Source organism: Solanum pennellii, chromosome 1 (genome assembly GCF_001406875.1).
Source record: "Solanum pennellii chromosome 1, SPENNV200".
NCBI lineage: Eukaryota > Viridiplantae > Streptophyta > Magnoliopsida > Solanales > Solanaceae > Solanum > Solanum pennellii.
In genome coordinates this window covers 57,523,174-57,595,262 of record NC_028637.1, presented here as the reverse complement: position 1 = coordinate 57,595,262, position 72,089 = coordinate 57,523,174, and the positions used below count along the sequence as shown (strand labels likewise).

At 33.4% G+C, this 72,089-nt stretch overlaps 2 protein-coding genes across 2 annotated transcripts; one reads left to right on the top strand and one right to left on the bottom strand.

The window, feature by feature from the left end:
• Positions 1-20,135: 20,135 nt before the first annotated feature.
• Positions 20,136-21,483, top strand: LOC107031296 (F-box protein CPR1-like). Its single transcript, XM_015232616.2, has one exon. The coding sequence runs from the start codon at positions 20,205-20,207 to the stop codon at positions 21,372-21,374; it is 1,170 nt and encodes a 389-aa protein (XP_015088102.1). The 5' UTR covers positions 20,136-20,204; the 3' UTR covers positions 21,375-21,483.
• Positions 21,484-51,079: 29,596 nt separating this feature from the next.
• LOC107021505 lies at positions 51,080-51,385 on the bottom strand. Its single transcript, XM_015222185.1, has one exon. It carries the CDS (start codon positions 51,383-51,385, stop codon positions 51,080-51,082), a length of 306 nt encoding a protein of 101 aa, XP_015077671.1.
• Between the last annotated feature and the right edge of the window lie 20,704 nt (positions 51,386-72,089).

Sequence of the window (72,089 nt, the reverse complement as noted above, 5' to 3'; positions counted from 1 at the left end):
TTATGAACAGGATGTGAAAGACTTATTCACTTAATAAGGATACTAAGGAATCCATGAGCTACCCTAAAACCATGATGTTTGAGTACTATTGTAAGACCCCTACATGAGTTAGGATTTCTAGATCCTAACATATTTTTCATAAGTGTATAAGGTCCTAAATTAGTTTATAATGTGTTATTGAGGCAGTGGCTAAAGATTTAGGTGAATTTGAAGTCAAACATCAAGGGACGACTAAGACGTTCGACGACAAGTCACCTATGTTTATCATGTCACTATATGTGCTTATATGTGTATTTCATGATCTTATGAGGTACTTATATGAATTGTAATGATTTTTATTGTCAGTATGTTAAGTTTCATGAAGTTTTGAGGTTGAACGTCCACGACGTTTGAAATTTAGACCATGAGACATTCATGTGTGTCTTGAGTCTGCATCAAATTTTTAAAAATGTTGCGAGTTGTTGTTTTGGGTAAAATTGATGTGGAAGGTCCTTGACATGTTAAGGTGTGTATTTACGTTTGCAACGTCCGGGTATGACTCTCCAAGGTCCCCACAAGAAGCCCTCAAGGAGACCCAAAGGTTGTCGAGACACTGCCTCAATCGACGGAGTCAAAGGACGGCTAGTTGTCTCACCTATTCCTCATCGATGGTGAGGAATCATCCAATACTTAGAATGGTGAAGGCTTAAGTTAATGGAAAATCGTCTGTCCCAAACAACGGCATGTTGTACAGTCCGTCAATGGACCTACTAGGCATCGTTTGAGATCGTCGATGCAGGCTCTGTAAAATTGTTATGCACGATGTCTCATTATGGGGTGAATGGAAAATTCACCCCGCGTGATAAACTTACCCTAGATGGTGTATTTAGTTATTATTGGGTGCATTTAAGTGATCAAAAACGTGAATACCCCATTCCCAATCTTTAATTTAAAAGTAGACTTCCCTCTCCCAAAATATTCTCTCTAGAAACCTCCACTGGAGGTGGAGCTGAAGAACAGCTTGGAACTTGGATTGCCATGGATTCTTCATGAATATTTCGTTTTTTCTTCATCTAATAAAGGTATAGTTATCCTTAATCTTTAATTAATATTACATCTAGAGAGTTCCTTTCAATGTTTACAATGCAGGTTCATGTTCAAACTTCTTCTTCTTCAATCTAGCCATGAGTTCTTTGTCAAATTGATTTGAAAAGCATAATGTTAATGAATTAATGATTACCTATGTATTTTAATGTGATTTTCAATCCAATTCCATGTTGAAACCATGTTCTCTCAAATTCTCGATTCAGTCTATATTTTAGGCTTTGTAATCATAATCTTATGTTAATCGAATTGTGATTCTACAGTATTAAATTTCTTACATCTAAAGTCTATATTTATAGTATTTATGAGTTGTCGGTGTCATTCATTCATGGCCAAAGTAAATAGTCTTGGTAAGGATTTATCTACGTTCTTCTAGCCTATGATTTTGTTTAGGATGATATATCCTTAGCGACTGCCCTACATTTATATTATTGATGAAATATGATTGTTGATCAATGCAAGGGAAATTTGTTAATGATCTATGTCTCTCTACTTTCTAGTGTATTGGTCATGTAGTGCACTTGTTAGTACCATGATCTTGTAGTGGCTTATTCATGGTTTAATTTTTGTTCAAGTACAATTTATCTACTTCCATATATTGTAATATGGATGAGAGAGGTGTATTGATCAATGATGATCAAAGGTTAATGAATTGGTAGGAATGGATATTCCCCTATACTTTTCTATAGAATCGGTAGTTGATGAAGACTTGTATGGCATTGTGTGGTATGGTTCACTTATGGTGTCAGTTTTTACTTTATTTCCAATATATGAGTGATGTGATCATGGACTTGAAGGCAATTATAGTATGTATGTGTGTTGGCGATAATCACCCAATATGAAGTTTATGCGTAGTTTCCCTTCTAGTTGTGGTCTAGGTTGTATTGCTCATATTAAAAGCATATGAATGACTATGTTGGGGTTTGATTAGGTTTGCCTTAGATGAGTATAAATGGTTAATGATATCTAACCCATGTAACCTATGTCAATGTTTGAATAGCTAAGGTTAGGAGTCTTAAGTGTAATATGAAGTTACCTTGTCTCCTATGCTAAGTTGTGTCGTGTGGTATGTGCTTTAAGGTGCATTGTGTTCCTAAGAGGTTGGCTGCCTCGATGTGTTGTTTATATGCATTAAGTAATCATGTTGACCAATGTACACACACTCACGCATTTTGCATGCTTACAATGTAGTATAGGATCATGGTGTTTAAAAAAGGATATTCTTATATTCACTAATGTTTTCTACTGTGCAAGTAAGGTATATGTCTATGAAGCATTTTATGTGATATCGCATTAACTATGATGAATTCATAGGTGTACTAGTATGGGAAAGGGTATGTGATATTGTCTATAGATTGCACATGTATACCTTGATAGGATAGTTTCTAGGTTTAGTTTCGTGTGTACATGAGTATAAATGCATGAGTATGTTATGAACATGTCTTATATTCTATGATGAGAACTATATGGTCTGATGAATTATGATTATACCTAGTACCTAAATGTGTTTATATGAAAGGATTGCTCATATAGTTTCACTTATACACTTACGCAAGAATAAAATGATGTATGAATATGTGTGGTCTAAAGGTGTTACGTGAAAGGGTTGCTCACATGTATATACACACACATTAATGATTATCTAGTCAATAGAGGGGCACTTGAAGGGTGTTCTCAAGAGTACCCTAAACTAGATAGGTACTTGAATATATATGTCAATGTAAAAGGGTTTCTCACATGATACATGTACATGAACTCTCATCTATGACCTATGAGATAAGTATATGAGGAGTCTCCTAAGCCTAATTTTATAAAGTAATGTTAATAAAGGCTTCTCAATAAAAGAGAACTTATCTTAGCACCATTTGAACTTAACGATGAGGGGTGTCCCTTCCCATTGTAGGAAGGTAGGTCACCATAGTCCTCACGAGGTTTATAACTACAATGCCTCAGAAGGCATAACGAGGGTTTTCTATAAGTGAATAACTATAATGCCCCATTTGGCATAAAGAAGGTTTTCACATGTACGTACAAGTTCTATAAATTATGTTTGCCCCATAGGATATAGAAAGTAATATCACTTAGTATGATAGCCTATGTTATTATTCTACCTTGGCTAGGTAAGAGAACCTTTGTTTGGTGTATGGATCTACAACAACAGATTTCATGTTTAGATTCCAGGGTCTTAGTGTCTATTAAGGCTATAGTTTACCTAAAGTAAAATGGACAATGGAAATAAATGACTAGGACTCGAACTAGGATGACCTAAGGGAAGTTGCTTAGGATAGGTGAGAGTAATGAACTTACCTATGCATTGCACAAGTAGCTCTTTAGGAAGTTCTAGGAAGGTTTTCCAAGGTGTATGATTAAGTTTATGTCTTTATACATGACATGGAAGTATTTGTCTACTTGTTGTAATGAAATGCATTGTATGAGTATATATGATGTGTTCTTGTTCTTACATGCATAATTTTGGTCTTAATAACTATGTGATGAAGGTCTTGCTTGGCATGAATTATGTTTCCTATATTTATTATGCTAGTGTATGAAGGCATGTTAAGGTTTGTGGTCTAGTGATATGTTTACTATGTATTTGTGAGGTTATGGGGATTCATATGTACATTACACTACTAGACTTAGATTTAGATTGTGAGTGAGGTCTTATAATGTTTTATGTGAAGTAAAGTTGGTATATGTGCATAATGATTAAAGTTCATTGTAATGCATTTATGGTCTTGACTTGAATGTGTCTAGTAATGTATTATACCTCTATGATTGTATGTGATTGCTTATGTAGGAAGTATGTATGAGTAATTTGTGGACTCAAGGTTGTACATTGCACCAAGTATCGTTAGAGATTTACATTGTGAGGTTAAGAAGTTAAAAAAAAGTTAAGCTCACTGTAAAATGAACTCAATGTAAATAGAAAAAGGGGGCTACTCTAAAGTAGAGGTGTTCATTGTAAAGTGGATCCAAATTTGTCTAAATGTATTGTATGATTTTATATGATAGGTGATCATTGAATATGCCTATATGAAGTATGTGAATTGTATAAATACTACTTTATCAAATTTTTATGAGCATTTAACAAAAAGGCATGATGCATGATTTCAAGTAAAATGTCTCTTTTAAATGCATGGTTGTCATACTTAGTGCATTCTTGTACTAACTCTATTCTTCTCTACCTTTTTACACAGAGTGTAGGTTCTGGATGCATAAAGGATATATTTAAATGATGAAGAGATTAATATGTGATTCTCAAGATCAAGGAAAGGAATCCTTAAGTTCAAGGGTTTCCTAAGTTGTGTCTTTATAGTAAAGTCTTTTAATATTGTAGTTATCATTTATGTTGTAAGGGTTGTGTCCCTAATGTAATCTAATGATTTTGAGTCTAGGATGGTAAAAAGAGACTAATGCCTTTAACTATGTATTATGATATTTTATATATAAATAAAGTGATGTTTCTAGCATATGGTGTGCTATGAAAGTTTAAAATTTTCTGCTAAATTTACCTGTGACAATGTGATGAATGATGACTATGGTCTTGTATAAGACTTCCGAGATGTCAAGTACGACATTATGCTTCTACGGGGTGCTCCCCCGATGTGACAACTATGGATTCTTCCATGAACAAGATTATAAAGTAAAGACTTAACATGATTATAAATAAGGGAATTAGGCTTAGCACCAAGAAGATACGACCAAGAGCTTGAAACCTTTTACGTCAATCAATCTGGGTTTCTAGAAGAAATCTCCTTATCCCATAACTATGTGCCCATATACGTCTCTTAGCTAGTGGATCCACCTATAAGCTAACCATGTTAGTTCTACCTTTGGTAAGTAGAACTCCTTTTTTCACTGTGGGGTAGTACACCGGTTTCATGTAGCTCACACAATCTACGTAAATTAAAGCTAAACTTCCCTACATGACATGACATGAACAAGAGCATGCACCAACAACATAAACTTAAGGCATGTTTTATAATTACTTGAGGGTTCTTACTTAGCGTGAGTGGGGGTATGAGACTTTATTCATGCATTGCACAATTGAGTTTGGAGAGTAATTGTTGTATTTGCTTTACAACATCATATTTTATTTAGTTAATGTATAACATGCATGAACATGAACCATAAATATAAATGTGAACATGAACATGAGTTATATCTATGACATCTTAATAAGCTTTGCTTGGTAGGAGTGTGGGCATGGGACTTCACTTGTTCATTGCACAAGTATACCTATCAAGGTGTTGTAGTGTTGTTTAACTATGAAAAGAATGTATATAAATCCATGTGTGCATGTAATGAGTCGGTATTTGGAATGACTTGCTTACTATGGACTATACACATGATGTTTCCTTGACCATGATTATTTGCTCGGTGAAGGCAAGGTGGGTTATGCATGGATATAGTAGTCTAAAGTGGTATATGGTATGGTTTGACTTGGTTATTACTTTAAATGTACACAATGGCTTTTGAAATTGATAAAGGCAATATTTAAACTAAATGTACATTTTTTAAAGACTTAAGGTTTTTATGCATGCTTCAATACTTAATACAATTAATTGTGCTAACCCCTTTCAATATCTTTTTACTATGAGTGTAGGTTCCGTTCGTTGAGACTACTACTCAAGTGAAGCCTGGGTCGACTATTCCCTAGGATTGGTGAATCCTCAAGTTCGAGGACAAGATGTCATTGATTCTAGTTTAAAGTTTACATTCTATGTTCTTGACGATATTGTATTTCCTAAATTTGGAGATTTCATTAATGGAAGGGATTTGACCCTAATTTTACTCTTATGTTCTAGATGGGGATTGAGAAAAGTCTAGTTTCCTATTTTCCTTAAATGAAAGAAGTTTAGTTCCATTGTAAAAGTTTTAAATTTTTCCCAATTATTCTTTGTCGATATGATATGATGATGTTAAGCACTTGTATTATACCCCTTCGGAGTTAAGTACGCCATGTTATTATTAGGGGGTTCTATTGGTCCGTGAAATACATGATCATATGAGTCGTTTAAACTTATTTAATTGGATAGAAAATATGATGTATTACTAATTAATTGTTTTTTGTTAAATTCTACTAGTTTTGTCAACATATAAGTGTCATATTCTAGTAGGTGCAGTATCGAAGATCATTAACATAGATATAAACCCCAATATACCTTACTAATGTAAAAGTGTAAATCTCATTAGTCATATATACACCACAGACATAGAGATTCATCGACTGTATAAGGGGTCTATATATTTTAACAACCAGTACATATTTAAATATATAAATTATAAATGTAATAAAAGTTCAAATTCTACTTTTCAACATTAACATTTGATTATATTTTTGTATAAAAGGAAGGCAGTCCCTCAGAAACAAAAAATATCCTCATAAACAACTCAAACACCTCTATTTTTACAATGTATTAAGCATGTCAAACGTCCAATGCAAAAAAAAAGTCTTACAATTGTCAATGTGGTAATCCAGCTACTTTCAGGATATCACACATCGATATAAATCCAAATCGACAATTCTATACTTATGCAGTTGTCATATGCTATCTTTTTAGGTGGCTTCAAAATGAATCATCAGTAAGTAACCCATCGAATTTTTAAGGCGTTGCCAAATTTGAAATATTAAATAAGTTACAAGAATCCAAAGAAAATAGGAATATGTTAATTTCTCTCTTTAAAGAAGCCGAAAAGAAGAGGAAACACTTGAAAATTTTTCTAATAGATGTTGAAATAGATAGAGATCAACTAAAAGTAAGATGAATTTTGGTAGAAGAAAAAGAAAAATGTCTAAAAACTATATTATGTGGTTTATTTTTTGTGTTTGCTTTTTGAAAATGTGTAATAAGAATGTGGTGCTAAATAAATAAAGTACTTTTATCGATTTATTGTACTCTTATTTTTTAAATTTTTGACCGATAATGTTATATATCAAACAGTTATAGCAATCTATAGTATTAGACAAACAACTTTAATGTCGATAAACTACTAAATAATTTTACTCTAGAATGGTAAAAAATTGAAGTTAAGCCAAAATCACATACTATTTTCAAAGAAGAATCTAAAAAACGTTCACAATAAGACATGTTAAACTATCATATGTGCATTTTTCTTGAATAAAACAACAAAACAACAAACCACTAAAACCAATTGTACTGACCCGAAAGTACCTCCTAGAAGAAGGTAGTACCCATAGGTCGGAACAATTGTGTACTTGACCTTTGGGAGGTCTTGTAGAAGCCTTAACTATCATTCATTACATAATACATGAGAAGTAGTGCGAAATTTAAAACTTTTAACGAATAAATTAGTAAAGAAAACATCTTTCATGAAAACTAAGGATTGATCTAGTATATACAAGACAACTTAAAGGCACCGCATAAATATCTTAGTGACACGACCCTTTACATTAAATCAAAATATAAAATAAGTCTTCAAAATAGAAACTAAGAAATATGACTATGCCTCGAATATATGAAGACATACTTAGTCTTGAGAGAACCTTTCCCAAGCTTGTCTTCTAGCCTTCAAACTTGCCTCCAGCCTATACTTATTAAGTATAGAAAGTATGGGGTTAGTATAAAACAATTTACTAATTATGACATATGCAAAAACATGCAACAAGGGACATTTTAGTAAAATAAGATTTCATGTCTAATAAGTAAAACTTTCATGATTATAGAGTTAAAATAGTATAAGAATCACATTTTGCATATAATTAAAGAGTTCCATAATTTTAGCACAAGGAGTCACTTTATAGTGAACTCCAAAAACATTACAATGAAACACACTGAAATAGTGAATATATTAAAGTGAGCATTCTCTCCCAAGCATTGTGAAATCATTTCCCGTGAGTTTTCCCTAACCAAGTTATCCTAAGACTCCCTAATATAAGACAAGAAAGGACCGCCCATACACCCCCTTCAAGACACAACAAAGCGATCCTTAAGACTACCAACCACAAGCTTACCTCGGCAGGGAAAACAATTCCACACTCAAAGACATTCATACAAGAAGGATATCATGTAAGTAATCTTCTCCAATAGGACTTATAATTTACACTAAGTGCAATGTGCCAGTAGCATCTCATACTACTACTCCCACTTAGTGCTCCGTGATGATTCCCTTGGATTACACACACTACATTAATCACTATTAACTTCATCACATAAAGCATAGCTTTAACATACTTCCTTAACATTAGACTTAAGTTATCTAACTTCTTCTACAACACATGATAGAACACACCAAGACTCCCCTTTCAGAAGGTCTACTTAGTGCAATAGATAGATAGCGTCCCATACCACAACCTACCCTAAGTAGTACATTCTTTTAGGTGACTTAGTTCATACATTTCATATAAAACACACCAATATTCCCCTTTCAGAAGGTCTACCTAGTGCAATGGATAGATAGCCTTCCATACCACCACTTACCCTAAGTTATACGTTCTTTTAGGATACTTATTTCATTCGTTCTTTTGTGGGAGATTATCTTTAAACGACATAGACCATGAGAGCTAGACATGGAATCCCGATACTACCCTTATCGAATGAGGATTCCACACTTGCCTAGGGTGAGGTCTTTCTCTTATGTTTTACATGGATTCCAATAGCTACACCTATGCGGGCACATAGTTAGAGATTAGGATATTGCTACTAAGTAATTTACTCTCTACTAACCAGGAGTACTCATCTCAAGGGGTATATTGGGTACAAAATCTCTACTCACAATGTGCACCCACCCCTTCTTCAAATCCTCTCAGTGCTAAGAATAAGTCCTACACGGAGTCTTAAACATTCATTACTAAAGGTAAAGGATAACTTTTGGACACTTTATCTCAACTCACAATGGGTATCCACCTTCATTAGAAAGCTCTTAGGAGGTAGTGAGGTTGCTATTAAACACTTCATCTCAACTCACAATGAGTGCTTACCCCAAAAACTCCCTTTTTTGTTCACATTTTTTAACTTCATTCATTTATTCACTCAAAGTGTGAGTGTCTGCACATGTGAGTGCACCTTCAACATAAATCATTACTTTCGTAACGGTGAATTCTAGACATGTTTACACCTTAATTATTCATCATTTCTTACACACTAGCATGCTCAACATATATACTTACTTCATTTAGGTATAATCTAAGCAAGACATACAATTCAAGCTTCATAATACATATCAACAAGGACCATCTTCATTATCACTTAATTTCACACATAGGCCTTCAAATACATACTCACAATACATACCAAATATATCCAAATACATTGATTAAACACTGCCACCAAGAAGGTGGACCATACCACTCAAGAACATTTCATAATAAGAGTAATACAATTAAAACAACTCACCATTTAACCATGATTTCACCACCTATAATCAATTATTCAATATTTCATCATTGTATGACCCTAAGGGCAGTAACTAAACCATAATAACAATATAAGGAAACAGAAGCTCAAACACTACACAATCATGTTCATTTAACCCATTTCATAAGCTAAAATTTGGAAATATGCATAAATATGAGTTCATTAGGGTTTTTATATTGAAACCATCAATTAATATTAGAAGAAACCTATTTGAATAATTAAAACACTTTTACATGAAGACCCATGCTTAGAATCCAAACTAGGAGAATATAGAGTTTCAAAACCCTTTTTGAAATCTTTTAGAAATGACTCCTTGAATATAAGAGTGTTCAAGAATGACTACCATACCTCAATTAGAAGGAAACCCACTAATTTTAATGAAGAAACACGTCCTACCAGCCCTCCTATTTATTCCTTGAGTCTTAGTTTCAATGGTGACTTGAGAGAGTTTGTCTTTAGAGAGAGAGTTTGAATATTTTAAGTGAGGGGTCTTGGCTAGGTCTATGACTTAAAACTAATATTATATAACTTAAAAAACCCCAAAAATCATCCTAGTGTCATAAAAGACTTGGGTTGAATTTACAAAACACCCCAAGCCAAGGCAGCCGCGTCCAGCAGTTTTTTCAGGACCACCATCGACGCCCATCAACAACGGGCAGTCGATGCATCGACGTCCTGTTGATGAGGGATCGTGGTTTGGTACTGCAGCTCCCAAAATGTGCAGGCTTACTTTCCAATCGACACACCATGTCGAAGAGACATAGATTGGGCGACTGTTTGTCGACTAGTTTGTTGGTTTACACAATTTTGACAGTTTTTGGTCCAAGTCATGGGTCCTTCTCTAGGGCCTCTCATGGGTCCTAGGTGGAGTCATACACGGAAGTTAATCCCTTATACATAGTATTATAGGTCTTAGGAACATTGCACATCAATTTTGATTAAAACGAACGCATAAAACTCACTAAAACACATCAAGACACACAAGTAATTTCTATGTCAAACCTTCTAAACGTCATGTACTTTTTTGGACGTTTGACCTCCAAATGTCACGTAACTTCACACACTGCCTAAGAACATCAATGTAGGTCATTTTAACTAAAAATAACTCATAAAACATTCACGAAGATCTAGTTAATCTTAGTTTGTTTTAGTATTTCAAAAAATTGTCTTAAAACACAAAAACAAAATGTGTTACTCATTACCACCAACCTCACTATTAAGCTCCAGCACGATACCCATCACATCTACTGCTTTTACAAATCTGCCACATCAGTGGCCAAGCCTTCTTCTTTCAAATTTTCTCCTTCTTCATTCCCAATTATCTTCTCCTATTGTTGTTCTCTCTCTTCTTCTCCACTAGCTGTGTTTTTCTCTTAATTTTCTTCTTTTTTTCTTCACTTTCAGCTTTTCCTCTTCACTTTCATCTTCTTTCTTTTCTTCTAGCTTCTCCTGTTATTATTCTTCATCTTTCACTTCCAGCTTCTTCTCATCTTTTTCTGTCATCTTCTCCACATCTTGTTCTCTCTCTTCTTCTTTCATCTCCTCTACCTTCATATCTTTTGCAACTTCATTAACTTTTTCAGTAAAGTATTCATCAATTGCAACAAGATCATCTTCAACTATATATGATGTCGTTGTTAATTGTTGGTGTTGAAAAATTGTCATCATCTACTGCAAGATCAATGACAAAGCAATCATACAAATAAATTATTTTTAAGATATAATATATATATTTTTCTACCTTCCTTTGTACAAAAGAGTTTGAGACTTGATATGTCACGTGTTATATTCTCTTTATGTATTTCATAGTGTCGGGCTTATGTCAAGTGACTTAGAGTTTCTGGAAATCGTATATGCGGTGTCGCATGTAGGATATACATTGAGTCGTGATAGTTAAATTAGAATGTATTTTATTTTATTTTGGAATTTGATATAATACTGTAGTGTTATTTTTTAAAATTTTGAATTTATGCTATATTTTTATTTTTTGTTCAAATTTATTTGCTTTTACAGTGTTAACTTATTATGTCACGTTGCATATTCATTAATTCAACTAGAATGGATCGATTATATCTTTGTCAAATGTAAAAATAATTTTATGAAAATTTTTTAATCTTGAGAAAATATATGAACTACACCACAAATTAGATCTTTTAATAAGAGACACTTAAACATTATAATATCAAAATAATACCGACATCCCCTCTTCTGCCAAAACAACTTTTAAGAAAATGTGAAAATCATGCATTAATTGTCACTTGCCACACGTCAAAACAATTTTAGCATTTTATTTTTGTTATCCCTTTCTGTTTTCCCTCAACCTCTTCGCCACCCCTTAATCATCACTGTAACAACCTCTTCGCCACCCCTTAATCATCACTGTAACAACCACTTCTGCCACACCCTTCCTTCATTTAAACTGTCGGTATATAGCAATTTAATTTTCAACTTAAGAAGCTTGTGATTTTAAGGTGATATAGTGGATCCTAGATTTTGATTAAAGTGGTTAAGAAAAAAAGAGAATAGTGGTTTGAACTCTTAAAACACTAAGTCAACCTCTAATCCTATATTCACCATCCTTTGTTAACTTTAAATGGAGGAGTTCCCTCACATTTTTAAAATACGATTTTTGATGTTTTATGTTCTTTCTCCTCGTAAATATTCTACATACAATGACAATTGTAAAGTTCAATAGATTTGAGCACTCCCTATCATAAATGTTAAATTAATATAACAGACCCTAACTAAAAACATTCAATTTAATATATCTTTAATATTTTGTATCAATATTATTTATATATATTGTATCAAAAGCAAGAATTCTAGAAATATAATAATAATTAAGCAATGCACTATTGGTGAGGAAGGATAAAGTAAATTTAAGAGGTTTAAATAACAGATTTTAACAGTTTTTTTTTTTTACATGTAACAGTCAATTTTTAAATTAAAAAGATTATTAAAAAAAGAAAAATATCAGTTCAATTGGAGAAAATAGGAAAGTGTCAAATTAGATTATCTATATAGAGCATTATATAATAAATAATAACATGTTTTTCGAATGTTGATTTGACAACTTTCAGTAGTAATTAAAGAAAGTTTACTTTCACTAATCATAGAAATTGTACTTTATCATTTTAATTATTAATTGTTTATCTAATTTTTCAATTTAGAAATATTAATATATTTTTTTAAAAATAAATTTAGTACATAATTGATATTCGCACTATACGCACGTTCATCAAAACTCTAGTTAAAATATAAATGGTCGAATTATTACCAAACCTAAATGACTACTTTCTCTAATTTCCTACCTCCAAATCGAGTATCTGGTAACTTCGCCACTTTCGGTCTCCTTTTATTGGAGGGAAAACGCTACTGAACCATTTATTTAAGCAGAATAATCACGAACACACACACAAACACACATGCAGACGCGCGCACACACTTATATATATATATATATATATATGCGCACACACTTATATATATATATATATATATGTGTGTGTGTAAGTATTTGTATATTCTTGTGAATTTTACATGTACAAACATGACTAATTATACAAATTCGAAGTCAGTCCACATAATTAATGTAGAATGTTAGTCGTGAGTGGTAATTATAACAAACTATAGCTATAATGAATAATTAAATAGTATAAGTTTGCTTTATTGCGTAATTTTCTGTTAAAAAAATAATGTATGCGCTATGAATCTCGAGCTACAAATTTATATACGGTTAGGCAATGCTGAAAGGGAAGATGAAGAAAATGACTTTAAAACATAAAAAGTAGAAAGAAATAATTTTAAATAGTATTTTCATCATTAAATTGTAAAAAGCAAATAATATATTTACGTTTAGTTCATCTCAAACTTTTTGAGAGTACTATACAATTTTTGAGTGACAAATGAGCAGGTTGAGTTCGATATTAGTCTATTAAAAATGATTTGAATAAAAATAGTTAAATATTCAATTTGACTCATATTTTATCACGGTAAAAATGAGTTATCCAATAAATAATAGGAGAAAAATTGGATATTGATATTATCATTGTTGTAAACCTAGCAATAGAAATAGGGAGACAAGAGATGAGAACTTTTCTTATTCATCAAAGTATTCATCAAATCTTCAAGTGTATACAATATGAACCAATATGCCTCTATTTATAGTGTTTAATAGAGGCACACAAAAGGTTAGTCATAAACATGACATTAACATGAATATAATGGGGACGTTATGAAAGTGAAAGGTTACAAGAATAATGGTTATAAAGGTGGAGATTATGATCATCTTCTTAATGAGGAAAATAGTTGAGATAATGGGTGAGTAACTTCTTGGTGAAGTGGACATCCATATTATATTGTTATAAAACACTCCTCCTTGGATGTCCATAGATTATATGCCTCGTTAAAATCTTACTCGAAAAAAAATCCCGTAGAAAAAAATTCTAGTGAAGAAAAAAGAGTACACATATCCTTTAATACGCTTTGCATATTGCCTCGTTAAAAACCTTACTAGGAAAAGACAATTGGGACAAAACCATGGTTAAGCAAAAGAGTACAACGCGTACTTTTCTCCCCCGATAAAAACTTACTTGTTATCTCGAATTCAATGCATTCCAATCTTGTATCACAACTTCCCAAATATAGATGTTTGCAATCTTTACTGAATAAGTTTACAAGATTGTCACTTGAATAATCTTTTGAATGTCTACCTCGCCATTTTGTAGAAAATCATGTGTCAAAGACTTTTGGTAAACTATACTTTGTTCGATCTCTTTTGATTGTATCCTCCCTTCAATTGAGCTATATTTTTGTGGTACATTGTGGCTAGAAAATAACATATTTTCTGAATATGATATATCATGATTCGAACCAAAAACACCCCAACTTACTTCATAGATTAATATTATTTCTGCATGATTTGAAGAATTGGTTACCAATGTTTGTTAAATGCCAAAATATTGTTGTACCTCCATATGTAAGCAAAAAGCTCTATTGCGATCGACCTTTGTGTTATTTAAATAAATATTCTGCATCTACATAATCAAATCATTTTTGACTCATGAGATATTGATCAATTTTATTGAAACTCATCTTTTCTTCTCAAAGAAAATCACACGTCTTCTCGCAATTGCATAACCAACAATTTATAAGTGCACCAATTGCACCAATACATAATATTTTAAATCATTTTCATGAGGTCAAAAAGATTCTTTCTTTGTGTTAAGCAATCTCAAAATCATAGGGCACTCAATGAAATTTCTTTAAGACCTTTTAAATCCTTCAAGGATTTTCGTATAATCTTCATCATCTAGTTAGACATAATAATAAATCATTATGCATATTCAAGTATTTCATCTATTGTCAGATTGAAACAAGTCTTATTGCATCAACCACTAGAGAATATATTTCTTTTTAATAATATTAGGATTTTGGCTAAAACTCTTTATGCCCCGAGGCACAAATCATACATTATATTTTACGGTTATACTTTCGCACAATGATTCATTTGTACCCCACTGACATATATCTTGATCTATGAACTATAAGTTCAAAAATATAACTTTTCTAAGTGAAACAAAATATACTTGAATAGTGCATTTTATTTGGCTTATCATTTATATGTCCACACTATATGACAGATTCAAACTTAAAATCCTTGTAACCATTTATAGAATTGAGTGCTACGTCATATCAGATATACTGTAGAAGATTATTTTGATATACATTTTAATACGACATAACTTATTGAGATATCTTCATTTTTCACCATTTTCAGGTAGCTGAACCTTTGACAAGATTTATAAAGTGATGTCATAGTGCTCTTTCAAAGCACGTACCTCATTATCAATGACCATGTTGATAATTTGCTCCTCTTCTTCTTTAATAAGTTTTACATTTGGAATCAGTTGGTCTATCACGCTTCTGGCGTAACATAGACTCTTTCCTTCAAGGACTTTTTGTTGGAGCATTTGCAGCTTAATTAAAATATTTGGTCGGCAAATTCATTTGACAAATTACTTGCAACATTTTGAAAATGAATTATCTCTTGAACTTCAAGTTCACTTTTTCTTAATGAGGATGTAGATAATTCACGCCACACATAATTTTCAGCTGCTACACATATCTCCCCCTAATGTTAGGAAATCTAACATTCACCCTCAATCTCAATTGGGGATCCATTTTTGTGTGTGGTAGAGCAATAAAATCATATGTGTGCACATCAAATTTTTATATGAAAATTATTTGGTTCCTGACCATGAACCAATTGTGTTGGGAGAACCTTGTTTGCTTGATGCATACATGTTAAATAAACTCATCCCTAACCAAATTTTATTTGAGAGATTTGTTCTCATAATCAATGGTCTAGCTATAATTGGAGGCAACAATTTCCGCTAAACCAACCAGCATTATCAACATGACTTTATAGTTTGGAACTGTACTGTTAATTTAGTAATCGAGCAAATAACCTTACAAAAATAAAATTTGTAAGTTGATACAAATTTACATGTGACTATACCATAGACGCATCTATTAAATCATAAAAGAAAACGGTCCACATGGCAGGTGAACGGGCACATAGTCACCTCTTTATACATTTCAAATAATTTTAGGGGATACAATCTCAACCTTAACTGGTATAATGATCATTTTATTACGAGAACAAGCTACAAAAGAGAATTCTTGAAGAAAAATTTATTTCTTCAATATATAACCACGTGAATTCTCGATTTGTTTTTGCATCACATTTGAATCGGAATGACCAACCGATTATGCCAACTGATATTTATTTAAGTAAACTTTAAGTTTACTTTTGCATGTGATTCCATCACAATGCCCGTATTTGTATACATAAAACAAAAGATTTTTTTGGATAAGTTTATACGTGAATATTTATTACCCACTTTGATTGTAGTAATTTGAAGATATTAATTCTTCCTGTAATTTATAGTTAAAATATAATATTTGATTTTCATTCTTCTAAAACATAAAAAGTTTCTTTTGAGACTTACTACAATCCCAATATTATGAAGAATTTCATTCCTTCAGATAGTAACAATGAACCCTTTGTGAACTATCAATTAATTTTGTGTATTACCAGAATTTTCACAATGTCATTCTTACGGTAATCATCTCCTTCAACGAGAAAATTTTATTATTGTCATGATTAAAATTATTACATTCAAGACTTATTTCTTGATAACCAATGACAAATTTATCTTTCCACACAACAAAATTTATTTTGATCATGGCCACAACCTTCATAGAAAAGATTTATTCTTTATTTTGTCCTCCAATAGTTCATTTTAGCACAATGTTTGTGTAGTACTGAAAGTATATATATATCTGGCTAAAATGATTATTTATGTCAAAATATTTTCTTTCAATCTCTCAAACCACCCGTAGAGGTGAGATGTACATTCATCCAACATTACATGAACATGTTCTTATCCATTGGAACACAAGTCAGATTTTCTTCAAGAAATGGACAATAACCATTTGTACATGTTCCATAAGTTTTTAGTGGAAACTCATTGTCATGTTTTGACATTATGTAGCTCACCTCAACTTCACTTTAAGAGGTCAAATATACGAAATATATTACCACTTTGTTTTCATTTATTTTGATGGAGGATTTACAAAACATTTTAAATTGGGTTGGACCAACAACAATGTTCCCAACTTCTCCTACCACTTTGATGGATAAAAATTATCTTTAACAATTACCTTCACATTTGAAGACTATCTTAAGTACAATGTGTCCAATAATCTTTTCTACAATTTTAACGGAGAAAATTGCCGTCACATTTGAAGGAACATCTTAATAACCCATAATGTTCTTCCTTTTAATTACCGGCAAAAGTATTCATTACCCCCCTGAACTTGAAACTTTTTATTCAGTGTACACCTAAACTTTATTTTGTTTCAATTACCCCCCTGAACTTGCTTATTCATCGAACACGTACACCTTTTCTGTCCACTTGGCATAGAAACTGAAATTAAACTCCACAAGGCGCGTGAGACAGCAATTTTTTGCCACATCATAAAGTTACAACGGTAATATAAGTAAAAGATTTATTTTTTCTTTAATATTTGGCTTATTTTAAGAATTTTTCTCTCTCTATTCTCTAGCTATTTATTCTTCTTTATCTCTTCTCCCTTTTCAAATTTCAGATTTTTCTCAAGGGCTTCGGAAATCCTCTTCTTGAAAAACAATCCATCAAGTTCCAAATCAAAATTTTTCCTCTTATAGAAAAACTCTTTTGCATCTTCAACTCTATGAGCTGCAGCATATCTATTAATCAAATACCATAAATTTTTTCATTAACCAAATTTCCTCTCTTAGACATTTCGTCAAGCAGTTGGTTGAGTTCATCAAATGTCTCATACGACCAAGAATATCGAGAATTTCATTGAAAGATTCAGTATTTAGTGAATACGTACATGGATTTTCACCTCCTAATATCCATTTGAAGAAGATAAAAGCTAGTTTCCAAATAGAATGGTGCCGTTTAAGCACGTTTAGAATAAAATCTTCAGATAATGTGAAATTGCAATTACTTAGAGATTGAAAAATGTCATTCACTGATTTATTTGCTTTAGTCTTAAAAGGGGTCTGCATTTCCAACGCCCAGTTTTCTTCGTCGGATATTGTATGCATTAGATGATGAAAGTGACTCGTCATTTTGGGTTGAAAAATGTAGAAACGCTGAATTCTCCCGTAGAGTTCTTTAGTTGACATTCCGAGACCTTTCCGGTGGAACGCCGGAAAAGTAGATTTTATTGGAATGAAAGCAAGAGCAAACAAGAGCAAGTCATATAAGAGAGAGTTTGATTTGTGAATTGTGAAGGTTGGTATTATCTAGGTGACAGTATTTATCTAGGTGGCAAAATATTTAACTAGGTGGCAAAAATATTTATCTAGGTGTTGTGCTCGTGTGGACACGATCGTAGTGAGTGGACTGAAAAGGTGTACGTGTTTGATAAATAAGCAAGTTCAGGGGGGTAATTGAAACAAAATAAAGTTTAGGTGTACGCTGAATAAAAAGCTTCAAGTACAGGGGGGTAATGAATACTTTTGCCTTTAATTACCACAATGTTGACCATTAACATTTTAACACACCCATATTTATACATTTAACCACTTGTCATTTTCACATATTATGTCCTGCTACCACATTCACATAAAAGAATGGAGCAAATCAATTGGACAAATTTCATGACTTTTATCAAGAGCATATCAATTCGCTCAATCATTGTAACATCGTCTTTATATACTGTTGGGACTTGAACCCAACGTCTTATCCATAAGAAGGTATTTAACGTCATTATTTGTTGGGACCCAACCCAACATTTTATTATCATGATGCACCAGGACTCTTATCCCATGTATTACCCTCTTGGTGCGATAGGACTTGAATACTTCGTCTTACCCTCAATCAATGACATGATAAGCCAAATATAATAGGATTCGCCACTGAACCTTAAGAAAATATATTGTCACTTATGGTTAACATGCACAAAAAAATATAGAACAAAAGAAACTTTGGGGGGAGCCGAGGAAGAAAAAATAATAAGAACACAATAAAAATATTCTCAACAAAGTATGTATCAATATCTTAAACTTGTTAAAATAGATAGTTACATATAGCATTATATTATGATATGTTTGGTGCATAATTATTAAGGTAGTGAAGTACCATTATAAATCAAAGAATCAATTTCACACTAAGAAAATAATAATTTTAAATTACACTAAATTAAAACAAGTCACTACCACCATTATGTTTTAAATTTCCATGTGAATTCAAGATATTTAACACGCAAAACAAAATAAATTAAAAGCTTATGTTATCACTAAAATAGTGAGTATAATCATAAATAAAATATGAAACAAGTTTCACGTACAAAAGAAAGAATATAGAGTCATAGGTGAAAAAAATGCACATTAACAATAACATGGATTATTCACCTTGTTCACAAGTAAAATATAAAATAGATTCCATAATAACATACCTTGTTCCAGATAGAAAATAATTATTTTACCTTTTTTGTTTACTTTGTTTCAATATTTCTGTGGTAGAACATTCATGCGGATAACGTTTTGTAAAACTAAAGCAAAATAAGACAAAGAAATATAGAACATGAAAGCAATAGAAATAGGGAGACAAAGGATGAGAGTTTTTCTTATTCATGAAAGTATTCATGACAAGAGAGAAGAGATTTTCCTATTCATCAAAGTATTCATCAAATCTTCAAATGTGTACAATATGAACTCTTATGCCTCTATGTATAGTATAGAATAAAGGCATACAAAAGGTTATTCATAAACATCGCATTAACATGAATATAATGGGGAGATTATGAAAGCGAAAAGTTACAAGAATAATGGTTATAAAGGTGGAGGTTATGAAGGTTATGATCATTTTCATAATGAAAAATACATTGGACATAATGGGTGAGTAACTTCTTGGTGTAGTGAACGTTCATATTATATTATTTTAAAACAATCATAACGTTCATGTTAAAATCTTTAACATAATCTCTCACCTATATATTATTATTATAAGTTATATACCTCAAAAAACTAATTAATATAAACCACCTGAAGATATTGCTATAAAACAGGAACAATGTTACCACCTGAAAAGATTGCTATAAAAGAGGAAAAACGTTTGTAAAATTTAGCTAATATGTAGATGATGGTAATACCATGCAAAGAGACAAACTTATTTTTAGAGGATGGAAAAGGTGGAGGAGAAAAGGATGAAAATTCTCAATGAAGTGATGATAGACATATTGAAGCGATTGCCAGCAAAATCGTTGATACGATTAAAATGTGTATCCAAAAGTTTGTACTCATTGATAAATAACCCGGATTTCATCTTTATCCATTACAATTATGATTCTTTCTCTAATCAATTCATATTTCTCAAGCGCTACATCGAAATTGAGGAAAGCATCAGTGAGTACTCCATTTATTATAATGGTAAAAATATGTTGTCATTGCATTCAAATGATGAATCATTTAAATGTATAGCAGAAAATATCGAATATGAGGATAATTATATAGGTGTGAACGTTGCAGGTGTGTGTAATGGCATATTATGCATTTGTAGTTACAGGGGTATTGTTTTGTATAATCCAATGTTAAGAGAGTTTTGGAAACTCCCTCCTAGCAATCTCCCTCTTCTCGCTGACTTATCTCCTGGTAAAAAGATCAACTGCTGTATGGACCTAGCCACCGGAATTGGGTTTGACACTAACACTAATGATTATAAGGTTGTTAGAATCCTTGATCCCAGTAATGAATTTGAGGATTTTGATATTAACAGCAAGTTTATTAGTAAGGTAGAAATCTACAATCTAAGCACAAATTGTTGGAGAAGACTTGAGGATCTGGAATGCATAATAGATTCCTTACATTTTTCTCGTGTATTATTTAACAAAGCCTATTACTGGCATGGATATCTAAATATAGGTCATAATTGTATTATTTCATTTGATTTTAGCACAGAGTCATTCCAAAAACATGCATATCCTGAGGATTTAGATGGTAATAGAAGTGAGAGTCTATCTGTCTTGAATCAAAATCTAGCTTTGATTTATTATACCGAGTTCTATTCTCCAGACATGTTAGTTGAGCAATCTTTTGATATATGGATAATGAAGAGAGAGTCCTGGGTAAAGGAATTTACAGTTGGACCAATGCTCATAAAGAAACCTTTGTTGGTTTGGAAAAATGGCACAGAACTAATGATAGAAAGCAAAGAAGGAAAACTTGTGTCTTATAACTTCTTTTTCCAATCAACCAAGGAACTTCATACGTCTGGTGTACAAAACACACTCGAAGCTTTTATTTGCAAACAGAGCTTGATTTCCATTAAGAAAGAAAGAGCCAAGTGGTCTTGATCAAAGATAATTTTCATCCATATCATGATATTGATTATTTTTGTTAGTTTGAAGGGATATGATGTCTTAATAACTGCTAAATTTATAATTCTTGATTTAATTTTCATTAGCCTTTTGCCTAATGTTTGTAATAATAAACAAAATAGAGTATACATTGTCCAAACCGATAGAGTTCTAATTGCAAAACAACAACAAGATGAGAAACTTAATACTTGCGGTGGAAATGTTGGTTTTTATTTTGCTATAAAAACAAATTACTCCAAATCTCTCTTCAATATACAAGAAAACAAAGAACATTCTTGTTAAGAAATTAAATGTTTTTGAGTGTGTCAATAGAAAATTGGCAAAAAGGACAACGTTTAGTTTTTCTCTATGCTTTTCTTTTCATTCGCACTTTTTCACGTTCTTTGTAACTCACGTTCTGAAAACAAGCGGCCACCTTTAATAAGAGGAGGTTGAACAGTTGCAGCTTCCTCACTATTCCCTCGTTTTTTCAAAAACTAATATTATTAATACATTTAATTCTTATCTTAAGAAATAAAAAAAAATGGACCGGATCGGAATGGTCCACATGGGCGACTCATGATCCAGCAAAAACTTACATCTCCCACTTCACACATGGTGGACAAGACGAAATCAACTAGACACATAATTCATACAACAAATAATTTGTGCGATCTTTAAGCATCAAGCCTTATTTTCATGTTCTTACAATCCCTACGTACGCATCTAATCACATCATGGAGAATTCACTTGAATTTAAGGTTACTATAAATTTAGTACACTATTCCTCAAAATATCCAAGACAACATTTTCTACTTCAATAGTTAATTATTCGATCCTTCATCCTCTTAAAGAGATAAACTCGAATTCATGTTTAACTGTATGCACACAAGTACACTCAATATCAATATGGTTACTGCAATAGTCGTCTTTTGTATACAAGTTTAATATTCAATAATCATCTTATATTTCTACTGGAATCTATCTCCAATTAAACTACTTTCCTAGACATGCACTTCATTGCCAAATAATTCATGACTATTTGTAATATGCTAAAGTAGCAAAATTGATATAAACTTAAAAAACAACAACGGTTCAAAGGTATTTCATTAAAAACTTATTTTAACTTTTTGGGGTCTCACAAAATGAAGAAGCAGAGAACCATCATTTCATTGACCATTGATTGCTTGAAACACATGGAATGAAGCCCCTCCTACGATTTTTTCACCTTATGCTAGGATTATCCAACATCGTATAAACCTTGGTCTAAACACCTCTAAATGTTTAGCCCTATTTTCCCTCTTTAGTGATCCTAAAACACATTTTTAAGACAAAACCCACGTCTTGCTCATAAAACAAGTTATAATATGGTGATAATCATCTCTTGAGTTCCTAGTTGTACGAGGCATTTGTTTGTATAAGAGAGTCAATCACTCAACTTGTTTGACATACTTTTTTTCTTACAAAATATCAAATGTATAATATATATGAACATAAATTCAACGGTATATAGAAGAGAATATTTTAACAACCAATTTATTTGCAATACTTTAATATTATAAAATCCTACACAAACCTAGATCCTAAACATGTTTATAAAATAAGCCTCTACAGATGACCTTTTTTACAGGATCAACTATCATTTAATGTGTAAATATGTATTGCAAATACTATGTATCCCACAAAATTATACTAAATGTCAATGTGTTTGGTCTTGTTGTGATATTTGGGATTCGTCGCGTATGTGGTAGCCGCTTGGCTATCACAATTAAGAATCATGGAACCCTCAGAATTACTTGCATTATTCAAATGCGCAAAGAATCTTGTAAACCAAACAACTTATTGTACTCTAGATGTGCACAACCACAAATTCAGATTTCATGGTTGAAAGAGTTGTCCAATTTTTTTTCTTACTTTTCAATGAAATAGCAACACCATTTAATAAGAAAACATAATCGTACGTTGACATTGTACAGTTTCAATCACCATCCCGATCATTATATGTATAACCGCTTACGAATATATCATATCCATTTTAACATAGTGTTTGATCCACAGTTCCCTTGAGGTATGTTAATACAGTTTTTACTTCTTTCCAATAATATCTTCCAATATTGAATATATACATTATTACCAAAATTGTACATAACAAATGATTCCATAACACATGCATATCTTCAAAATTTATTATTCATATTTCAAGAATTTATCATAGTGTCATGGTTGAAAACATAATGTTGGCATGCATAAATACAAGTTAAACTAAATGACATATATTAATATCATATCATGTAATAATTGACTTAATCAATCATAATTGAATGAAACTGACATTTATTAAATTGAGACCCTAATTTGATCAGTTGAAAATTGAAATTCTTGGGGACCCCATGGAGGAAGGACTACATGGATGAATCCAAACACACCTTAATGCTACAAGTGGAAGCCCCCCAAAATCATATAGGTTTATAGAGACTAACATGTTTGTATTAAGTTTATAAGGTCCTAAAATGACTCATAATATGGTTTAAAGGTAGTGTGTAAAGTTTGAGGTGATTTGGAAGTCAAACGTCAAGGGACGACTAAGACGTTTGATGAGTAGTCACCTATGTTTCTCATGTGTCTATGCATGCTTATATTTGTACTTCATAAGCTTACGAAGTATTAAAATGATTCATAAGGATTTTTAATGGTAGTATATGAATTTTCCTTATGTTTGGAGGTCAAACATCTAAGAACATCTAAGACGTTCGAAAGTTAGCCCTTGAGACGTTCACGTGTGTCTTGATAAAGGCTTGCATTTTTTGACGAGCTGCGAGTATTTTTTTTTTGGGTGAAACTTATGTGGAAGGTCTTAAAAATTGTTAAGGGTTGTATTTAATTTGGAAAAGTCTAGGTATGACTTCTAAAGGACCCCGCAAAAGGGTCCACAAGAAGGACCCAAGGTTGGTCGAGACACTGCCTTGGGAGTGTCAATCGACTAAACCAAACGACGCCTAGTTAGTTGACCAACGGACAATTGTTGAGGTCTCGTCGAAGCAAACATATCCGAGGCAAATATAAACCCAATAAACAGGCCAAGGTCCAATCGACGGAATCCATAGACGGCCAGTCGATTGACCAACGTCCAGTCGATGGTGATCAGTAGATGGTGGCCTGCATTCACTGCCAATCAACTGTTTTATTTAAGGGGTGAACGGGATACTCACCCACGTCCTAACCTGACTCGAATTGATTAATTTACCTATTTTTGGGTGTAATTAAGGTATCAATCACGTGAACAACCCATTCCCAATCCCTTCTCACGAAATTGAACCTTCCCTCCAAAGACAATTTCTTCTAGAAACATCCATTGTTGTTGACGCTCAAGAACATCTTGTAAATTGGATTATAATGTGTTATTCAAATTTTTTAGAGGTTTTTAACTAGGCAAAGGTATGGTAATCCTTCATCTCCAAGTAACCTTTCATTTGGAGAGTTAATCTCAAGTTTTCAAAGAAGATTTCATGAACAAAGTTCTTCTTCTTCAATCTAGCAAAGGATTCTTTCTAAAAAGGTTTTAAATGGTTAAATCATGATGAATTTACATTAATTTATTGGTTTTAACGTGATTTTAATACAAATGCATTATGAACCCATGTTCCTTCCCTAAGTCGATTTAGTCCTTGCATGGGTTTTTTGATCACGACTTGTTAATGGTTGAATTGTGATTTTCTTATGTTAAGTTGTCTAAATCTACTGTTATTTACGTGAAGATTATGAACTGATTATTAAGGATACATTAGGATCAATATATGATGATTTGAGTATGAATAGCCTATGTTTCTATGTGTTACACAGATTTCGATTATAGCAATTGCGTATGATTTCAATTATGCAAAGCATCATTGTAGCTACTATGTTAAGTTGACATTATGGATGAATTGTGGGTATAAATCCTTTATGATGTAATTAAATAAGACTTACATGAATTGATCTAAGTTCTTCTAATCTATGGATTGATGATGTTATGTACATGATGAAATCTAAGTTCTAGATTTAATGAAGCATGATTTAGACGTGATGTATATGACTTTATCGACTTCCCTAGTTTGGTATTATTGGTATATTATGATTGTTAGTCATGAAAATCAAATTAAAGCATATAGTAAGTGATCTAAGACTCTCTACTTTCTAGTACATATGATATGCCTTGTATTATGTTATAGTGTGATCTTGTAGCAACTTGTACATGGTTTCCTTTATGTTTAAAGTACATATAGGTATTGGACTATATAAGAATTGTTGATAAACAAGGTGTAATGATCAATAGGATCAAATGGTGAGAAATTGGTAAGAATACTTATCTCCTCTACTTTCTATATTATTATAGTTGATGAAGCCTTGTATGACATTGTGTGTATGGTCCACTTATGGTGGCGGTGTTTACAAAATTGTAATTATAAATGTGTTGACCATGGCCTTCAAGGCAAATTGATGATTATATGAGTGAGTGGTTATGAATGATCACCTTATGTGTAACTTGAGCCTAGTCTTCTACTTTAGTTGTGAATCTAGGTTATGTTACTATTGATATGAGCATATAAATGGTTATGTAAGATCATAAGTAGGTTCTGCCATTAATGAAGTGTTATGAATTGATAACCTCTATCCACGTACCCCTATGTAGATGTGTGAATAGCTAATGTTAGGAGTCTCAAGTATAATATGAATTTGACTTGTCTCTTATGCTATTATGTATTGTGTGGTCTATGCTTGAAAGTATAATGTGGTCTAAGAGGGTGGGATGACTCAATGTGATTTTGATAGCCATTATGTGATCATGTTGACCAATGTACACACACCCTAAATTTACATGCATGCTTACAAGTAGTATAAGTCATGGTGTCTAAATTAGGTAGTTCTTATATTCACTAGTATTTGCTACTATGAATAAAATGTTTATGTATGTGAAGTATGTTATGTATCCCTTACTAGGATGACTTGATATGTGTACTAGTATTGGCAAGGGTTTGGGACCTTGTCTATGCATTGCACATGTGTACCTTGATAGGATTGTTCATAGGTTTGGTTTCTATGTATATGAAAATGAATGTACGGACATGTTATAAATATGATTTATATGATATGATGAAGTATGAATGTTCATAGTGTCTTAGTGGTTTTATATTAAAGGATTGGTCATATAGTTATACCTATAGACTCGTTCTTTGATATATGAACATGTGTGACATTTATGTGTAATGTGAAAGGTTTGCTCACATATATGTATACACACACACATGAATGATGATTTAGTCTGTAGAGTAGACTTGAAAGGAATGCTCAAGTGTATCCTTAACTAGATAGTGCTAATACATATTCTATGTCCATGTGAAAGGATTTTTCACATGATTTACGTTGATGAATTCTCATTATAAACTTAATAAATGTTGCATTTTTCTGTGTTGGTGAGTTGGGATCTATGGACTTGAAGGCATATTGTTATCAATCGCTTGTTGATTTGCTTATATTAACGATAGAATTGGTTGTGAATTGTCTTATCTATTGTAGTATCTTGGATATAAGAGTTGATATATATTCTTTTTGAGATTTATTGTGATATATTGATGTGTGATCCACCTATGGTAGAGGTGCTTATTTGATATCTATATTAATATGAATCTAATGAAGTTAAGATGTCCATGACTTGAAGCACTTGTGCATATGATTCCAATGATAGAACGATAATCTTTTATAGAATGTGAATGTGTTGTGATTAAAATCATACTCTCACCAAATAGTCATTAATTGGTAGGCTTAAGCATTTAATTCTTATATTAATGAATGTAAAGATAATTGTGTCTTGAAATGGTAGGATTTGGCATGCTCTTATAGACTAATGAATGTATCTTTACTTAAGTGTCTAAATGAATAAATGTCTAGGATAGGTAGACCTAAAGATGGTGCCCTTTCTAAAAATGACTAAAGGAATTCTAGACTTTGTGTTTGGACCAGTAGGCCTACTCTTGGTGCCCCTTTATGATAAGTCTAGAACCATATGTAAATGATGAACCTTGTATAGGTAGGCCCAGTATGTTAGTCAATCTTCTTGAAAATTGAATGAGCTATCCTTAATGAACCTCGATAGGTAGACCTATTGGTGGCAACACTTCTTCGTAGAAGTACTATGGGATGGTAGATCTAATGTTGGTGTGTTCTCTACTACATGAATATGAATAAAAGTACTCTATGGTAGATAAGGCTAAGAACTGAGTGGATATGGTAAAGTTGGTGCCTATACCTGGTAACACCCCTAAATACTAAAGCAACATTTACATATCGATAAACCATTGCTTAATTACTATAGCATGTTTTATTCTCATTTTGGGGACTTGAAATTTTCTGATACGTGCAACCTTGCTTTAACAAAAGGGTTATCGTAATTTAAGGTATTGTATGGGGGTATTTGCATAATTTTCTAATTATATTTACATATACATTGGAAGTGCGAGTATAAGGTATATAAATATAGGAATATATGCATGCTTTTTGGGTAGCCCCTTTTGGTGAAATCTATCCATGTGATAAGGATCACTTTTGTAGCTATATATTTAACACCTCTTTTGAAAAGTTTGTTTTCCTATATATTAGATAAACAAACACCTATGTGGTCTTTTCACAAGGTATAATTCAATTTAATTACATTACCAATCACAAGCCATCATGCTTGAAGTAAAGGTTACGATCATGACGACTTACCAAATAACCTTCAAAAGCAATCATCATGGTCTTAGTATCAACCTACCAATTATTTCCAACAATAGGTGTAGTAACATCGATCAATAGTAATTAACACAAGAACTAGGTAAATTGCATCATCACTATCCCAATTAACATCAATTAATCACCTATTGTTAGGGGAATTAAGGTTCATCATGAATTCATCAATATAAAGATACCATTCAAAAATACATTATGCTAGTAAATCCATACTTGAATTAGAATAGATAAAACAAGTCTAATAATCAAATCAATCTTCAATTCCCATCAATTCATGACCAAAGATCAAAGATTTGGGAAATTGGAAGGCAACAAGATCCACATGAAATTACATCAATTAACATCGATTAAAAAACAATCTATACTCAATTAGTTATAGGAAATCACAATTCATCATCAATTTAAAGTTCATAAGAAAACCCATTAGAATTGGAAAAGCCCACGGAATAGGGTATTTTGAAATCAACTTTGGGAGGACCTCTTGGGGAAAGGAATCACAAGAGTGAAGCACCCATACCTTAATGAAGATTAATCCACAAAATTAAATTGAAATCTTAGAGAATTCAAACTTCTCCTTCAAACTTTCTTCCTTCTTAAATAGAGGAATTGGGAATTTGGTTTAGATGAGTGAATAATGACCTAAAATTACCCTTGGGTATATATAATCACCCCTAAATTACCCAAAACACCCCTCATTTAAATTGGTCTTTATGTGAAGTCTAAATGTCAAAAAAACGATTTTACCGAATCTGAGAAGTCGCTTTGCGTAGCGGGTCCAACACACATTTTATTTCCCAAAAATAATTTGTGACAGTGAGGTCCATGTGGGCTGCGCGTCGCGCATCAGCCTTCTTATTCTTGACTTTTGCAGGCTGATTTGGCATGTTGTACACCCATGTTGGGGTCCTCCCACATGAACCTTTGGGTGGTCCTTGGGGTGTCCTATTCAGAAGTTTAGACCATCTATACTACACTATACCTAAATAAAGTGTTTTTAAAAGTTTTAGACTTCAGTTGATCCTACAAAACAATCCCCAAACATAGCAACGTCAACTAGTTCAATTAGGATAGTTTTTGAACGTCATGGACGTTCTTTGATGTCTTGGCTCTAAAACTTCTTGGATGACTAATATACATTATTTTAGGTCTTAAAAAAGTATCTTAACCCTTAGATACCCATGTTAGGCTCTATATTTTGTCTTGACTTTTTAGAGTATTACAAATCAAAAAGGGGATGGTTTGATAATTCTAAGTGTAGTAGTGATAACAGTCCAACTCAACAAAAGCAAAAAAGATCAGATTTTTTACATCTAACACTCCAAATTATGGCCAAGTCAAGCATAGTGTTCCCACTTGTCTTCAATGTTGAAAGAATCATTATGGTACTTTTAGGAGAGCCTCTAGTGCATATTTCAATTGTGGGATCTTTAATCCTAAAGTGAATGATTTTCCTAATCCTAATAATGCTCCTTTCTTGAAAACTGAAGACTCGGTTCATAAGACTTCTTTCAATTCTTGTAAAACAAAGAAAGGTGCATGCCTAAGAACACTGAAGTAGAAGGTGCAAGTTGATCTCATCAACCTAGTGAACAAAGGGTTACTGCAAACACTTATACTATTAGGCAGAGAAAAAGATCAAGACGGACAAGACGTGGTTGTCGATAAATTTAATTTTTTTGGTTTATGTGTGTTTACATTGTTTGATAATGGTTCTACACTTTTCTATGTTTGTTCATCATTTTTTTCTTCCTAAGAATGTGAAATCTTTGAGACTTAATTATGATGTGCTGGTTGAGATCCCTTTGGGTTATCAAGTTGTGCAATCGAATTTATTGTGATTGTCCCTTCGTGGTTCTAAACATAGTCTTCCCTTCTTTTTTGATTGAAATGCTCTTCAAGGATTTTTATGTTATTAATGGATGGATTGGTTTTATAAATATCATGCAATCCTAGATTGTAGGTCCAATCATGTGACTTTGAAAGATCCTACATGTTCACGCATCACCGTACAAGGTGAAAGATCATTGACATATAGTATTATTTCTACAGCCTTGGAAAGAAAGTTGATGTGTCAAGGCTATAGGGCATATATTTTTCGCATAGTTGATACATAGTTAACGAGTCCTTGTCTCAAGAACATACTTGTTGTAAGTGATTTTCAGAAGTCGTCCTAGAAAACTATCCTTGATTGCCCAAAAAAGAGAGGTTGAATGTTCTATCGAGCTTATTCGTGGATCTACCCCTATTTCTATCATTCCGTATAGAACTGCTCCAGCATAATTAAAAGAATTGGAATATCAATTGCAAGAACTTCTTGAGAAAGGTTTTATTCAACCTTGTGTTTCTCCTTTGGGAGCCCCTGTTGTAAACGTAATTAGAAATATTACACTCTTAGGCTTTGAATTGACTATAGAAAAGTGAATAGAATAACTATCAAGAATATGTATCTGCTACACACAACCCATGATTTGTTTGACCAACTTAAGATGCTAAAGTATTTTCAAAACATGACTTAAGGTCTTGATATCACCAACTGCATTTTTGAGAGAATGATATTTCTAAAATTACTTTTAGAATTCGTTATGGTAATTATGGATTTTTGTTGATTTAATTTGGATTGAAAAATGCTCCTGCGGTATTCATGGATATAATGACTCGAGTATTCAAGCCTTATCGTGATCAGTTTGTGGTACTTTTAATTGATGATATTTTAATATTTTCTAGAAGTAGTGAAGACCATGATAAACATCTCCGAATTATTTTGCAAATTTTGAAAGAAAGAACTTTTTGCTAAACTTTCCAAGTGTTATTTTTGGATGCATGAAGTTGCTTTTCTGGGACATGTTGTATCAACTGAAGGCATGAAGGTGGATCCTAGTAAGATACAAGCAGTTGTTTAATGGAGACCTCCCAAAAGTCTGGCTGAGGTAAGAAGTTTCCTGGGCTTAGCATGATACTACAAAAGATTTGTGAAAGACTTCTCCATTATCGCCTCCCCTTTGACTAAGCTCTTGCAGAAGGAAGTAAAGTTTATTTGGGATGAAAAAAGCCAAGAGAGCTTTGAAACTCTCAAATACTTGTTGACTGAGACGCCAAAACTTACTCTACCAATCAAGTGGAAAGAGTATGTAGTATTAAATGATTCTTCTCACAATGGCCTCAGATGTGTTTTAATGCAATAAGGTAAGGTAATTTCTTATGCCTCTTAGAAATTGAGAATGCATGAATTAAATTATCCTACTCATGACCTTGAACTTGCTACTAGAGTGTTTGCTTTTAAATTATGGTGACATTATTTGTATGGAGTGAAATGTCATATATTCACTGATCACAAGAGCATAAAGTACTTGGGTACTAAGAAAGAGCTAAAACTAAGACAACGTAGATATCTTGAACTCATCAAGGATTATGTCTCCATAATTAATTATCATCCAAGTAAGATAATGTGGTTGTTGATGCTTTAAGTTTAAAATCCTTCAAAAGTATTTCTTTGAGTCCTTTGTACTTGATCCTTTAGTTAAGATTCATGAATGTTTACACCTGATTCAAATGGTTTAGTTATTCCCAATTTTCGAGTAAAGTCAATATTACCTGAACTGGTGAAGAAAGCACAAAAGTTTTACGATAAACTCTTAAAATTGACTAGAGAAGTCGAAAATGGGGAAAAAGTGATTTTACATTGACAAAGAATGGTGTATTACTTTACCAAAACTGTTTATGCATCCCTAATGATGAAACATTGAGAAGAGAAACATGGAATGAAGAACATACTTCACTATATGCAATGCATCCTTGATGTACAAAGGTGTACAAGACCATCAAGGAAAATTATTGGTGGAATGGTATGAACAAAGACACTACGGAATTCATTTAAAAATGTTTGGTTTTTCTGTAAGTAAAGTTACAACATAAAGTCCAAATTGGCTTACTACAACCCTTGTTGATGGGGAGAATAAAATGGGAGAGAAAAACTATGAATTTGTTTCTGGAATTCCTCCCACTCAGATAAATCATGATGTAATATGGGTAATTATGGACGGACTAACCTGAAGTGCTCACTTCTTATCAATTAGGATGGACTACTTACTTGAGGGTTTATCTGTGTTGTACTTACTCAGATTTTAAGACTACATGGAATCCCTGTATTCATTGTATCTGACTTATACCCAAGGTTTACATAAAGATTTTGGGGTACTTTACAAGAGGATTTGGGTACTAAGTTGAGATTTAGCGCTTCGTTCCATCCAAAAACAGATGGTCAGTCGGTAAGAGTGAAACAAATTTTGGAGGATATGATTCTAGCTTGCATTATGGAGTTTGAGGGGTCATTAGAAAGACTTGGCCTAGATAGAATTTAATTACAATAATAGCTGCCAGTCGAGTATTGGAATTCCTCTTTATGAAATCTTATACGGAAGAAAATGAAGGAAACCTCTTTGTTGGAGTAAAATTAGTGAATGAAAAATTATTGTTCCTGAAATGGTGCAACAAATAGAGGACAATGTATAAATAATCAAGGGTCGATTAATGATTTCTTTGGATTGACAACATTCGTACGCTGATCTTAAAAGGGATTACATTAGATATAAAGTTGGAGATATAGTATTCTTAAAGGTGTCTCCATGGAAGAAGATTTTGTGATTTGGCAGAAAAGGAAAGCTTAGACCACGAATTATTGGACCTTATGCGATACTTGAAAGGGTTGGTCTAGTTGTATATAAACTAGCATTGCCATTGGAGTTAGACAAGATCCACAAGTTTTTCCAAGTTTCTATACTCAAAAGATATCGTTCTAATCCATCTAATGTTCTTCTCATTGACTTTATTGAATTAAATCCTAAGTTGACGTATAATGATGAACCTATGCTATTTCAAGTTGGGAAGTAAAGCATCTTAGGAACAAGAGAATCCCCTTAGTAAAGGGTACTTTGGAAGAACCATTCTGGTAAAGAAGTTACTTTTGAGAGAGAAAAAGACACGAGGACCCAATATTCACACTTGTTTCAGGACTAGTTCAAGATAAATTTCGGGACGATTTTTTAGGGGGAGAGAGTTACAACACCCCTAAATGCTAGGACAACATTCGCATTTTGATACACCATCGCTTCATTACTATAATGTGTTTTATGCTTATTTTAGGGTAATCAAACTCTGTGATACTTAAAACCATGTTTAACATAAGTGTTATCGTAATTTAAGGCATTATATGGGGATTTGTGTAATTTTCTTATTATATTTACATATCTATTGGAAGTATTTGTATAAGGTATATAAATATTGGTATATATGTAGGCTTTTTGGGCAGCCCCTTTTGGTGACATCTGTTCTGTTATAAGGATCACTTTTGTAGCTATCTATTTCACACATGCTTATAAAAAATTTGTTTTCTTTGAATTTTAAGAACAATATAACCTTAGAAAAAAAAGTTGTTATACAAAATCAAGAAAAGACCTAGTTCCTTTTGGATGGAGTACGAGAAATACACTTCTATTTGGTTTATGATGAAATCTGTTATAGAGTTGGGTAGCCTATGGTATTTTATGCAAATCTCTTTCTATTAAACTTCGTTTACAGTGAATAAATATGACACCAAAAGAAATTTCATATACCTACAAATCTTATGCTTGTGTCAAACTCTAATTTAGCTTATGTGATTTCGAAATATGGGATGTAACATCGGACATGTTCTGTCAAGACTTTCAAATTTGAAATCCTGTATGAACATTAAGTGTTTGAAATATCTTTTTGTACATAATATAATTATCTGTGATTCTTATTTATTTCAACCTTAATATATTTACCTGCATATCACTTCATGTTTATAATGTCCAGTTTTTCCGTTTTCCTTTTCAAATCTAAGTTGCGACATAAGGTATTAGGCTGGCCAAAGTCAATGTTCTAGGAGCATAAATGTAGTTTTAGACAATAATCTTAATTTTTATGATTATCTTGTTGTAATTAGACATTAGTAAGATACTAGAAATAAAAGAAGTGAATTAATTGTATTTTTAAGGTTTTATATACTCGTGAACAAGTTGGGGACCTTCATACGTTTTTAGTCTACGATTTAAACATTTGAAGTTGTGTTGGACTGTTTCTTTCCTAAAGCACTGAGGTTTGTGTATAAATTTGTACTTGTACTACTTTTACTTGTTGGATATCAGAATGTTTATCTTCATACGTCAGTTACATCTTGTCACTTTAGATTGTCCTGTTGGTATTCTTTTGTAATTCCTCAAAAATGACTTAGGTGAATCTAGAGACTAACATGATTGTAATGAGTTTATAAGGTTTTAAAATGGTTTATAATGTGGTATTGATGCAATGTCTAAGAGTTTAGGTTAATTGGAAGTTAAACGTCAAGGAAGACTAAGACGTTTGATGACTAGTCACCTATGTGCCTCGTATGTTTTTTTGTTCCTATATGTGTGTTATGAGATAATGAGGCTTTTATATGATTTAATATGTTGTTTAAAGTCAAAGTGTCAAGTTTCATGAGGTTCAGAGGTCAAATATCCAAGAACGTCCATGACGTTAGAAATGTTTGCCTTGAAACGACCTTGTTTGTCTTAGCATGTTTTGTTGAGTTTTATGTGCTTGTTTTGGATGAAATTAATATGGGAGATCCTAAAATCGTGATAGATCATATTTGGGTTGGAAATGTCCCGGTGAAAGTCTCCAAGGACCAACCAGGGGTCCATGAGGAAGGACCCTTCTTCTAAGCCAAACGCTGTCAAAACCAACCCAATTGATTGAGGCAAACGACGGCTCGTTGGTATGTCGAAGACCCGTTGATAGTCGTTGGTCAATACATAGACTACGGATTTCAAAATCCCAATGTCCGGTCTCAGTCCCTAAAGATGGCCATACAAGACGATCCGTTTGTGGACAAACGGTCTATCTTTGGTGAAGTCGTTGATGGGTCTGTTCATGTGGAGCTTCACTATTAAGTTGAAGATTGAATTGGTAAATTCACAAAATGTCCAAATGAGAGTTTAGGAGGTTAATTAGGGGTAATATAGGAATTTAAAGTTGTTATGTAAGTCATAATCACCTAGATAAATTCATTCTTCAAAACCAAAACCCAAATTCTCTTAGAAATTAGCTAGGAACTCCATTGGAGCCAAAATTCGTGATTCTTCATCAAATTGGTGGATTAACATCATTGAGGTATGATTTTGTCCCCCTGAAACTCTATTCATCAAGGAGCCCAAAATTCAATGACATTTCTAAAGTTTTCTAAAGATGAACTTGTCCAGTTTTATGATCAATCCATGGGGTTCTTGCATTAATGTTTTTGAATCAATAAATATTGATTATATTGATGTTATATGATTTTAATATAATTAACCTATGAACCCTTGAAATTCTTGAATCCTAGATTTTGACTACTTTGTGGTTGACTTGATATTGTCTTAATGGTTATCATTTCTAGAGTAGTTTTCTATGGGCTATTGAATGATGTAATAATTGTATTCAATTGATGTATAAGCTGTATTATCTTGATAAATATATATTGAATTTACGTATATTAATTGAGTATTATGGTTTTTTATTGAATTGATGATCATGGCCATAGTTAAGGGCCTATTGGTATTGAATTGGATGATTTAGATATGTATGTAAGAGGTGAGAATGGAATGGTGGTACTATGCCCTAATTCTATATATTTGTGTAATGTAGGTCTAGAATTATGTTGTGATTGGTATGGTCCACTTATGGTGGTGGTGCTATGTGAATGATGTGACCTTGTCGGAATTACTTTATATGTTATGATTATAATTGCCTTGGTGGCACTACTTGAAGTGATATAATGATTTTTATAGTTGACTATGTGAAGTATGATCATATCTTCCTACATGTAATTAATGTGAAAGTATGTGTTCTTCTATTGATGTTCCTAGGAGATCATGTTAAACTATTACTATGTCCATCTATGTGTAGAGTTAGAGTTGATGCATAATTATTCATACTTATCTTTGTGAGTCTATAATGGTTATATTGATGATTTTATAGTGGTGTATAGTATGACTTAAAAATGATAATGGTTATTCCTATGTGCTTCTAGAATGACATGCTCTATGTGACATAGTGAGGTCTTGGTGTGTCTTGTGTAGTAGACTTCTGTCCCTTACTTGATACATGTGTGAATGTTAATATGAGATGTCTTGAATTAGGACGCTAAATCGTCTATGTATTATATGTATGAATGACATGAGACCTTGAATTATTCTAAGATGGTCCTTTATGTAAAACCGTAAATGTAATGGTAAGGTTATGATCCTTGAAGTAGAAAGCTGTAATGGTCCTTCTTGTATGAATGATGGACTTAAGGTTGGTTAGCTGGAACGGCAATATCATTCTTTGCAAAGTCATTAATTTATCCGCTTTGCCATTGTAAGGCAGCCCTAGTAGACCTCTTTGGTAGGGAGAATGTGATTAGGTTATGCACTAGATATAGAACCCCTTCGTATGATCTTTTAATGTAAACTATTTTGAGAACAAAGGCTATCACCGAGTGAGTATGTTAAGTTAAGTAGCTCTGGTAAAGACTGAGGCTAGAATAAAAAGAGAACCCTTCATATTCCTTAGCCATGTGCCTACATGGGATGCATCCAAGTTCTACCATTGGCAAGTAGAAAACCCTCCATCAGAGAAGGCTATAACTCCGGATTCCATGTTTTGCTATCATGATGTATGTCGGTTATTTCCTATTTCATCATGTGAGATACCTACTAGTATTTGAGAAGTTTTATGACGTTCAGGTTGTGGTATGAGACGCTATCTTGACATTGCACAATGGGCTTTGAAGATGTTAGTGGGAGTCCCTAGGTGTTCTCCAAAACCATTACTTGAATGTCATTTATGTGATGAATGTCTCTTAAATGAACTAATGAATGTAATGACTCATGTTATAAATCATGGTAAATGAATAAGTACTTATCTAGAGTAGTTAAAAGTTTTCGAATTAAGGTGTGAAGGGGGAATAGAAATGGTCACTTCATATTTTACCTAGATAAGTCTTAAGAATAACTCTAGTTAGGAAAGTTGGTTGATTAGGTATAGATGATCCAAACATAGGTAGTCTCAATGATTACTTATGTAATCTTGAAGAGGTCAAATATGTACATTTTCTTCTTGATTTCCATGAGTTAATCTTTTTATAACTTTTTAAAAGGAGAATGTTATATTACACGTATGTTGTTGTATTAAGTGAGAATAATATTATCCTAGGTAATCTAAAGGATCCATTAAGTGTGTGTGAAGGGATTGTATGGGAGGTCGCGTCACAACTTACTCAAGTGAACCTTAGAATCACCTTTTGTATGAGGATGTCATGTTCATGTTTTTGGTGTATTGTAAGAGTGTGTGTGTCTCATTATAGTCGGTCTTAATGATCATTTACGTGTGTCTAGAGAGGGTGTATGGGTGGTCTCTTTTTATCTCTCTTAAGTGAGTCTTAGGATAACTTTTAGTGAGAAAAATGCATGCTAGAAAGTGTCCAATGTGAAGTTGAGAAACTTCAATGTAATAATGAAGTAATTCACTATAACATTGACCTAGCTAACAGTAGTTCCATTAAAATGTGAATAAATGCTTAAGTGTTATCTTATGTGTTCCTAAGGTGTTAAATATTGTTCTTATGCTTATAATATACGGTTTTTATCGAAAAGAGAATATTTCCATTAAATGTCCGTTATCATGAGTTTTATGAACTAAGCCATACTTAGTACATGTGTTTGTACTAATTCCATGTTTTTATCTTTCTCCAAAGTGAATTCTAGGTGAGAGTTCTATTAGAGGAGAAACGTGGATTATAAAATTGTTAAAGCAAGTTAAAGTATGTCCTCACTTGACTCGAGAAAATAGATTTCTTTAGATTTTTGTACTATTTAGCATTGTAATAGACATATATTATAGTATTTGTATTGTATGGGTCATTTCCCGAGTATATTCGTGAGTCTAAGATTTGATAATATGAGATTTAGTTCCGTTGATTTTACATGAAACATTATTTCAAATACTATAAGAATGATTTATTAAGATTTTAATTCCGCACTACTTTCATATATGTATATGAGATGAATGATGTGAAATGGATTGTATGAGAACTACTAGAGGTCAAGTACGCTGTGCTATGACCTAAGAATTCCCTAACTTCTAGGTATTAGTGTGGGTCGTTATAATATTGGTATTAGATCATAAGTTATGAATGTATTCTTAGGAATCAAAAAGTCTCATGAAGTCACGTCTAGTAGAGTCTCGACCATCGGTTTGAGTCATGATAAATCTATGGGCGAGAGGCTATAGGACGATAGAGTTTCCCTTCTTTTCTACTACTATGTCATGCCATAGAGTAAAATGTTGTGAGTGTTCTTTTCTTATGGTTGTCCTTGTGTTTCTAGGAAGATGAATACGATGAGGATACTAGCTAGGAGAGTTGAGGAGAATGAGTACATTCCTCGTCAAGTAGAACAAGTTGAGGAAGTTGTTTAAGATTCTCAAGGGGCTCAAGGTGGTAGAGATGATCAAGTCTTTGTTGTGGAAGGAGGTAATAATGTTGCGATGGTTACCCCTGAAATGACTAATTGGGATATCAAGGAGGCTTTACTTCTTTTAGGCCGAGCTTTGACTACCCATATAAATAGTGGTATTGAGCCTAGAGTGAATGTTGTGGAAAACACTATTACATATAAATTGAGAAATTTTGTGAGGATGATTCCTCCTATTTTTCTAGGCTCGAAGGTAGGAGAAAATACCTAAGATTTCCTAGATGGTGTGTACAAGGTGTTGAGAGCCATTGGGGTGACGTCTAAGGAGAAGGAAGATTTATCTTCGTACCAATTGAAAGAAGTCGATCAAGGGTGGTATACTCAATTAAAGGATAATAGTCCGGTTGATTCAGGTCCTATTGAGTGGGAAGAATTTAAAGAGGCTTTTCTGGGAATGTGCTTTCCCCGTGAGAGGAAGGTGGTAAAGGTAGAGGAGTTTATCAATGTCAAGCAAGACAATATGATTGTTGAGGAGTACTCTTTTAATTTCTCTACGTTATCTAGATATTCCCCATCCTTAGCGTCTAACCCTAGGGATGAGAGGAGTAGGTTTGTTATCGGGGTCTCCGACTAGGTGAAAGAAGAATGTCGTACAGCCATGCTACATGATGATATGACCCTATCTAGACTCACGGTTTATGCTAAATAAATTGAGAAGTCTAAATTGTTAGGATTGCTAGAAACTTGAAAAGAAGTGGTTCAAGTGAACAAAGTCAACCTAGATTCAAGAAGAACCTAGGGGTGTTTAGGTGAAATTTGATAAAGGAGGTGGTTCTCAAACTGGAAAGCCTACATGTGGTACTTGTGGAAAAAGGCACAATGGGGAATGCTTGTTCCGCACCGGTAGTTTTTTTTTTCTGTGGTAAAGATGGACACAAACTGAGCGATTGTCCTACTAGAGATGGTAAGCTAGTTTCTCCTAATTTTCTGAAAGATGATGCTGCAAAGAAGAGGCATTTCTGAGGAGCAAAGCCGAAAGAGAGTGATGATGATGATGGTAAGTTCTTGTATTATTTTTTTTTGATATGCATTCCTTCCATGTGGGGGATTATGGTGAGTAGAAGGTCTATAGGATAGTTGTTCCATTGTTGTATTGTTGAATGTTGCATTGTGTTTAGGAGTCTTGTTCGATTGAATTTCATTGATTCCTTCCATGGTGAATCTTATGAAGTTATTATGATGTTTTAAAGTGTGTATATATTGTTTTATCTTTCACAATAGCATGTTTCAATCATCAATTGCCTAAATATTGCATTTTTGAAATTTTGAAGCATGTTCACTATAACATTTTGCAGCTTACTCTAAAAATTTTGGAAAATTGAGTAATTTGTTATTTGGTTGAAAATTATTGTAATATGCATAGTACTGATGTATATGAGTATTAAAATGAATGTATATTGACTTCATGATATATGGAATGAAGAATGTGAGTTTTATCACATAATAAGTTGTGGAATGAGTTTCTACCTTCTTATTGTGTTGTGAGTCTCTTGTTTATGAGAAAATTGATCTTTCTCCTAAATTTTGTTGTGTATGATGTGTTATGTGGTATGGTTTAGAGTTGTTGGTTGAATCTCTAAACTAGAGAGTGTTCGGAGAGTGAGAAGTGTCATTCGAGGATGGATGTTGTCCATGTAACACCTCTTAAGCGACTTAGGTGAATCTAGAGCCATTGTAATGAGTGTATAAGGTACTAAAATGGTTTATAATGTGGTATTGAGACAATGTCAATAGTTTAGGTTATTTGAATGTCAAACAAGGAAGACTATGACATTCGACGATTAGTCTCCTATGTGCTTCATATGTGTTTATGTGATTATATGTGTTTTATGAGATTATGATGCTCTTATATGAGTTATAATGTTTTTTAAAGTCATTGTTTCAAGTTTAATGAAGTTTGGAGGTCAAACGTCCAAGGACGTCGATGACATTCGAAAGGTTTGACTTTCAACGACCTTGTGTATTTTTGCATATTTTATCATGTTTTATGGGTAAAATTTGGATAAAATTGATATGGGAGTCCCTAAACTCGTGTGCGATCATATTCATATTAGAAACGTCCTGGTGAAAGTCTCGAAGGACCAACCAAGGGTTTCTGAGGAAGGACCATTCATTTGAGACAAAGGCTGTCAAGACTAGCCTAATCGACAGAGGCAAACGACGACTAGTTGGCCAGTCAACGCCCCGTCGATAGGAGTAGTTGGTCAATACATAAACTAGGGATATCAATATCCCAATGGATAGTCTCAGTCCCAAACGACGTTCAGACAGGACAAACCATCTATGGACAAGTGTCCATTTGTGGCCAAGTCGTTGATGGGTCTGTTCCGGCGCAATTTTACTTTTAAGTTGATGGGTGAATTGGTAATTCACCCAACGTCCAAATAAGAGTTTGGGCGGTTACTAATGGTAATTTAGGTATTTCAAGTTTTTATATAAGTCCTAAATACCTACATGAATTCATTCTTTAAATCAAAATTAGAAAATATGTAGAACTCCATTGGAGCCAATACTCAAAGAAGGGCTTTGATTGGATATTTGGTGAGTGGTTCTTTATCAAATTGGTGGATTAACATCATTGAGGTATGATTTATTTTCCCTGGAATCTCTATTCATCAAGAAGCTAAAAATTCAAAGAGATTTCTAAAGTTTTCTCAAGATGAAATTATCCTATTTTATGATGTATCAATGGGTTCTTGCATTAAAGGTTTTGAATCACTACATATTAATTACATTTATCTTAATTATATGATTTTAACATAATTAACCTATGACCCCATGAAATTTATGAAACTTAGATTTTGACTACTTTGTGGTTGACTTGATCTTGTCTTAATTCTTATGAATTCTAGTGTAGTTTTCTATGGGCTATTGAATGATGTAACAATTTTATTTGATTGATGTATAGGCTCTCATTTATTGATACATCTATATTAAGTTGACCTAGATTCATTAAGTGTTATGGTTTTGTATTGAATTGATGATCATGGCCATGGGTAAGGGCCTATTGGTATTGAATTGAAATATTTATCTATGGATATAAGTGGTTAGAATGGATTGATTGTACGCTGCCCTAATTCTCTATACTTTGGGTAATATATATCTTGAATTATGTTATGATTTGTATGGTCCACTTATGGTGGCTGTGCTAAGTGAATGATGTGACCTTATCAACGTTAAGTTATGTATTATGATTATCATGGCCTTGTCAACACTACTTGAAGTATTATGATGGTTTTTGTAGTTTACTATGTAAAGTATGATCATATCTATCTGTATGTTAATAAAGTGGAAGTATGTGTTCTTCTATTGATGTTGTTAGAAGATCAAGTTAGACTATGACTATGTCCACATGTGTGTAGTCTTAGAGTTGATGCATGATTATTCCTACTTGGCTATATGAGTCTATTATAGTTATATTGATAATGTTATAGTGGTGTACTTGATTACATAAAAATGATAATGGTTATTCCTATGTGCTTCTAGAATGATATGCACTATGTGATAAAGTGAAGTCTTGGCGTGTTTTGTGTGGTAGATTTGTGTCCCTTACATAATACATATATTAATGTGAATATGAGATGTCTTGACTTAATATGCTAGAGCCTTAGTCTTGAATATATGAATGAAATGAGACCTTGATTGATGTTAAGAAGGTCCTTTATGTTAAATTGTAAACGAAGTGGTAAGGTTATTATCCTTGAAGTCGAAAGTCGTAATAATATCCTTCTTGTATGAATGGTGGACTTAATGTTATTTAGATGGAATGTCAAGATATCATCCTTAGGAAAGTCATTAGGCTATTATCTTAGCCATTGTAAGTCAGCCCTAGTGGACTTCATTGGTAGGACGAATCTGATTGGGTTATGAACTATATATGGAACCCCTTCGTATAATAATTTAATGTAAATTACTCTATGAGAACAAAGGCTATGGTAAGGGAAGTAGCTATATTTAATACTGAGGCTATAGTGCAAAGAAAATCCTTCTTATTCCTTAAACATGTACGTACGTGAGATGTGTCCAAGTTCTAACATTGGCACGTAGAACACCATCCGTCGGAGTAGGTTGTAACTCCGGATCTGATGTTTAGCTATCATTTTCTATGTCGGTGATTGCCTATTCTCATTATATGGGATACCTACTAGTATTTGAAGATGTTAGTGAGAGTCGCGAGGTCTTCTCCAAGACCATTACTTTAATGTCCTTTATTTGATGAATGTCTATTAGATGAACTAATGAATGTAATGACATAATTTAGAAAGCATGTTAAATTAATAAGTACTAATCTAGTGTAGTTAAGGGTTGTTTATTTAAGGTGTGAAGGGGGCATAGGAACGCTCACTTCATATTTTACCTAGATAAGTCATACAAATGACTCTAGTTAGGAAATTTTGTTGATTAAGCATACATGATACAAACTTAGGTAGTCTCAAGGATTACTTAGGTAATCTTGAAGAGGTCAAGTACGAACATTTTCTTCTTCATTTAGTTGAGTAATTCTTTTTATAACCTTTTGAAAGGAGAATATCATATTACATGTATGTTGTTGTATTAAGTGAGAATTATTTTATCTAGGTAATCTACAGAATCCATTAAGTGTGTGTGAAGGGATTGTATGAGAGGTCGCGTCACAACTTAACCAAGGGAATCTTAAAATCATATTTGGTAGGAGGATCAGATGTTCATGTGTTTGGTGTATTGTAAGTGTGTGCGTGTCTCATTAGAGGTGGTCTTAAGGATCATTTTGGTGTGCCTAGAGAGGGTGTATGGGCACTATCTCTTTCTCTTGCTAAAGTTAGTCTTAGGATAGCTTTTAGTGAGAAGATTACGTGCTAGAAAGTGTCCAATGTTAGGTTGAGGAACTTCATTGTAATTGTGACCTAGTTGACTGTAATGCCATTAAAATGTGAATTAATGCTTAAGTGTTATCTTATGTGTTTCTAAGGTGTTAAATGTTCTTCTTATGCTTATAATATGATGTTTTAATCGAAAAGAGCATATTTCCATTAAATGCCTGTTATCATGATTTTTATGCAGTAAGCCATACATAGTACATGTGTTTGCACTAATTCCATGTTTTTATCTATCTCTAAAGTGATTCCTAGGTCAAGGTTCTATTGGAGGAGTAGCTTGGATTATAGGATAGTTCAAGCAAGTTGATGTCCTCCCTTGACTCGAGGGAATAGATGTCTTTATTAAGCATTGTAATAGACATATAGTTTTATATTTCTATCATATGGACCGTGTCCCAAGTATATTCGTGAATCTAAAATTTGATGATATGAGACTTAATTCCATTGATTTTATATGAAAGATATTTTAAAGGACTATTAGAATTTTGTGCAAAGTTTTAATTCCGCACTATTTTTCATATATGTACATGTTATGAATGATTTGAAACGTCTTGTATGAGACCAATGAGAGGTCAAGTACATTGTGCCACAACCTATGCATGCCCTAGCTTCTAGGGTATAGGTATGGGTCGTAACACCTTTAAGATGCTTGTGTAACTCGCTCAGTTATACGAATTGTTTTATTACTTGGAACTCTTTTTGGGACCTTGTCCTTCTTATGGCTGTGACATTGACACTATCGGAATGTCTCTTCATTGGGATAATTTTCCATATTGAATTTGGATTTTTAGTTACAAATGGAATATGTCCATGATAAGTATGAACTACAAAGCTATTTTTATTATGGTTTTTTGTTCTTCTGATTATTGGATTTTGACCCTTCTTGATATAGGGTGTCAACCTTTCTTGATACCTGCTCGTGATTGATGTTAAAACATGATTTACATATTGGGAAAGACTTATAACAACCTACAAGTACACCTTAGAAGTTAGAGTACTCTTAGGTCGATACACGATGTACTTGACCTTTCTAAGGTCTTGTACAAGCCCTTTTGACATCGTTCATTATATACATGTATGATACGTAGTGAGGAATAAAAACTTTTGACAAAAATAATATCTCAAAACATCCTTCAAATAAAACGATAGAAATACTAAGTGTCATGATATGCCAATCTTAAACTCAAGGATACTTGGGACACGACCTATACAACCGAAATTTAAAAACTTAGTCTATTACAATATTTTGAAATAGAAGAAACGAAATATAGTAATGATGTCCTTGACTCAAGTGAGGACATACCCCAACTTTGAATAAAGGGGTCCTAGTTTCCAAGCTTCACTTCAACATGGCTCAAAACTTCAACCCACAACTTTAGATATGGATAAAAGTATTGATTTAGTACATTGTATGCATTAAACATGGCATAATGCGACAAAATAATGCGAAATGGACATTTATATCGAATATGCTCTTTTTGAGTAAAACTTCATATCACAAGTATAAGAATCACATGTAAAACAAGAACACTTCCAAACACATAAACATGAGACCCTCTTACCAAAGGTGATCCTAAAGTTCACTTGAGTTAGTCTGGAAAGGACCGCCTATAGAACCCTTGCACACATATCTAATAGATCCTTAGACTACATAAGATAAGATTATTCCCAATTGATTAAATCAAACTCCCTATCTAGAATTAATCTAAGAATCACCTAAGTAACACAATTAAAAAATTCCCATACAACCTCTCCAAGCCTAACTAAGCAATTCTCAAAGTCACTCTAGATACTTGCCTTTTCATTAACATCCATTTACTTAAGTCATTATGATCATTAGACTCGATAAGAGACTTTTAAAATTAAAGGACTTTCATATAATGGTCTTGGAGATGACTTAGGGACTCACACACTAATATCTTCAAAGCCTATTCGTGCAATGTGTAGATACCGTCCCATTCCACTATTTAAACTTCATAGAACTTTTCCAACACTAGTAGGTATCCCAAATGATGAGAATAGGAAATAACCGACATAAACCATACTAGCTACGCACTGAATCCGGAGTCATGAACCTACTCTAATGGAGGGTGTTGTACATGACAATGGTAGAATTATGACACATCCTTTGTAGGCACAAGGTAAAGGAATATCGAGTGGTTCTATGCACTCTAGTATCCTTCTCAAGTATAGTTACATTGCAGTGTAGTCTCCTTCTCATGTAGAGCTACAACCCATAACATATTCTCTCGGTACTAGACTTTGTTCTCATAGAGTAAGTTCAATCTAGGTAAATGAGAAGGTACAATCTTTTTGTCCTACCAACTCATAATACCCCTACGAAAAATGGGTCCCCTAGGGCTGCCACCCAAGGTCTAAAAGGATAACTCATTCTCAACATTCTTTTTTATTTAGAAGGTTCCACATATTATTCATGATTAGAATACCACCATCTTTGGCTTACAAATCCTACACTCTCACTCAACATTGATTCATACACATACACGACAAAGGTGCATAAGCCTACTAAATCAAGATGTTCATATTCATATTTTTTGTGTATCAAGCAAGGGACATAAGTCTACCAAATCAAGACACGCTTTATTATCATCTTATCACATATAAAATAACAATCATGAAGCACAAAGAAACAACTAGTTACAATTGCAATTCATCCTACTCACTTTTATGGAAACATCAACATAGCTCGTCATAATGCTCATATAGTTAACTAGGAAGATTCACACTCCAACATCAAGTATACATACATAAGGTATCACTATAGCCTATCATGGTCACATCTATTCAATTAGAAAAACACATATTTGACTTCATAGTTAAACATAACTCATATAGACCTTCACAATGATCACATATTAAGGGTATAACATAGCTATGTCATAATAATTAAGTAATGCTGACGCGGCAACATTATTTACAAGTATATCACATAAGCACCGCCACCATAAGTGGACCATACTAATCATCAGAACTAAAACAACTATACTACACTACATAGTAAGTGTTAGTTCAACACACCACCAATCAAATCTTCACAACTACAACCATAGTCAATTCAACCAATCCAATACTCCAAGGCCCTTAAGAATGGCCATGTTCACCAATTAAATCCAACAATCACAATATTCAATGAATCCAAAGTAGTTCAATATGAATCTATCAATCTAAGACAGCCTACACATAATTCTACCATAATTCAATAGGCCAAAGTAAACAACACAAGGAATCAATAGTATAGAATCCTGATCACACTACCAAAATATAGTCTAAACTAGGAGTTGTTGATATGCATGGGTTCATACGGAATGTGATCTAAAATTATTCAATTAACACCAATTATATTGTAAAAACATTGTTTCAAATCACTTCATGCAAAACCCATAGATAGAAGTTGAAATAGAAGGATTCATTTTTTGATCATGTTTGAAAAATCATTACAATTTGATTTTTTAATAAAGAGAATTCAAAGATGAAAACCATACCTTAAATATAGAATATTAACCCACAAATTTGATGGAGAAAAACTTGTAATATCTGTCTTCTTCCTTGGAGCTGCAAATCTTAAAAAATGGAGGTTTCGGAGATAAGATGGAGAGGTTTTGTTTGGAGTTGATGGTTTTGATTTGATTGGTGAGTTTAGGGGTTTAAAAAGACTCAATAATCCTAAATAATTCATCCCCTAATTACCCAAAATACCCATGCACTTATTGGAAAATTTAACCAATTAAAATTTGACTTAAAAATTAAGCAACCAAAGCTGGGAGTTAACTATGCGTCGCGTGGGCATTTTTTTTATTCTTGGTTTTTGAAAACATATGCAAGTAAAATCATTGAAATCACGCATAAAAGGACATTTTGCTCAAAATCATGCTAAGCGAATTTGGAAAGCATTTATGCTCAATTAAGCACATATACAAGTCAATCAACATAGCATCACTTAAGATAAGTCCATATTAAACACAAGACAAACATAATCACGAGGTCAAGTCAACATGGATATTATACCATAAGTTCATATAAACATGAATGACATCCTATTAAAATCATATTGGCATAAATAACTCCAACATTACACCATACCAATAAGTCATGTACAAGAGTTAATAACATCACCACATATTTAAGACCCTTAGTGAAAACCCTTTCCCAAACCTACAAGTGCTATGCTTATGTGAAACCCCATAAGTGATTCATATTAAACATTGTATCTTCAAACCTTAAACTGATCTCACTATTCTACTTTAATGTCACACATATGTAAATAAGATACACAGTATAGTCTTAAAACGAGTATCTCATATTAAACCATATAAAATGAATACAACATTCTGGCATAACATACTTCATTAAAACAAGAGCCACTTATAGCTAATACAACAATGGTACTCAAAAGGGAATGAACTAAATATCTTTAAGATTATAAAACTTCATTATCTAGATAGGTGGCATTGCCCTTCAAGTGGTATGGACCTACCAAACCCTTGGGAAAGTCTAAGTAATCTTGAAAAGGCCTTCTTAAGAATTCAACGGCCCGAACCTAAAAAATTGTAGACACATAGAAATAGGGATTAGTACAATACTTGTACTAAGTATGTAAACATATGCACATATAACATTTGAAATCATTGTCAAAAAGACATGTATACGAAACATGCTATGTTACTTTGAAAAGCTTTATGCACAACCAATAACTCATATAGGCCAATAACATAGCCCTCAAGTCAAGACCATATACAACAGAAGACCAACATCATAAAGTATAGTAAAGTCAACATGTATAAGAGTTCACAACATCATAATATAACCACAAGGCATATATAAGAACTTGATAACTTTGCAACATATACTAGACCCTTACCCATAACTCCATATAAAGTACACAAGTGCAATGACCAAGCAAAACCTATAACCTCACTTAATTAAGTAAATCAAACGAAGGACAATAGAAAATGCCTAACTTCACATAACATAGCTTCAAGAATAAGAATCATCACACTTTTAGCAATATAGACCAACAACATGCTCATATGTGAACCTTACATCATATAAAGTCAATAACATGTATAGTCAACATATATATTATAAGAACACAAGAACAACCTCCAAAGGCTTCCATGAAGGCTAACTAGTACAAGTTATAGGTAGAGTCCCATAACCCTGCCTAGGATATGTAAAACCTCTTAAGTCACCCTTGTTAGTATTTACATTATTACTTCATTTTACATTTGAGAACACTTGCCTTAGCCGACATTGACAAAAAGATTTATGTGTGGAATCGGTGGTGTAAAACAATACACAGATGGAAGGTGGTATATAGACCAAAGTAGTACCAAACAGGAATAAAGAATCTTTGTCGATCCACTAGCTAGTATTCCTATGGAGGCAACATAGTTTATCGAGATTTGAGGCATATACGGGAATATCAATCTATTATTTTTATTCTATGAGGCTATCCACCTTGTGAGGACTATGGTGAACCCTACCTCCCCCCCATTGGGAAGGCGCCACCCAGCATATTCAAGTTCACTCGGTGCAAAGCTAGAGTCCCTTTTTCAAAATGTCTTTAAGTCATCCATTATTATCAAAGTTTAGTTTAGTTCATAGGAGCCTAACCCCTTGTATATCATCACCATTAGATCATTAGGAATTATTTGAGAATAACCTTTCTATATAACCCTCATAGTGAGATCAACACCTTATATCACATCATTTTAATACACATAAGTGAATAAATATAATCGTTATATAATCATAATCTTAATCATGATCTCACAATTCAGAAGTCAAGACATTTCAATACCAACATCTTACCATCCTAATGAATCCAATCACAACACATATGCTTCAATTGAATCAACATCATTCGGTATAAGTCATCTTAATAGAATTAGGGTTTAAAGATCATAAGATTTTACCTCTTCCTCTTCCAAAGCCATCATCATGGTATTACAATCAACCAAACACAATCCATCCATCAATTGGCAGAATACCATATAGAATTGTAATCCACATGTTAACCAAGTCAATTGTATCAATACTATACAATTAAATTCAAGATCACAACAAAGGGTTAAGGGGAAAAAGGTCATCTTCCACAAAGTCGGTCATTACATAAAGAAGTAGCAAATTGTTTAATAATATATCATAATATAATCATCATAAAAAAATAAACCATAAACAATGCAGTTTAGAAGATCATATTCGTATTAGGAAGAAACTCAAATGAAATCATCTTTTTGAAAACCAATTTCTGAAGAAATCTTTGGGGAAAGGAATTGTTGACCTTGTACTTTTGTGGAGTTTATTTGGGAGAGAGAAAGTAGATAGATGGAAGACCAATTTATATTTGGGAAACGGGAGGTGTTAAGTGAGGTTATAAACTTAGGGTAGGTTATATAGTGACTTACTTTAACTTAATTAACCACCCCCTAATAACTAATTAAAACCCTAACTAAACTAACTAACTAAATTTACCATTGAAAACTCACAAGCAAATTGCAGGCCTCACCTGGGAGACCCCGACCTATGAGCCGTAGGTCAGTCGACGGGCCTTTAAACCAACTGTCCAAGATGTCCATCGATGAGTTAAGAGATTTTCCAAAATGGACCCTTTGCCAACATGACTATGTATCCAACGATGGTTGCGATAGATGCCTCGTCGATTGGACAACACTCTATCATTGACTCTCATTGGTAAACACTGTCCATGACAACTTTTTGGCCAACATGGAAGGGTCCTACACAAGTTGCCTTTGGTTAGTCTAGGAGAAGCCGTACAAGGACATTTAGACTATAAACCAACTCTAATACGTATTAGACACCACTACCAAATGTCATAAAATTCTGACTCCTAAAAGCTAGTAATAAGCTAAGGCACACTAGCACCTCTTGAACTAGTCTCCGGACGTCGTGGACATTTCTTGACTCTTTGATTCTAAAACATATATACATTATATTTGACCTTAAAACAGTGTTATACACCTTACACAATCATGTTATTCTCTTTATTAGGTCTTAGACTTTCAGAGTGTTACATTATCCCCCTCTTGGGAACCTTTGTCCCTGAGTGACACAAAATCTCTTGGATGGAAAAGACTCAAGACTAGCATTCCAACCAACAACATAAGAATCAAAATATGAGTTACAATCTCAAATCAACATAACAACATGACCTTTTAAACAATGCAACTCAAAATATTATTTACAACTTATAAGATCTCAACATTTACTACATGAGTATTCACTTATGCGAAAGCTTTCTTCAACATATGTCATCATGCTCAATACAACTCATGAAGGCACAACATACCAAAATACACAACATAAATTCAAATCAACTAAAAGATCAAAATTTTAATTTAAGGAATAAAGACTCATTGTAATTCACTATAACATGCACATTTTTTCAAAACTTTATCAAAATACATGTAAACTTCCAATTTTCTCATTATTTTCATTATTAATGAGAATCATTAACCTAAGTTAGGAAAGATATGAGGATAACGGGACTTCATGTCAGCCTAGGCCTCCCATGCTGCTCCCTCAACTGTGGTTTCTCCATAACACATTCACGGAAGGCCAAATCTTTGTTCCTCAACCTCTTCAATTGACAATCAGAGATTTCAAATGGAACTACTTTATAGGTTAGGTTCTCATCAATACCAAGATCCTCAATAGGTTGAATGGTCTTGGTGTAACCAACACACATGTTAAGCATGGAAAAATGAAAAACCTGATGAATCGAAGATAGTTCACTAGGGACTTTCAACTCATATGCAACCTTGCCAACGCGTTGCAATATTTCGTAGGGAGCCATATTGGAGTCTAAGCTTCGATTTTTGCAAAATATCACAACTCCTTTCATTTGTAAAATTTTCAAGTACACATTGTCACCTTCTTCAAATTCAAGGTCTCTTATCCTATTATCGACATAAGACTTTTGCCGAATATAGACTGTTTTCAATCTATTCCTTATAAGATGAACTAAATCTAAGGTCTTATGGATTAAATTGGGATAATTAAGTGACGACACCCCAATTTCAACAATCAAATAGGAGATCTAAACCTCCTACCCTACAAAGCTTCATAAGGAGCCATAGATATGGATGAAAGAAAACTATTATTATAAGAAAAATCTATTAAAGGAAAATGTGTATCCCAACTTCGCTTAAAGTCAACCACACAAGCCCTAAGCATATTTTCAAGGGTTTGAATAGTTCTTTCCTCTTGAAAATCAGTTGGAGAATGAAAAGCGGTGCTAAGCTTCACTCTTGTACCAGACCTTTTTTGAAAAGATCTCCAAAATCGAGAAGTGAATTGAGAACCTATATCCGATATTATGGACAAAGGGACCCCATGAAGACCTACTATCTTGTCAATATATATCATTTCATAGTGCTCCACTGAATAATTAGTTTGAGGCAAACCTACTACAAGATTCACGTTAATATCTTTCCATTTCAAAGGACGAACTTAGATTTCTGGTAGGAAACCACCTGACTTTTGATATTCGTCTTTCACTAGTTTGCAATTTGGACATCTAGCAACAAATTCCGTTATGTCCCTTTTCAAGCCTTCCCAACAAAATACTTCTCTAATGTCATGATACATCTTTGTGAAACATGGATAAATAGAATAATCGGCACTATGAGCTTCCTTAAGAATCCGATTTCTCAGATCAATGACATTGGACACATACGATCTACCTTGGTACCTAAGAACACCATCCCCACTGGGAGTGTGACTCATTCATTTTTCAAGAACTGAGAATCTTTCAACTTCAACAACCAATGACGACTTAAAGTTTTTTCCACAACATTAGCCTTACCTGCGTGATAGAGAACACTCATGTCGTAGTTTTTAAATAAATCCAACCGTCTTCTTTGCCAAATATTAAACTCCTTTTGGGTGAATACATATTAAAGACTTTTATGGTTCGTATAAACATCAACATGAACCCCATAGAGATAATTCCTCCATATTTTCAAGGCAGATACCACAGGCGCTAACTCAAGGTCATGATTTAGATAATTTTTTCTCATGAACATTGAGTTTCCATGTTGCACAAGTACATACCCCAACCCAATTTGAGATGCATCCAAATAAAGCACAAAGCCCATATTACCCTCCAGTAAGGTCAACACCGGAGGGGAGGTAAGGATATCCTTCAACACTTTGAAGCTTCATTCACTTGCTTCCGACTAGTCTAATTTCATATTCATTTTGCGTCAAGATTATCAAAGAAGAAGCATGAGATGCTAACCCGTCGACAAACCATCTATAATAACTGGCTAGGCCAAAAAAAACTCCTAATATCCATGTGATCCAAAGTTCTAGGCCAATTTTTCACCGCTTCGGTCTTCCATCAATTAACCTCTAAACCATCACTAGAGATAATATGACCATGAAACGCTACTGACCTCATTAAAAAATCACACTTTCTATGTTTGGCAAAAAGTTGATGTTCTTTATGGAATTGCAAGACAATCCTTAAATTCCCCATTTGATCACCCTCAGTCTTCAAATACACCAATATATACTCAATAAATATAATCGCAAATGCATCAAGATAATGTTGAAACACCCTATTCATGAGATCCATAATTTTTTTCCGGGCATTAGTCAATCAAAAAGACATGACTAGAAACTCATAATTACCATATCTAGTCTTAAATGTCGTCTTGGGAATATCTTCACCTCTCACCCTAAATTGGTGATATCTCGATCTCAAGTCCATATTTGAAAATTAAATCGCACCTTGGAGTTAATCAAATAAATCTTCAATTCGAGGGAGAGGATACTTGTAAGTATGTATACAGGATCACGTATTCATTTCTTAAGCATGTAATACCGAGTGAACTGGATCCAAGACATTTAGTCAACTCATAGGAAACCTTTCTAACCAACTTCCAAATTTGATATGGGTTCATATGTTGTGGACTATGTTTTTACTTTTTTCGAAATCTCATCACCCCTTTCATGAGTGAGATCTTAAAGTAGACCCAATCACCTACCTCGAATTCAAGATTCCACTTTCTATTGACGGCATAATACTTTTACAGATTTTGATTTGTATTCAACATTTCTCTAATAAATTAATTTTCTTAACGGCCTCATAAACTATTTCGGGACCGCTAAGAGCAACTTTCCTACTTAAAACCACCCAAACGGAGGCCTACATATCCTCCCATAATGTTCTTCAAAATGATCCATGAAAATATTAAAGTGGTAGTTAATATTTAGGTAAAATCTATCAATGTAGATGATTATCCTAATTACCCTTGAAGCCAATAACACATGGCCTCAACATATCTAATAGGGTTTGGATTGTACGCTCCGCTAGACCATCCGATTAGGGATGAAATATGGTATTAAGATTCACTTTAGTACCAAACCCATTTCACAAAGCCTTCAAAATTGAGAAGTGAATTGAGTATCCCCCTATGAAATGATAGACAAGGGAACCCCATGCATATTGACTATCACCTTAATATATAGCATGGGATAGTCTTTCACCTAATATACAGCCTTGACATGTATAAAGTGGGATGATTGGGTCATTCGATCAATGATGACAAAAAAAGAATAATATTGCGTTCAAGTGCGAGGCTAACCCACAACAAAATATATATTCACATCCTCCCAATTCCAAGTGGGAATATCTATATGTCTAGATAAACCTCTAGACTTTCGATGTTATGGCTTGACTTGTTGTCAATTTAAATATTTCTCCACCAAATATGCTACATCCATCTTCAAATCATTCCACCAATAGATCTCTCACAAGTCAGAGCACATAGGGGTGGCTCCGAGATGAATAAAATATTGCGAACCATGGGCCTGTTCAAAAATTTGTCTTCTTAGTTCATCCACATCTAGAACACAAGAGACATATATAAGTACCTTATCACCCCCTTGGGAGAATGAATTAACGGATTTCTTAAGCATGGATTCTTTTAACACCATGAAGATGTGATAGAGGTGTTTCTTAGATTTCACATCAACCACTAATAAGGATTTCGAGCTACGTTGGACCTTGAAACCACCCATTCGAGAATCTATTAGTTAAAATCCCTACCTGGCAAACCTATGAACATCGTGCACTAACTTCTTTTTCTCATCTTCTACATGCGCCACAATGCCAATGGAAATATGATTCAAAGCATCTGCAACCACATTAGCGTCGCCGAAATGGTAAAGGACGCTCATATCATAGTTTTTAAAAATCTCTAACAACCCTTGTTGCCAGGGATTCGAATAATTTTTTGTAAACACGTATGAACACATCTACATGCACCTCATAAAGTTAATGTTTCCATACTTTCAAAGAAAACACTACGCCCAGTAATTCACAATCATATGTTGGATAATTCATTTCATGTACCTTGAGTTTCCTTGAGGCATAGACTATAACATTACCTCATTGCATGAGAAGACAACCCAAACCTACTCAGAAAGCGTCATAATACGCTACAATCCTTCATTTCCCTCCAGTAAAGTCAAAACTGAAGCAAAGGTAAGCTTTTTCTTCAATTCTTTAAAGCCTTTCTCACAAGCTTTTGTCCACTCAAACAATAAACTCTTAGTAATTTTCGTATGTTTTGGCATCTTACATATGAGTATGAGTTGCATGTCCCCTTACGTTATGAGTACCTTTTATGATAATATATTGCATGCTCTATTAAATGTTATGACAAAAAATAGTAATTTAAATGTTGCAACCTATAATCAAAATGTCACTGGGAAAAAGACTAATGGCGTACCTCCTGGTTTTGATGAATTTGAAATGAAACTTCCTTTCCTAATGACGATCTTGAAGTAATGCAACAGACTGTGAGAATCAAACCAGGTTTCTAATCCTTTTTTATTTTCTTAGTATGAAGAATTTATAATTTTTAGATGATAAGGTTGTATAACTTTTTAATTGTAGCAAAGAAGAATGGGCAAAACATTGTATTTGTGTGCTCTTTTAAAGGAAGTAATGTATTACAGAGAACTTCTATTGGAAAAAGTAAAAATTATTGTGTTCCATCTTCTAATAAAAATGAACTAGCACACAATAAGAACCTTGTGCAACCTGGTCTTTATCTTATAGAGGTTGATACTTTCTTTCCTCGTGATGATCTTGAAGTAATGGGATGACGAAACGTATTTACATCTCTGAGCTTTGTAAGAGGAGCCATCGGAAAGAGAATAACGATTGGAAACAACAAAGGTGTAAATTCTGCAATATATTATAAGAATTCCATTCCATAAAAGAGTAATGTTGTTTGTCCTGCTTTTGATGCAATCTAAGTAAAAACATCTTTTCCTCATGACGATCATGCAGTAAGGCAAGAGAACATGAGAAGCAAACCTGGGTTTTTACGTTATTTTCCAAACATGGAGATTTATTTTACTGAGTTGTGTTTGAGAGTTTTAATGTCCTTATTATAGGAATGAAATGGGAAAGAACATTACATCGGTGGGTTCTGCTAGAGGAAGTACTCTTGTACAAAGATCTTCGATTGGAAAAAGGAAAATGTATAGTGTTATATCTTCTGAAATGAATGTACGAGCACATAGTAAGATCCTTAGGCTACCTAATTTCAATCCAATCGAACATGATACTACCTTTCCAATTGATGATCTCTAAGAAATGCAAGAGGCTTTGACAAGTAAATCACGTTATTTACAACCTTCAAGATCTTATATAAAAAATAGTAGTATGTGCACTAGAAAAGCAAGTAGAACCAGCCCTTTCCCACATGTTCTTATAAGAACTGGTACCTACTATAGTGCTACTTATATGAATCATCTATTTTCCTTTTGTAGTTCTTTGTATGGTGTTCTTGATATTATTTTTTGTACTTTGATGCAACCTGGGCTTTTTAGTATGCAATTCATTTTGTTGGTAGTGGATTGAATTTTATTCAATGTTTTATTAGCAAGGGAGCAAGCATAAAGGTTTAGATATGTGAGCTCTCTGAGAAGGTGTGGTGAATAGAGAAATTTGAATGGAAAAAGTAAGGATTCTAAAAATATAGAGTGTGATCTAAATTAACTCACACAAAATAATGAGCGAATGAAGATGTTCTTACTCTTCCACAAGATGAAGTTGAAGTGATGCAAGACAATCAGAGAAGTAAAGCAGGTATTTAACTCTCTGAACTGTTAGAAGTTCTTCATTGTACGTCAAAATTTGTGGGTTCATTTGAATTTGACAAGATAAAAAAATGTTAGAGGATCAAGTTTGCGTGAAGTTGTTACAGGACTCAAACCTAGGGAAAAGCTTAGAGTAAATTTTTACCACAATAAGTTGTTGGGGATCCTCGCACTTTATTTTCGAGACACATAGGATCCTTAGTTCATTATCGTAATATGTGTCATTTGTGAGTGCACTCATGCACATACATCGAAGAAGCTAAATTGTGACATATGTGGGGAGCTGTCACTATAAGAATTAAATGAATACTACTGATTGAATTGTATTTCTTGAATCTTGTTGCTGGTTCATTTCTTTGACCTTTTCTACAACATTTAAAAAAATATAGGTATAGGAGTAAAGTGCAGTCACCTGGTGTAGCATATATTTTTTATTTCATCAAATTACTTCTTGACTTCTTTCCAATTTTTTAACTACTTCATTCCAAATCTTTTTCTTTGTTTAGCTTATCTTTTTGCAATTGTTGTATATTCTTATGAAAAATACCTTCATCACAAACACTAACAGAATTCACCAAAGCTTGTCTTCACCGCGAACTCTTGTAGGAAATTCTCATAATTTGATGTGTGTCGGAAGACTGTCCTTGAGGATATTTGACCCGCTATGGGTGTATCCCTAGGATTCAACAAGATCTTCTAGTATAAAACTAGTGGCCAGAAACTAACAATATTCAACTAAAAGAAAATCCAGTATAAGAATATATCAAAAGAAGAATTGTTTTCTTGTCTTCCCTCTTACTCACCATTATTAAGAATTAGATTTATATAGAATATTAGTAAACTCTCAAATATGTGAATGGCTTAAATAGTCAAAAACCATAAAATGCTCTGAACACAATTAATGAATTGAAGGCAATTGATTTCAGCAAAAGAAATGTTTTGTAACAGCCATATTTTGACAGAAAATAATTGTTAATTTCAGGATATTAAAAATTATAATAGAATATTATTTATGGAGAGAAATATTTAGGACATAAATAATTATCTCTTCCAAATGTAACAGTATATAAAGTAATTCTTTGGAGAAATATAATAACTTTCCAACAACGATACTGTTTCAAGAGACTGGTATTGTCTATCGTCTGCAATTATCCCTCTACTTTGTCTGCAATTGTCCCTCTGTTTTGTCCATAACCTGGAACTGTCCCTCTCATTTGTCCACAACCTACAATAGTACATCTGTTCTTATGCTCTTTTATTTGTCTATTGTATGCTATTGTTCCTCTGTTTTGCTCCTAACATACAATTGTTTCTCTGTTTTCAGCCCACCCAATTAAGTATATTAATAATGATACACGCATAACTTACAACCTTGCTGATTAATTACTGTCTGTAAGATTTGTTTAATAATTTTGAGTCTCTTATTTAATGACAACTGTCAAATTTATGAGGAAGAATTTGATAGTAATGACATGATTGGTCATCGAGATCATTTACTGAAACATATGAGAAGGTTGTGGAAGAATAGAAGAGGATATCTACACATGAATGTTAAGTCCAAGCCAGTGCAAGAGGTTCTAAATAATGTGCAAGAGGGGGTCGACAAGAGTGATTGGGAATGGCTGGGCAAAGAACATTTTGTATGAAATTTTATGGTAGGATACAGTAATATCTGGTCTTGTGAGAGTCAAGTATTGAAGACTCCCTACTATCATTCTGTAAAAAGATGCTTCAACCTGACTTCCCACAGCTTCATGTAGACCATGTTTCACATCCAAAGGAGTGGCTATAGCCTTTGCAAAAGTCATTTCAGTCTTTGTCTATCAGTTCAGCAGCATACTTACTCTTGCTTAAGTGGATGCCCCTATCAAAACACTTAACCTCAACTCTCAGAAATAAGTATAAACGGCCAAGATCTTTCGTGAGAAACTCCTCCCCAAGTTTTCGAACCAACACTGAGACATGAGACGAATTACTTACTCTGAAAATAATATCATCAAAATATAACAAGAAATATTTTGCCTTTGTGAGTTTTCAATATAAATATGGAAGGGTCAGTCTTACTACAAGTGAAACAAAGGTGTAATAGATGCATGTTAAACCTATCAAATCAAGCTCTTGGTGCTTCTTTAAGACCATACAATGCCTTTTTAAGAAGACATACATGCTGAGGATAATGGGATCAATAAAACCAGGAGGTTGACTCATGTACGCCTCCTCTTGTAAGAAACCATGGAGATAGGCATTTTTGACATCGAGTTGTCTAAAATCCTACTTCGAACTGACAACAATGGATAGCAACAAGTCTGGCTTTGTATCTATCTACTGTTCCATCAACTTTTAATTTTGTCTTGAACACCCATTTACATCAAACCAAGTTCATACTAGGAGATTTGGACACCAAAATCCATGTCTTGATAGAATGCAAACCATCAATCTCTTCATGCATTGTTGCAATCCAATGAGGTGATTTTAGTTCTTCCTTAGTAGTATTTAGTTCTCTGACAATTTATGTGCTGCTGCGAGCAACAGGTGACTAGTGTTGTTCCTTCGCCTTGTTCCTGGTGATCATATGATGCCCTTGTGGTGCAGGAAGTACCTTAACGGGTACATCTCCCAAGGTAGTGGACAGGAGTGTAACATTGTCTAGTTGATGGTCAAGTTGTACATCAACTAAAATGGTTGTTTAGTGATGGTCATCGGCTTGATTCCTGGTGATCATATGATGCCCTTGTTCCTTACTGCTGCTGGCAGACTCAAAATCTGCAGCTTGACTATCAATACTACTATACGAATCATCAACTTCAACCTGTTTCTCAGCATCTGATCCTGTGACTGAGAGATTAATAATACTCTCATCATTAATGAGTACATGAGGTGTAGCAGCATTATCACTAGTAATATATGGACTAGCAGCCTGTACTTCCCCAGAATAAAAATTAACATGTTCTTGCAGTTTAGAGAAAGATTCAACAAAAGTAGCAAGCTGAGGTGAGACATCAATGTTAATTTGAGATTGCTTTGAAGACAATAGGGTAATGTGTTTTTATCAAACACAACATGTCTGGATATGTAAACCCTTCTTGTAGAGGGATGATAGCATCTATATCCTTTGTGTAAGTTGTTGTACCCAATGAACACACAATGATAGGTCTTTGGATTGAACTTATTGTTGCCCTTGATATATGGAAAACATCTCCAACCGAACATTTTTAGGCTTTTGTAATCAGGTTTTTCCCCATAATAATTAACAAATGTAGTCACAATTTTTAGGTCTGTGAAGGCAATCTATTGATGAGAAATACTGCGATAAGGAATTTCTCAACCCATAAAAACAGTGGTAGATTAGCATGAAGTAGTAGAGTTTGGCCAGTCTCCACAATATGGCTATGTTTTTACTCAGCAACTCCTTTTTGTTCATGTGTGTTAGGTAATAAAACATATCTCACAATGCCATGATCTTCCAAATGTGTAATGAAGTCTGTTTGGGTAACTCACCACCTCCATCACACTGAAAAATCTTAATTTCTTTAGAAAATTGTTTTTCCACCATTTTATAAAATTTTAGAAAGACCTCAAAGAATTAGACTTCTTTTTGAGTGGATAAATCCATGTATAGCTTGTGTGATCTTAAAAAAAACGACACAATATTTCATATGTTGGGAAGATTCGACAAGAGCAGGTCCCCATAAGTCACAATGGATTTTCAATTAAGGTTTTTTCTCAATTTTATTTCTCAAACAAAAAGAAAGTTTACAACTCTTTCCCAACTGACAACTAGAACAAACAGTAGGCATTTTATTCCAACTACTAACATTGATGAAACTATTAATGTTCAAAAACTTTAAAGACTTCAAACTAGGATATCCTAATCTAGTATGCCACATATTTTCTAACGTGTCCAATCGTATGCAGCAGTTAAAGCATAGAGATTGTTATCTTCAAAAGCATAGTCGTTGTCTCCTTGTCCTTTAAAAAAAAGTTAGTTTCATCAAATTCAAGAGTGCAACAATTATTCTTTGCAAGCTTACTAACTGAGAATAAAGTCTTATTAATCAAGAACTTCCTTTAATTTTAGTCTTGATCTGGATGTGTTCCCAACATGTGTTATGTCTAACTTTAATCCATTACCAAAAATAACTTTATCTTGTCCATTATAGTGTTTAAGAACAGTTAGGATACTTGAGTTATGTGTCATATGACTGCTTTTTTCCTGAGTCTACATACAATGTGTCATCAATGTTATGAACATTAGTAGTAGCCAATGCTTGTGGTAGCTCATCTGCATCTTGGTAAAAGTAATCCCACTTATAAAAACACTTGAGATCAGTATGGTTATTCATACCACAAATTTGATACGCATCAAAATTATTCCTCTCATTACTTCCACTAGAAGGACTGTTCTGAGGACCAGGTCCGTTTATGCTGGTATAAGAACATGTTCCCTGTCAAGCAGACTTAAAGACTCTTCCTCTGGAATTTAAACTTATTGTTTCCTCTTCTTTGAGAGAAATTTCCTCTTTCCTGGCTATTTGGGCAGAGAATGTCATGTTATGATTTTGTTTAGACACTTCTTCTTCATCGTCCCTCATATCAAAACCCCTAAGAGCATTAATAAATTGATTAAAAGAAGGATACGGTGCCTTACCTAACATGACAGTTTTGAAGATCTTGTACTTCCGACCTAGACCCCTAGCAAAATTAATCACTTTGCTATCGTCATCTACAGGTTTGTGAATGACTACAAGGCCATCATATATTCCTTTGAATTCCTAAATGCATTCATCAATCGGTTTGGTTCCTAACTTCACACTTTGATGTTGTTGCTTGAGCTGGAACTTCTTATCTTTTGTTGCTTGAAGGTATGCTTCTTAATAGCATTCCCACATCTCCTTGGCAGTTGAGAAGCCTATGATCAGGTACATGATTTCTTCTATCAAGGTGCCTGATATGAAACTTCATAGTAACACATCCTTCTTCTCCAAATCATCAACAATGTTGCTGTCTTCAGCACCCTTCTCGCCTGCTACAGTTTTCTCAACAGTCGTGGAACAGATCTCTTTACATAGTTCTGTGATTAGATAGGTTACTCTCATCATCATAATAAACTGTCATTTGTGTCCTCCATCGTAGATAGTTCGTCGGCTTAAGATTAATGGAGTAAGATGAAATAAGGTGATGAAATGAAGGGTACGAAAGAGTGTTGGTAGAAGGGGCAATTATGGTTTGATAATTTGGTTCTTTTTTTGTTAGATCTAATATGTTAAAGAGCAGAAAAGCTTTATTTCTATGATGCTATGTAGAATTCTCACATATATGTGAAGAATATAGGATTGAATTGATAATTGAATAATTGATTTACATACTCCTTATATAGGAGAAGAGTCCTATACTTGCTACACTAGGAATTCTAATACAACATAAATATAACATATAAACCTTATCCTAGTCGTACAAAGTATACACTTGTACATAAATTAGGATTGAGTAGTCTATTCCTATTGTAACTCAAACTCTAACTCGTCAGACACCTTCACCGAATTTGTTTCTTTGACCAGTTCCATTAGCTTCCTTCATCAGGATATTCCAATTGGCATCGTTACTCATAGCTATTGCATTTGAACTAGCTCTTGCCTTCATACAATTGAACAAATATTTCTGTCTCTTGTTTATAGTTAGAAATAATTCTTTCTCTACTATTATATTAAGACATCTATAAAAATCTATTCGATTTTCTGTAGCACAGCAGTAAATATACTGACCATGAGTCTCGACAACAACAACTGAGACATCAGTAGCTTCCCATAAAACCCATATTATTCCATTAGCTGCATAAGCATAGTTATTAGCCTGGTTTCATCCCTTGGACAATCAGTTTATACTTGCTTTGCATTTGTGTTATTTGACTTCGGTCTCCAGCAACATAGTAAAACATACCTTATATTTATTAACCAACCATTTAAATTGTGTATCATAGTGTTGGTGATTTGATGTTAATAGAGGGAACAAGTACGCGAAATGAAATGAACAGGTCTAAGTTGAGTATGACTCATCATAGGAGTAACAAGCCGATTAGAGAGATAATTTATGAATCGATACGCATGTGATTATTCTAATCCTATTAAGAAAATCCCCTTTTTTTCAAGCATATGAATTCTTGTTTGAATGTTAAGGGAAGCAAGCATGTTAATCTACATAAAATATGGAGACTATCTTCTTAGAGACTCGTAAGAAGGACAACAAGCTTCTCAATTTTGAAACTAATTAAAATTCCTTCATTTTAAAATTTTATTTTACATACTTTTACTTAATAGATTGCACTATCATTAAATTTTCTTATATTTTACAGTAAAAATTCAGGAGCTACTAAAGTTTGTCTGATTCCACAATTATGAACTTTTTAGCCTTTTGGTTTTTCTCAATTTTATCGTTTGTCAAAATCATTGTGTTGCTGTCCAGTTTTGACCACGATCTTTGTAAAATCCCCATATTTTACTTCTATAGAAGGTACATAAGGACCATCAAAAATAACATCACATAGATCTCAGTCTTCCGCCATTATGAAGTCAATCATGTAACGTTTCCACCATCGATAGTGCTGACCATCGAACCGGGGTGGCCTTGATGAAGACCAACCTTCTTGCCATGTTAGTGAAGCAGTCATTCATTCCGCTGGAATCTCTCTTGGATTAATCTGCTAGAGAGCACATGCTCTAACACCAATTGTTGTAATGTATGCATCAACTTATATAGTTGGGACCAAGTCCTCCATATAGTAAAGTCAGACAGTAAATAACAAATAAAAAAACGTAAAGATTGACAAACAACTTTACATGAAAACCCCCTTGCTCAAGAGAGGAAAAACCACGGCATGTTCTCAACATGACTTTTCAAACAACTTTCACCAATCTTCAACAAGGAAAAGTAAAAGTCGGTTACAACAAGAGTTATCCTGCTAATCTCCCCACTAAGTAACACTCCCTATCACTTAGCTGAGCCTAAGAAGATACAACACTTCTCTCAAAAGTAAAAATCTAAGTTACTTGTAACCCAAGCCCTTACAATGATTCACCAAAGGTTGAAACGTTTCTATCACAGTTAAAACAAGTCCTACAATTTAAGAACGATTACAATCAAGTATCATACAAAAAATACAGAAACAATAAATGCACTTCGATAAGTTCCTCTGTTGTTCCTTGAAGCTTGAAATTTCTCTCTATGAATGAATGAGTGAAACTTGTTGTTTTGTTTGATATATATCATGTAAAGTCATAAACAATCAAACAAAAACCTAGTAGTCCCTGATTAATGAAGTACTCTGCTGCTTCACCAACTTTACTAATACAGACAACTTTTACAACTGTCTAGCACTTCGAAGCCTGGAAGATATTCATACTCTGCAGATAGACAAGTCCCTGCATTTCTGAAAAGATCATAAAAAAATCTAAAAGAATAAACACTTATCAATATTCACCATTTTGATGATAATATACAAACTGCATAACTCCTTTGTGAGTGTACAATCATTCATTCATATGACCAGAAATAATAATCATTATTGAAATGGCCAATGAACTTTCCTTCACTCTATCAAGTCCCTTTATTGAGTTGAGCAGAGTTCTTCATTGAAGATGGCTTTTGCTTTGTAAGCTTATGAATTTTCAGAGAGAAGAAAATCCAAATTTAGTTTGCCAAATCTTGAGTTTGTGTTTTGGTGAGAAGACTATATGAATTACACACAAACTCCTTGGGACCGCCCATTGGCTGAGGCACTGCCTTTCAAGAAGGTCGTGCAGTTACAACATCAGAAGTGGCAGCTTTTCTGATACATGTCTTGTCGTCATTTCACATATAAGCTTGTTGGGGAGGCGACGGTCATGCTTTGCTTATTTCAAACTAAACTTTATCAGCTTAATTATTCTCACCTTAAGAGTTCAATTTATCAGTTTGAATTGCACCATATTTGTTCAACATTGTTTATAGTACCAGGTCCCTCATAAGGTTCATCATCTGCATCACCTTCATTGATATTGCTGGATTAATGAAGAGAATGTTCTTTAGCAAACTCACTATCTAAACGATCTGTCTGATTATAAAGTAGTTCTTCCACCTCAGAATCTTCTTTCCTTATAACTTCTGAACTATTCTAGACTCATCAATAAATACATGATCATTTTTAGTATACCCCTGATAAGCGTTGCTGGAGAAAGAGTGTACCACAACTATTCTTTCATCAACATTGATATCAAAAACTTCTCAATATCATCATTTAGGTCACAAAACATGTAACATTCATCACTTTAGTTGAAAGTTCTTTGAAATATTCAAAGTCTCTATATTTCAGCTGAAGGATGGGCTGAGCTGTTTCTCTTTAACACCATTGTAACAACCTTTGTCATCTGCAAATATCATTTATGCAGATTGGGACCAGCTCTCCCGACACACGTTTGAGAAAAAAAGAAATGCACGCATGAGCACATGTCTTGTTTCATACCTTAACATTCTAAATTTATGAACTAAGGCAAGTAAGACTGTCTCAATGAGTAGTAATCAGATCAGCAATATACAAACTCTTGCATCTATTCTCTATCAAAATAATTGCCAGAGAGATCAAGTTTGTGACCACACGTTCCCTTTTATAAGAACTTCACTTTATTTTCATTCATCACTCATCTATGAAATACTTTAAAGATTGTACTTAACCATTGACATAGTACAAAACTTTAATAGTGTGTTCCATAGATTTCTAAAACATGCCTTAAAAAAAACATAGATTTTGTTGTCATCACCAAATGAGACACCTCCACTTTGAAGTGCCTTGAGAGAGAGGAAGTCAAGTGCTTTAAACATCCACCATTCATGAATTGACACTTGTTTCCACTTTTTCTCACAAGATTATCACATCACGTGTTAGCCTTGAAACCCACTTCAGTTGGAGTTCCTAGTAAGTTTATAAAGGAGTGATAAGAGAATTCTTTGTCTAGTGAGGCAGATTGATGTTTTTCATCTTTGGAACAGAAGCACGACCAAGTCCATTCTTCTGTTGAATAGGTCCCTTCTTCTGCCAATTCTTCTTTTAATGAGGTCCCCTTTTCTGATTGCTCCTATGTTCACTAGTTCCCTTCTTCTTCTTGCTAGTATTTTTACCAGGTCCCTTTGTCTTGTTGTTCCTCTGTTTCAAATATTTTGAGAGACTATCATGGGTCTTTTTCCAAGATAGACAATCCTTTTTCAAGTGACCATCACGACCACAAAGGATACACGACAAACTATTTCACATGGGCACATCATTTCCATGGATATTGTTAGAAGAACTTTTGTTTGAATTTCCTAACCCCTTTCTATCTTTTGACCTTTACTGGTAGTATTGGCATGTAATTTTGAAGAGATGACCCATTTTTTGAGATTTGTGAAGTTCATCTTTAACGTGGACAAGGTCCCTTTCTAACTAATTATTTCTCTCCAAAGCCATGTCAAGTTTTGTTTCAGTAGTGTTCAGACTAGCTTCTAACTCTATTTGCATACTAGTAGTCTCTCCTTTGCTTTTGCCAGATTTCTCACTTAACATCTTCAATTTCTACTTGAGTTCTAGATTTTCAGCTTCTAGAACTATAGATTTTTCTTCCATAATAGTCATTTGGTCAACCAAGGCTACCTTTTCTTCATGAAGAATATATAAGTTGTTTTTCATCAACTCCTTTTCAATTGTTGACTCAATTATAGAGTCAATCAAAAGAGCAACTAGACTTCTCAACTTCTTAACACAGTAAACATGCAAGTTTTGTTTAAGATCAGAAAGGGTTACCTCTACTTCATCTTCCTCATCATAAGATTTCGCCATAAAGGCTTCATTAGAGTGCTCAGAGTCATAGGAAGCACTCGAGGAGTCTTCTTATGTAGTCATTTTCCTCTTCATCTTTTGGAAAAAGTCTTCTCTTCAGTTGTTGCTGGTGCGGACCTGGTCTTCTCTTGATCTTTTACTTCCTTCTTATAAACTTCAAGCACATGACAGTCTCTCATGGTGTGACCTGTTTGATAACACTTGCAGCAGATGGTACTAGGCTTGTAGCGCAGTCATGGGCTTCTTCCTTCATGTAACCTCCATGTTTTACTCACAAGTTTTTGAAACTTTTGAGTGAGATAGTTCATGGTCTCATCTACTTCAAGATTCTCACATTTTGATACCTTGGAAGCTAATGATTCATCCCTTTCTGTATCTTCCTTCTAATCAACATCCTCAATCTGCATTTGTTTCCTCAGCTCCCTCATACGTAGTTCTCAGATGATCCCAAATTTCTTTAGGTGATTCGCACGAAGAGATCAAACTATATACGTTTGGTCCGATTCCACACATTATAAACTTCTTAGCCTTGTTTATTTTCTATATTTTTCTTTTGTCGAAATCATTGTATTTATGTCGAGTTTTTACCACGATCTTTTTGACATCCCTATATTTTACTTAAATAAAATATAACATAGAGACCATCAAAAATAAAATGCCATAGATCACAGTCTTCATCCATTATGAAGTCAATCATGTAAGACTTCCACCATCAATAGTGCTGACCATCGAACAGAGGTGTCCTTGTTGAAGAACGACCCTCTTGCCATCTTAGTGAAGCAACCATTCTTTTCGCCGGAATCTCTCTTGGTGTTAACCTTCTAGAGAGCACCTGCTCTGAGACCAATTGTAGGAATGTATATGTCCACTTTTATAGATGGGACCAAATCCTCGATACACTAAAGTCAGATAGGAAAGAACAAATGCAGAAACATAATGGTTGACAAACAACATTACGTGGAAACCTCCTTGCTCAAAAGAGGAAAAACCACGACACCTTCTCAACAGTACTTTTTATACCCCTTTCACTAATCTTCAACAAGCAAAAGTAAATGTCGGTTAAAAGAAGATATTATCCTGCTAATCTCCCCACTAAGTAAGATTCCCTATCACTTAGCTGAGCCTTAGTGGATATAACACTTTTAAAAAGTATAAGCCTAAGTTACCCATAACCCAAGCCCTTACAATGATTCACCCAAGGTTGAAATGGTTATGTCACAGTTGAAACGAATCCGACAATTTAAGAACGATTACAAGCAAGTAGAATACAACAAATACATAAAGTAATAAATGCACTTCGCTAAGTTCTTTTTTTGTTCCTTGAAGCTTTAATTGTATCTCTATGAATGAATTAGTGAAACTTGTTGTTTTTGTTTGATATATACCATGGAGAGTTATTACCCATCAAAACAAAATGTAGTCGTCCCTGGTCGGTGAAGTACTCTGCTGCTTCACCAACTTTCCTGACGTAGACAACTTTTACAGTTGTCCAGCACTTTGAAGCCTGGACGAGTTTCATACTCTACAGAGGACCAGGTCCCTTCACTTGTGAGAAGATCATCAAAACATCTAAGAGCATAAAACCTTATAAATTTCTACCGTTTTGAAGATGACATATAACTTGCATGATTCCTCACGTAAGTGTACAATCATTCATTCATATGACCATAAACAATAACCACTATTCATATGGCCAATGAAGTCTCCTTCACTCTATCAAGTTCCTTTGTTGAGTTGAGCAGAGCTCTTCCTTGAAGATGTCTTTCGCTTTGTAAGATTACGAATTTTCAGAAAGAAGGAAATCCAAATTTAGTTTGTCAAATCTTGAGTTTGAGTTTTGGTGAGAAGACTATATGAAGTACACACAAACTCCTTCGGACCGTCAATTGTCTGAGAGCCTGCCTTTCTGTAAGGGCTTGCTGGCTGACTTTCTTCTTTGAAAGAATGTATTTAATATCGTGTTTGTCATATTTAAATTATCAAACATAAGGAGTTATATCCTTTGGACAAACACCCCCTCATCCATTCTGATTGATGTAGTACACTGACACGTCACAACTCTCACACGACAACTTTACAGTTGCCCCCCATTATAGATTTGGACTAGCGAAGTCTTTCAGGGACCAAGTCCCTTCATTTGTAAGGATCATCAAAACACCTATAATATAATAATATTAAAGGAGGTAGCTCCGCAAAAGCTGCACTGTTAGAAGACTAAATTTGAGTAGAAACAAAAAGGCTGTACTATTAGAAGAACTGAATGCCAGTCTGAAATAAAATGAATCAATGAAAAGATGCATGTATATCATAGATAAGATATGTGAAATGTTAGAAAGTAAAATGTTTAGAGATCCTTCATCACCAACCTTATAAAGTGAACAAAATACTGATTGAATCATTTTACAGGTTAGTAAGCTTGTTACTCTGAAACAATGTATTTTTCAGTTTAGCCGGCTTGTTAACATGCATGCATAAGCTGATCATACCATGTTTCAATAGTTGAACACCATTGTATCCAATAAATTTAATACAAGGGATAGCCTTCTATGGATCTATATAGCTCATGTAATGGTATATCTACATAAAAGGTGCATATAGACGGCATGACATTGACAACAAAATTTCCAGATTTTAGGACTCATCAACCAATTAGAAAGAAACCACAATGTTTTGAATGGCTTCGAAAATATTCCCATTGAATATCACAATAAGTACTGAACTCCTTAGTTTTCATAGTATCCTTAGTTTTCATACAAAAAAAAGGTTTTACATTTATTAAGAGAGGAGGATTTCTAATACATGTTGATGTACTTGCACTTCGGAAACTCTCCATGCTTGAACACTGTTTGTTCTTTTCCCATAGACTTTGTCCCTTCGAAGTTCCAGTACTCATCAAAGTTCAATAAAAGAAGATGAACTAGTTCTTGGAAAACTATGATGCATTTGAATATGAATACACTAATAAGGCGAATAATTAAGTATTTTATGAGAGTTACAGGAAGTAACTTCTACATTTATGCCCCTGATTTTTTTTTACCAGACCTAGTGTAGAAGTGCGCCCATCAAACTAAGCACACTGGAGAAAGTATTACCAAAATAAATTACTATACAAGTCATCATGTCTTCTTTCAATGTTCTTTCATTAATTAATTGTTTCTCTTTTTAGAATGGGTATTGTATTGTTAAGAATTAAGGTGCTTTCAAAAGTATTTACAGGTCAAAATATACGTGCTGGTTTTGCTTGTGAAACAATGTATGTTCTTGCAATCTAAGTTTTTATGCGAAAATAATTATACAATTATCATTTATGCCTCAGAAACATACTAATTGTACTATTTAATTGACTGATGCAAGATCTCATACTTGCAATACATGATCAAGAATTTGAATTCACGAAGGATCTACACATTTAGAGTGAGTTGAAAAACAATTGAAGATGTTAGCAGATGAACAAGTTGAAGTCCAAGATGTTAATTAAACCTACTTTAATTTACTTGTTATCTAGCTTGCAAGTTTAAGTGCAACAAGTTAATTAAACTTAGTTTACTTATTATCTAGGCTACTTGCTTAAAAATACTAATTACGATCTCTACATATATATTCTAGATTCTTAGTTTTCTTTTTGTAGGATTTTTAAAACCTCTTTGTTTTATGTAATTAACTATGTACCATGCTTTTATATGTTATCAGCCATTTACATATAGTATTTACTCTATTTTATAAGTTATGAAATTTGGTACAATTAAATATGAAATAATGATTATTAATTATCAATCACAAGGGATTAAATGTAAAAAAATCATTTACTAATATTTACTTTTTTTAATAAATATCAATAAAAATTAACAAAAGGATTCCGGTCTCTAAAAGATCCAACTATATCTCTTTTTAAGTTATCTACGACTAAATAAAAACTAACAAAGGCAAAATATTTTCGCAAAAAGAGATCGAACGAAAAAAATTTCTGCCGCCACTAAAGAGTTTGTAATGACCAAACTAGAATGTTGTAGTCCACCTTTAACGTCAGAGTTACTATCGATGGGAGACGACCAATTTTTTTCCGGTTGAAAGTGACTAATACCGACAGAATTTACACTTAGTAATTTAATTTTCTTTCACCAAAGACCCATCACTACTAAAAAACAACTAAAAACGACGAAAGAAAGAGAGACAGACGGTCGCTCCAAAAAGTGTCGCAATTAGCCACGATGTCCGTCGCTTTTTAATAAAAAACTTTTTTTTAATTATTTTTTCAGAAACAGACTGATAGCATCACTTCATCCGTCTCTTATTTTTGTGGATTTTTGTGTTAAATATATAATGAATAATAAATTATTTTATATAGATGGCGACGGATTCCGTCACTTTTTATTAAATTTTATAATTTATTAATTTAAAAAGAGTCATACCATCTGTCGTTTTGTTCAAAATTTTTGGTCAAATATTTTAAGAATGCGACTGACAATTTCTCTTAGTCCGTCGCTTTTTGATCAAAAAGTTGGTCAAACATGTTTTTAAAGAAGTGACAGACATAGAGACGTTTGTTGCTTTCTTTAAAATATTTGCTAGTGCAGATCGGGATTTCCCATTTCTCCATATGTATTATTTCTCTCTTCTTCTCCGTCTATCTTCCTCTCGCTCGACGAAGTGACTTCGACGAAGTGATATCGGCACCGACCACGCCATCCATCACCCCTGCCCACACTGCCATTGCTATCCACCGCCGACGCACTGCTCTTTTCTCCTTTAATTGAAAGCTAAAGTTATAGTTTCAATTTTAATTTATTTCAATTTGAGTATTGAGTTTGATAGTTAGTTTATTGAATTAGTGTTTTTTTTATTGTTATCTAATTTATAAGTAATTGATTTAGGGTTTTTTACGTTTTGTTAACTATTATTGAATTTCTTTTTTAACTGAATATTGTTTTATGTTTGATTGATTGTTAGTTTGCATTAGTAATTATTTAACGGAAAAGATCCTAAAATACCCTTGAAGTATTGAAAATGGTACAACATTACCCTTCATCCACCTATTAGCTCCAAAATGCCCTTTTCATTCACCTATTGGCTCCAAAATATCCTTGTCATCCACCTTTGGGTTCAAAATTAAAATTAAACTCTTTAAATATTTTTTAAAATACTTGACGTTCAACTATAGGTTATAATTTAATTTAATAATATAATTTATAAACCAACCCACTACCCATTCATTACTAACTAAACCCCACAAAATTAATAATCCAATTATAATATCAAACTCGTCATAAACACTACTAAAACACGATGAAATTATAGATTCATAAAAATGATATTCAAAATTATTCGAGTCCGAATCAAAGCCCCAACTAAATTAAGGTTGAGCCGCTCATTTAGGAGGATATTTTCAATAGGATTCTCTTTCAAGATTGAATTAGAAGTTTATTATTAAAGGTAAAAAAGGAATACATCCTTAATTAATTATTGAATTTTTTAAATATAATTTTATAAATATTTATGATTTGTTTTAAAACTTTTAATATATTATTTTGAAAAAAAG

Excerpts from the sequence above, each read along its gene's own strand:
- LOC107031296 (XM_015232616.2), top strand. The coding sequence starts at position 20,205 with ATGGAAAAGGTGGAGGAGAAAAGGATGAAAATTCTCAATGAAGTGATG.
- LOC107021505 (XM_015222185.1), bottom strand. The coding sequence starts at position 51,385 with ATGGCTCCCTACGAAATATTGCAACGCGTTGGCAAGGTTGCATATGAG.